We start from the raw sequence: 72,089 nt of genomic DNA, 5'->3' as shown, positions 1-72,089 counted from the left end.
TTAACTTCAGCAATGTAGCAGGATATTGATCAACATACAAAAATCATTAACATTTGTATGTACCAATAAAGAATTTGGTGAGAAGGAAGTTATGAAAGAATTCCATTCACATTAGCTTCAAGAAAAATGATATACCTAAGAATTAATGTAACCATGGATGAAAGACCTCTACAAATAAAAATTCAGTCCCCTGAAAAAGGAGACAGAACAGGACACCAGGATGCAAAGATGTCCCCTGCTGTTGGATAGGCAGCACCAGTATTGTTAAAATAGTCATACTTTCTAAATTGTCATACAAATTCAGTGCCAACAGCATACTTTACAGACCAACATAAAAGAGTCTGAAATTCATATGGAACCATGTTGGGAATATAGCTCACTGACACAGCTCCTGCCTGGCAAGCATGAGGTTATGACTTTGATTCCTGGTATAATAAATAAATAAATAAGGGACCAGATGATACCCAGAGTAGCAATAACAATTCTGGGAAACAAGAGCAAGCAACAGGCCTTCTGATGCCTGATTTAGGGCAATAGCACAAAGCAGTAGTGGAAAAGGTCACACAGTAATGGAACAAGAACAGCTTCATAGATCAATAGACCAGAAAACAGGATGCAGAAACATCCCCACGAAGACATGGATGTTTAGAAAGGATTTTCTAAACAGCTTCAGTGGCATATGAAATAAAAGCAAGAAGTGGGAATATATCACACTAAAAAGCTTCTGTACAGCAAAAGAATAAAGTGGAGAGACAACTTACAGAATAGCATAAAACTTTTTGCCAGCTATTACCAGACCCAGGCCTGTAAAATGAATTTTAAAAAATTAATCCTGGCTGTTAGTGTGTCATAAATAGCTTTTATCATGTTTAGGAATGGTTACCATATACCTATTTTCTTCAAGCTTTTTTTTTCATCGTGAAGCCATTTTGTATATTACTGAAAGCCTCTTCTACATCTACTTATATGATCATATGGTTTTTTACTTTGCTTCTCTTTATGTGATGTACTAACATTTACTAACATTTTAAAATTAAAAATCCAGTCAAGAAATGGGCAAGACAAATCAACAAATGTCACAGAGAAACAAAGACAAATCCTCAACAAATATATGAAAAAATGTTCAACATCTCTATCCATTAGAGGTATGCATTTTAAAACAATGTTGATTCCATCTTATCTGGAAAGAATGACAGTCATTAAGAAATCTACAATAGCAAACTCTGGTGAGGCTGTGGGGAAAATAAAACTTTCTTCGTGGTTGGTAGGAATGTAAACTAGGACAGCCATTATGGAAATCAGTGTAGAGACATACCAATAAACTGAAACTAGAAATTCCATATGACCCAGCTGTATCACTGGTGGTGTCAACATATAAATATACCAGTATTTATTGGTATATATTGGTCTTTGGGTCATATATACCAATATTTATAGCAGGACAATTGGACATGTGGTATCCATATATACTGGAATACTCTTGCTTGGCTATAAATATTAACATTTGTAGAAAAACATTGGTATACCTGGAAAACATAATATTAAATAAAATACATGAGACACACAAGCTTAAATATCATATTGTACCTTTCGGGGAAATGAGAATTATAACACATGCAGGGCTGAGCATGGCCTGTTCATGACTGCCCCAAGAACAAAGAGCAGTGGGGCAAGTCACGTAAGAAGATGCTTCAGCCCAAAATAACACCAAGCATCCAGAGAACTCAAGCCATGGGTTGCTAGTCAAAGAGGCGCCACGTGGCACTGTGTTGTTGAATGTATAAATAAATGCCCTGCAGTGAAGGATAAGTTCCTTTTCTCCCATCAGGAGAGAGAGGTCTCCCCTGACCCCAACTTTCAGCTCTGCTTTATTTCTCTCATCCTTGCCTGGTCCTTCACCCTGAGAACCTTAGGAGACATGTGGGGCATGCCAGGAGCTGTCATTGTTTGAGTAAGGGGACAACGTATAAAAAAGAAAATAATAAACGATGGATAGAAGAGGACAAGAGGATGAATCTGTTACAGTAGGGAAGTGGTCCAAAGGAACAGGGGTGAGGGGTGAAAAGGAGCAGAAGAGGAAATAAAGAAGCTATTTCATATATAGGAGCCTATAACCTCAATCAATATAACATTATATTCTATAACATGATCTAAGATTAATAATCTCAACAAGAATGAAAACTGAGACAGGGGAATTACCAGAGAAGGAGGGAAAGGGATGAGGGGATTGAAATGAAACAGAAACAAGCTCTAGTATGCACATTTACCCACTCCCCAAGATGAGCATAAGCTACATATACTGCATGCATATGTTGATAATATTTTTTAAAATTTAAATACATAAAAGCTTTTAAAAAAGAAATGAAACTTTAGAAATGAAACTTCACACTACCAATTTATTGGATATAATTGACATATTTAGACTACTTCAACCAACAGCAGTAGAATATGAAAATATCTGTATCTACATATTTGTATCTACAAATCTGAATCTATATCTACATGTTTTAAGCTCCTATGGAATTTTACAAACCCACCTGCATTTTTGGTGATATGACATAAGTTAATAACCTTTGAAGGGTACACTCACACACACTGGGCTATCACAACACAATGGAATTAACATCCATAAAATGAATAGTTTAAAGAAGAATTGTTAAATATTTCAAGTATTTTGTTCTTAATGAAAAGGAAATCTCATAGCTTTGCTGCAAATAGTACTCTTGAATGTGTTATTTTCTTTCTGAACTTGTAATATGTCAGTTCATTCTTTCCTAAGGTATACAGCCTTTGATACAAAGTGTAATTTAGTCTAAATGGAGATCCTTTAAATGTGACTTGATGTTTTTCTCTTCAGGTTTCAGAATTCTTTATCCTTTTGATACTTTGACTATAATATGCAGAGTGAAGGCTCTTCTCTGGTGAGGTCTGTGTGGGCCTGCTCTGCCTGAGTGTGCACATCATCCATAAGATTGATGTTATTCAGCTATTACTGAAAGCGTCTTGTGTACTTTTCTTTTTCTTCAAGGGCTCATAAAATGTGAATATCTGTTTATTATTTATCCAAAATGTCTCTAAGCTGTCTTTATCCTCTCTTACTATCTTTTTCCCTCTCCTCTTCTCTCCTTCCCTCCTTTCCCTTCTCCCATTCCTTCCATCTTTCTTTCTGTGTTTATTGGTATATTTGATATGCACAATGGTTACACTCATCTTGGGAGCTGGGACATGTAAGTAGCACATTTTAATTATCTACACTTCTGCTTGCCCTTCTCTCCTTTAGTTCACCTCCATCTCCACATTTTCCTTTTCGTATTTAAAAATCCTGTGTTCCTATTGCATATTGCTTATCTTTAATTTTGCTCTTTGAAATTTTATGTTTTGAATTTCTTATATGAAAGAAACCATGTGGTATAAATTTTTCTTTTTTCTTTCTGACTAGGATATTTTTAAAAACTGCCTTTCAGTTCAGAGTTACTTTTTGTCTGCTCTACTCTGTGGAAAGGTTTCGACTGCATTTTTTATTTTACTTATTTCCACCTTGATTCCAAACACTTGTTTGACTCTATCAAGATCTCTGTCTTGTGCTGAATTTCTCATTCATATCATACATAATTTTTCTAATTTCATTCAAATTTGTATGTTTTCAATGCTGTATATTTCAGTTTCTTTACAATTGTTCATTTTAAACATTTTTTGGTACTCGAAATTGAACTCAGGACCTTGTCAGTTTTTGACATTCTATGTTAGGAATTTTGTTGATATTCTTTTCTTTGATCTCTTTTTCTAAGTAGAGTTTTCTAAATAATTGTATTCTTTTTGGTATCATTGTACCTTGTTACTTTTTTTATACTTATTGTGCTCCAGTGTGGATATTTGTATATCTATTGGAACAGTTATCTTTACTTGTTTTATGATGGGGCTTAGTAAATAGTAAATTGTGTTTTTTTTGAAGATATGTCTTGAGATGGAGAATTTGCATATAATGTTGACTTTGTATACAGTTGATCACCAATGTGTGGTCTCCTTGTACCTTTGGCTTTTGGTTTAGTTCATGTTATAGTACTGTAGAAACTCCCTATCTCTGGGGATCAGGCAAGAAATATTGATGAGCAAAGTGGTATGATGCTCTTCCTGTGTCAACTTAAGAAGGTAGGTAACGGCAATGGGAAAATAGACATTCTCTCAGGCACTGGCTTGTGTTGTGCATCTGGCATTCCTTACAGTGAGAAGGATTCAGAAGCACCCAATCTTAGTCCAGGTGGTGGCACACAAATGCAGTGGGGAGATGGATTAGTGGACAGGCTCAGAGCCCCATTGGAGTGTTCTCAGTCCTGGTGGTGGCACAAGCCTCATGGAGGGAGGAGATATGGAAGCAGGCAAATGTCCTTCTACACTCTTCGCAGTCAGGGCCAGGGATTATGCACAGCTGTGCATTGTTGTAAGAAAATTTGTGGTACTGAGCAGCCACCTACTGTCACTCTGGGAGGCAGACGATGACTTACAAAGCTGCTCATAGCTTAGGGCGCAGAAAACAAGAACTGTGGACTTTTAGTTCTCCACAGTGACACCTTTTGTTACCTCTGTGATGAAACATTCGTCTTCTGTAAAGCAACGATTGGCACTTTTGGATACTGGGATCACGGTTGCCATGCCAGGTCAAGATGGTTTTGTGAAAGTCAGGCCCGTTTGCTAGTGTGGTGGAATGCAGTGAGGTCTAAGGAATGATGGAATAGGTATGATTCCAAGCAGCAGTGTGATGTACGTTTGGAGAAAAGCTCAGTTTTCAATATGGCACCCACCATCAGTGGCCTAGGCTCTGAAAATCTGCTGAGATATAGTATGAGTTCCTTCTTCACAGCACAGGTGCTATGCAATTCCAAGTTGCTCCCTTAAATTGATTGCAAACTTGTCCAATCTGTGAAATTTTTCTTTATGATGATCTAAGTTTGTTCTCATGGAGTTTGCAATGACTCAAATGTTTATACTTTACTTTGCAAAAGAGAGTCCTCATCCAGTTTGGGAGCCAATATCAAAGTTCCCAGAACATCTGTTGCTTCTGTGTTACTTAAATCTCCAAGGCTATAACTTGTTGAGTTCAAGCATTTGCCTATGATCACACATCTCAAAATGTAACCATTTTCCTGGTGCTTTGCTTCCTTTTCATGGAGGAGGACATGAATTCTTGATGCCTTATTCAACCATCCTGAAACCCTAAAGCTCCTCACTTCTTTTCTATAGCCACACATCTTCTACATAATATTTAGAGACTGAAGAAGTCAGTTTCTCCACAGCATCTGTCTACATATATGGTGGGTATTCATCCTACACACCTTCCCATCAAATGGTTTGTATTGTAATTACTGGTTATCTTTCTTTCTGAAATACTAAGTTTTAAGTTTTAACAAGTTTTGTGTTTTTAATTATGTGATCCTCAAACTAACACTGTCTGGCATAAAAATGGTATTTATAAAAATATTATTATGTAAAGAAAAAAGAAAGGAGAAAAAAAGAGGAGGAAGTGAGAAGAGGGTGGAACGAGATAACAGAGAAAAGGATATTTAAGTATAATTAATCAATTTCTGACTTTATATATGTGATTTGTAAAGTTACACGACAGTGCTCTTAAAGTAGTAAAAATTAGAATAGTCTCAAGTGAAGATGGTTAGATCTCAGTGTAAGTACTACAAGGAAGCCTGATGTTGAGATAAACTTTCAATTTCAGAATGCAGGCCAGAATTGACAAGAAATACAAATTCTGTCTTTCATATTGTTTTTTTTTTTTTTTTTTTTTTTTTTAGCCTGGCTAAAAGACATCTGTCATGTGTGAGCTGGCCAAATGATATCAACACATGCTCTTTTCAAAAAGGAATAGATAGCCAGAGTGGGTCTTGTTGTATGACCTAGGCAACATTTTGTGAAATTCCTACTTTTTTCTCTTTAGATTGGCCAGTCTCCATCACTCTGTGAGTCAGAGGAAGATATGTCGCTGGATTGCTACACTGCCTGGCTTCACATTGTATTCTGTCAGGTGTCTTTATCCTTCATTTTTAAACATCTCTGCTAAGAGAATAATGAAAAATAACACAAATAATGCCATATCAGATATTCTTCCATAAACTTGCTACTTTAAACAACCACCTCAAATTTGGACAACAACTCCAATTTGACATAGATCTCAAGATGATAAAAACAATTGGGGGGGTTATTCAGACAAATAATTTTCAGGTTCTATTTTTTATAATCTTTGGTTGGAGAAAACTTTTTACAAAAAACAGAATTAGTTAAATGGAAGAAGAATGTTTCATAAAGGAAACTTCTATTCTTTTTCTACAAAGATAACTGCAGTATTTGATACTTTGTGGTCACCACCTGTCAGAAGTTACCTTAAATATATTGTAAATTCTATAGAAAAAAGGAGAAAAAGATCCTTTTGGAAAGTATGAAACAACAAGAGAATCTGCTAGCCGAGAGTCTTTTACTTACTCTCTATGGAAAACAAAAGCATTTGTTCACAAAAAAAGAAATATCCAAAAAACGTGGCCTCAATTTCATTCTCATGTTACAGAAGTTGATATAACATTTAATCTACTTTGGTTTTATAACTTGTTGCCATATGTTTGTGTATTTTGTACAGGGTAGGTATAATTTTTGAGCAACTGTTGGATATACTCTTATAAATTTAGGTCTTGGACTTTAAAAGTCTAATCAATTTAGAGATCATGTTTACTCAGGTTTCCAATCTTTCATAACCTAAGATAAGATAATCTCCTCCTAGAATGAAACCATTTAAAAGCAAATGGAATGCAAATTGAATGCTTTGATTAAAGCTGGAAAACCTATGATTATTTCAATAAATCAAGAAAAGTAACACTTAGTATTCTACATTTATTTTTGTGAAATCTGAATAAAGCTGCATCTCATGCATTTATTTCAGAAAGTGTTAGTATCAATAAAATGTAATTATCTGAATATACATATATAGTATTCTGTAATTTCCAGTAAATTTAAATTATAAACTGAGAAACAGTATTTATTTTTGTGGATGTGTTCAGAGAAATTTCAAAATAATTAATTGAGCCAGGCATGGTGGCACATGCCTGTAATCCCAGAAATGGAGAGGCAGAAACAAAAGAATTACAATGAGTCCAAGGCTAGCATGGGGTATGTAATGAATTCAAAACTAACCTGAACTATATACAAAGTATGACCTTATCTCAAAAGAATTGAAAATATAATGAAATTTGGAAAAATCACAGCTCTTCACCTTAAAGAACAGAGATTGGTATTATGGTCAGATGCCATCAGTGGAGGAAGACACTTAGCTCGCTTGATAAATGTGTAAGTATATTTTTTCCAACCTTTGTGAGACAGGCCACAGGGCCCAATATTTGTGAGAAGGATCATATAGTACACTTAAAGAATGCAAATATCCAGATATGTTGAGTTCAGAAATCCATAATACTCTACCTAAGACAATACTACTAACATGTTTACACTTTTGCTGTAGAGATATATGGAGATCAGGTGATGCACAACATTGTGGCCCACATTGTGTTACGCTGGACAGAGCCTCCCTCAGACCCATGCTGAAGTTGTTTCTCTGAACTCTGACTCTTTAGTATATGACTATCATTCTAGGCAATAAACTAGTCTTATGGTGAGGAGTGGATTGTGTTGGACTTTTTAAAAGGGAGAAAAGTATCTACAATTTTTATCTACTGGTACTGATATAAATTCTGCAGCTACACTAGACTTACTAATTCATTTTTCCTCATGGGTACCACCCTCTGAGAAGTTTTGGTCATAGAATGATACATATGATGATCAATGTGAATACAAACCTGCCTCTGCATTGTGGGCTTCCCATGCAGACATGTCAGAATCCATCAATAAGTTTTCCTATCCTGAATGGATTAAGCTAGATAACACCCATTAGTGTGTGGGAACTGTGGAAACTAGACAGCCCTAGCTTGAGAGAATGGATTAATTTCAAAGGAAAACAAAGACAGTTAGAAAGTGGTAAATATATCAAAGGGGTGTTCATGCCTGATATTTCAAAGTGTTAACACTAAGATGAAGAAATAAACCTAATTTCCAAAAAGATATAAAATGTTCAATACCAGAATGATTTCCTCCAAATTTTCCCTTTAGAAAGATACAAAATTTTATTAAGAAAAAGCTGAATTTTTTTTGTAGTCTTATAGAGTTTCTTGTGTACAATTCATCGAAGGATGCTTCCTTTCCATCTATGGATAGAATCTCAGACTTGTAGATGTTATATAAATCATATTATGAAGTAGGAATTATGGAATATGTTCCACTTATTCAGTAGTAAACATAGCTCAGAAAGCTACTTTATTCCAAAGAGCCAAATTGAGGAACAGGGAAGCTCAGAGCGATCAGCCCAATGGATGTTCACAACACAGATAATACCTCAACTGTCTTTGAAACTATAACTTGACTTGCTCAACAATCCACTTTCATTCAGCTGAAATACTGAAAATTGAAAGTTACAACGTTTTATAAATCTATAAGAAAGAATTATTGCATACAGTATATATACTTTTTCAAAGGTTTGCTGTAAACAGTTGATACATTTTTGTAATTTAATATATTTATCATACAAATGGAACACTAAATAAAAATATAAATGAAAATAAAATCAAATGTATCTAACCAAATGGTACCAGTTATTTTTGAGCAAGTGACAGCAAATGAGAGCAAAGTCTATAGACATTGTATATAACAAATATTGAGCATACACGCTTCAAATAAGCAAAAAGCTATATTTCTAGAAAATAAATTTACAAATACTATTTTCACATTTAGATTACCATTACTACTTTAATTTTTCAATATTAGCTAATAAATTATTGTATCTCTAGGCAAAATATTGGGTAATTATTTACTTTTCATATTTGAAGAAATAGAAATTGAATGAGGTTAGAAGCATGCATGGTTCTTGATAATACTGTCAAATGCAACACTTAAATTCAGCTCTTTAAACTTAATCTCTTTTTGTTGTTCCAATAAAATACAGTACCTCCCCTTTTTGTTCTATTAGTGTTAGTAGTAAATAACTAGAACATTTGCACAATGTAGCATGATTCCTTATTAGATAAATTCAGACAAAGGATACTAAAAATAACTTTAATAAACAATACAAATTAATTGTATTTGTCCTGTGAGATTTAAATATTTGCTATTTGTATAACGCTCCATGTGAGTTGTTTTTTTTTTAAATTAAAGGTATTGATAGTTTGAGTTATTATGACAGGTTACAAATTATGTAGGTACAGACATATGAATCCAGAGATACAGTTTAGTTAGATATGCACTATTGATGTAACAAAAGCAATCATCATTGTATCTTAATCATTTGTCTTCCCCTTCCGCTCCTCACCTCCTGTCTCCCCTCATTCCCTGAACCCCTTGTATGGAGTTTGTGTTAGCTAACTACTTTATGTCAAAAATCATGATGCATGAACTTCTCTGGTTGAAAGGTCTTGCTCATTGTTTCTGGACCTAGCTTATAGTAGGCCTGGCACTTGTCAGCCATCACGGCACTTGTCGGCCATCTGTTAGAGAAGGTGAAGATGGTGAGAATCTGAGATTTTTGTATTACTTTCACTTTGAGCTATTTGGTTTGTATTCTATGTTTCCTTAATAGTTACTTAAAATTTTCTCATCTTTATTCAGATTGGATTAATGTTATATATAATGCATTAAAACCATCATACAGTGAGCAATGAATATGGAAGATCACAACTTCTAATATATAAAAGCTGTAAAATGCATAGATGTAGTTTTTATTATGTAACTATATTTGTGTAATTTGATTAAAAAGTGCGTGTGCTTCATCAGCTCATATTTAAAGTAATTTCCATCAGTAGCTCTTTAAAATATTTCTCTTTTTTAGATATTTATTTTGTCTGAAATGAATTTCTTACTTGGGAAAAAAACTTGGATTTACAAATTTTTAAGGGCAGTTATTTTAGATTATATTTCTAAGATATTTATTTATAGCTCACACTTTATGTGTAGATTTTCATACCTCTTCTTATTTAAGGCAAGAGTAGTCTTAATGTGTTTTTAATTGTCGTATTAAGTGTATTTTAAGTAATTCCAGCAATTAGTCTTATACTCTTGTGATATAATCATCATAACACAAATTGATATAAAATCCTAATTATGACTTCATAAGTAAAGAAATGAATTGCATTGTTCTGCTTTGTCAAATCTTATGGCAAATAGCATTTAAATAGTAATATCATGTACAAAATGATCTTGAAATTTTGTAATTGATCTTGTAACTTCATATGAGATGAAATTCATGTGATGTTGAATGTCTTATCCAAGGTGCCTTGAGCCAGTTAGTACACAGGGCTCTCAGAGATTACAGGCTAGTACAGGAAAGAAAAAATCTCACATCTGTTCTCTTCTCCAAGGAATTGCCATTAACCAAATCTTCAGCAGTTTCACCTTCAGGAGCTACAGGCTAATCTCATTTTGTGCACAGACTTTGGTCTATTATATGATTAAAGGTAATTTGGTGGAATGTAGCATTGACTTTTGTGATTTACAGTTTTCACATTAGATCGGATTAAAACTAATTGACAGATGATAAGACCTTACCATTTATTGCTTCTCTCCTGAACTTTATTTATTCAACTTCCATTGTACTGAGAGCTTTTGTTTCATATAATAATTCACTTGAAATTGTACCTGAGCATTTACTTCCAAGAAACTTTACTTCCTAAAACAGTGCATCTTAGGAGTCATCCTAGAATTGAGCAGCTGCTTTCCAAATGGAAAGGAGAATCTCAACACTAAATACAAGCCAAGAATTGACAGCTATTTTGCAATGTAATTGCTAGGGCTTCATTCATAGAGGAAAGGAATGTGCTATATTAAATGATGAGTATTTTGACAATCTAATGCTGCACACATTTAAGATAAATGGGAGAGACAGCAGTTATAAGAACATTAGAATAGAACAGGATAGCTGTTTCTAAATGCTGATGATCAATTTACATGAGAATAATAGATCTTTTAATCAACCATGTACAACAACTTATGAAACTCAGAACAAGCCTGTAACATTTTTAAAGAGCCTCATCTCCTGCTTTGAGAGTGTAAACATAGTTTAATATTGGACATAAGGCATAAATAGTACAAATTCTTAAGTCAAAACAAAAGATGGAGCCTACGATAATAGAGATGTAAACAAAGTATGGAAGAGGAAGAGACAAAGTTTCAATAAAATTATTAGTGCATGTTTGCAGCATGTAACTATTACATATGTATTATCATACAAACACATTTTTCTTTTCAAAATTATTTTTGTGAACTTTTTGTAAATATGAGAAAATGAACATCCCGAATACATTGAATACAACAGTTTTTGTTTACAAATCATTATTTTGCCTATCAATTTGCGATACATAAGTATATATTGCATGTGACTAAACTTTAAATATTCTTTCTTAGAACAATATCAAATCTCAATAATAGTTCAATATAAAGAGCAGTTAAATATCATATGGTTTCTCTTATATGAGAAAAGACCTGGTCAGGATATCTCTACAGACTAACCCCCATGATGAATGTAATCATAATATATTGCAAACATATTCTAATGAAAATATTTTAAAACCTAAAGAGCACTTACATTCTGCAAATGGATACATAAGGGTCCTGAGTAGGATAGAATGCTATTGCAATCAAACATTAAAATCCAAACATCCTCACCCAAATTCCTATGATGTGGGTAGTGACTAAAGACGGAGTGATCACTTGCAGCAGAGCCAAGGCCAGCCTGAAGAACACAGAGCACCTGAGGCAAGTCACTTCACTAAGCAGCTCTGCTCTCAAGAACACTGAGTGCCTGACACATTGCACATGGAGAAACTATGAGGCAGAGGTTCACATGAGACTCCACCTCCCAAGTGGATAAATAAACGTGCCACAGCTCTTGGCACTCCCGCTCCTTACACCCTTCGTTTCTCTTATTTCTGACTGGCAGAGAGGGCTTCCTGTGGCCTCAGGTTCCTGTATTCCGACTTTGGTTCTCTTTTCTCCATTCTCTGGTTAGATGTGTGTCCCCATCAATCAAAATAGATGAGAATGAAGTAAAAGCAGTAGGATGAATTAATCAGTCCATACTTTATAATGAAAGCACTGTGCACTTTAAAAGAATTTTGTAAATAAATAATAAAGATCTGTATTAGTATATTTTGATAATTTCCACTTTTTTAGCTAAACAAATGGTAATAAATTTTCACCATACCGCTGTGAAATTTTCCTGACCGTGTGAATAACATTGTGCTGAACAAGTTGCTACCCTAGCTTGTGGTTTAACCTGTGTTCAAAAGCTCTCTACTTTTTCACAATCTTTTAGCACCCCATGTTTAAAGCTCAATTTTGGGAAAGTTTATGCTTGCTTTCAACATTTTCAGAGACTTCTGTCTTTTGTTGTGATTTGTATTCCAGCTCTCATCTCCTTTATATGGATTGTTCTTCCTTTTCCTTATTTTTGTGTTGTGTCAGCAACATGGAATGAGAGTGTATCAGGAAGCTGTGGGACAGAATATTCATGTTCATAGCAAGTGTGCAACCCTGCTTCTCCCTGAAACAGGCCTGTACCCAAGACATAAGCAGCAATCCCCAGATGGGACTCAGCTTTGATATTACTAGGGCTCCCTCCTCCCTACTGACCCAGCTGCACACAGAACAGGCCCAGTTAATGACTGCACTTGGTGTTCCTGTAAGGAAAGGGAAAAAAAGAGGACAAAGGGTCAAATGGTTAGAAATTTAATCTCATTTGATGCACACTAGAAAGTTCTTGTATTATAGAATTTGGTAGTTTTCAATTTTATTTCTTGCTTGCTTGCTTTTTTTTTCTTTTTTTATAGCAGTAGTTTAACATTGATGCCAATTACCTTAAGCTAAATATCATGTAATTTTACATTATGGTTTACTTGTTTCCTAAAATATTTACAATATGCTGATGACTGTGGAGGGCTCTTTTGCCTAAGAAATCATGTATTTAATAAAGATATTCAACTTAATTAAGTATTTTACAATTCCTATGGGAAAATACAGGCAAAATCAAACTCAGAAACCATCTTTACTGTTACCTATATCATCCTTTGTCCTCTTAGAACCATTGTGGAATTTATGAATAAGAAAAGTGAGCACACACTGGCAATAATTTATCCTACATAGCAAATTTTCTCTTAGCACAAGAGTTAATTCAGAGTGTGATATATAGATAAAAATGAGTAAGTTAACAAATAAATTTGCAGAGTGTAATGTTACTCTGACTTTCTGCTTTAAAACTTACATTTTCAATAATGACTGTACTTTAAAGAGAAAGACTGAAATATGAAGAAGAAAGACAATCATAATTTTTAAGTGTCATTTTTATGACCTGGCAACTATTTCTCTCACTGACTGAAGAAGCTATTATGTAGTTACTTTTTTAAAAAGCTGAGTGAAATAGCATATTCACTCGTATTCAGAAACAAGAGTTTCAAAAGCTGATCATACTTTCTTCTTTAATCTACGTTTGGAAAATAATGTTTAATACTCTTAATTACTCTGGTTGAAGATCTTATTATAATATAGACTATATCAAACTTTTTAAAGGACCTGAAACATATATATACACACACACACACACACACACACACACACACACAAATGTAGATCTATCTGTTTACCTAACTTTATGCACATCCTTTGGAAACTCAATTTTTGTAGCGTAGAACATAATGTGTTACTGTATGTGATTAAACATTTTGATTGATTTTAATATGAAATAATAACATGTTTAAATAAGCCATAATTTTGCTAGAAACAAGTAAGTCATTTTATATTTTGAAATTTTGCTGTATTAAAACCATCTAAATGACATTATAAACAATGACAGAATATTTTTATTTGTCTAACAATAATGTCTATGATTCAAGGACTTGTATAAATCATTAAGACAGCTAGTTTAATTTCATTTATGCAGGAAGTTATGAGCCATATTAGGATGCATCAATAACAAGTACTTTCTAAAGGTGTAAAAAGATGACTTGGGAGCATCTCAAAAATCAATAAGAACCTAACCATCAAAGTTGAAAAGGGTGAACAAGCATAATACATTTATTTTAGAAGATAATGCATGGTAGAATTGCTTGGGATAGCTCAAGAGAGGTTTACCACATTTTGGGGGTGTCTGAGTGGGTAGTGGAGAGGAAGCATGGCTATGGGGACTGTGTGAGGTCTCTGGCCCCTTCCTCTATGAGTCTTTTCTCCTGCTCTGATTTCTGGTCATTATGGACTCAGGAACTTCATTGTGCAACATTCTTCTGCCATCATGCTTGTGTCTTTGAGTAAATTGGGTGCAGATTGTAAACATGAATTAAATCAAAATTCTCCTTTAAGTCTTGGATATATAATATTGTGTATCAGAAGAAGAGAGCTGATAAATACAGAAAAATTGGAGCAAAAGAGGTGATCTTTTTGTGATTCTACCTAGTGAAGTTGTCTGAAAACTTTTGGAACTGGCTTATGGAAGGAAATTGGAAAGCATTGGAAACACAGATTGTAGATGTACTAAAATGCTATAAGCAAAACTTCAGGGGTGAGTCTAGTGGGAGCTCAGATCATACTGATAGGAATGCAGAGATGAAAAGCCAGGGTTTTTAAGTTTCAAGTGCAAATGAACTATACTGGGAAATGCACTAGAGACCATGAGCTGATGTTCTGGAAAAGATGCTGTTTCCAATTTGTCCAACCAATAAGACTTTTTTAAAAAACTGAGATAAAGGATAATACACTAATTATGATAGCAAAGGGAATTGTAAAGCTGTCTAACCTTTAGAGTACCCTTTAGTCTTTGTTGGCTGATTTACCAAATTTTCATGAGTATCAGGGGCAAGAAAAACAAAACAAAGCAAAATCTCATTAAGAGATTATCATCTATAAAAAGAAAACAAGGGGCTGGGGGTTTAGCTCAGTGGCATAAGCACCAGCCTTGCAAGCATGCGGTTCTGAGTTCAATCCCCGGTACTGATAAAAAAATGAAAAAGACAAAAAAAAAAAAAAAGAAAGAAAGAAAGAAAGAAAGAAAGAAAGAAAACAAGTACTTTCTAAAGGCATAAAAAAAAGATGACTTGAGAGCATCCCAAAAACCAGTAAAGTCCTAACCATCAAAGTAGAAAAGGTTGAATAAGAATAATACATTTATTTTAGAAGATAACGTATGGTAGAATTGCTTGGGAAAGTACACTATTAGTAATGCTTCCCAAGATTTATTTTGATGCTGTCAGTTATCCAGATTCTGAGAGGTCATTGCAGTCAAGGTTTAAAGGTGTCCAGTTACTGCTCAATTTGAGAGCAGATCTTGGCATCATCCACATGATGCTGTTTTTTATCAATATGCAGAAATGAAGAGTTATGGAATTAGGAAGATGTCTATCTAGATTTCAGAATAGGGCTGAGGAGGCCAAGCAAGGATCTCCTATGAGTGCAATCTGTAAAGCTGTGGGAATAAAGCAGAGAACAAGGCAGAAAGTCAGGGATGCCAGAAATATGAACCATCTAGTAAGGAAAACTAGAGGTCTGGAGTGGACACTGCTCAAGACAGAGACCAAGTGAACTGCAACTAACAAAGCCATAGTATTAGGGCTACTTAGGCACTCTGGAACTCAAATTTCATCCTTGTTTGCCTTCAATGCCAGCTATGATGCTATAGAACTTAATAGTTGCCCTGTTGGATATTTCTTATTGTCTTGGTTGTTTTATCATTGCTGGGATAAAATGCCCAATGCCCAAAATTTAAGAAAAGAAAAGTTTGCTGAACTCACAGTGTGTGGAAGTTTCAGTACATAATCAGCTGGCTCCAAGACAAAGTGATGTGACACAGGCAACACTTCAAGGCAGGAGAAGACAGAAAAGGCAACAATAGCAAAAGACGGATACAAGCCTCTTTTCTTCCTTATATTGTATGTAGGCTGTGCCCTCAGTTGAGTGTAGCACTCACATCATCTCTGCACCCTTCTCATGTGCAGGCTCATGTGATGACTCTGGACCCATCCTGAATCACTTAGTTAAACTGCTAAACTTCTCAAATTGATACAATGAGCAATACCCCAGAGTCCTGAGAACATGCCCTCTGTACACTAGAGCAGAACAGCTAGTTATTTAGTTAAGCTTCTAGACTTCTCCAGCTGACAAAGTATATTAACCATTCCAATCATGCTTTAACTTGATTTGGTTCTAGTCACCTTTTCACTACATATGGAAGAAGAATGTTACCCCTGCACCAGTCTCCTTTGGGATTGCATTACTCCTTTTTGATTTTCACCGAAATATAAAACTAAGCATTGACTAGATTTGGACTTGGACTTTTGAAAAATTCTGGAATTGTTGAGATTTGGGGGGAAAGTTGTTGCATTCCAGCTGTACACAGGATATTTGTTATTATGTAAGACAAAATTACGAACTTTCTATTGTTTTCATTTGGAAAATAAATGTGATTTAAGGAGATGTGTTTTGATGTGATTTTGACAAGGACTAGGATATGATAGCTATGGTAGAGTGTCAACCTCATTAACTTTGAGATCTGATAAGTTTTAGTGATGTACACTTCTTGTTGTGTCTGGGTGAGACATTAACTTGGATCTATGTCCAGTCCCTCATTCTTCCTCTCTGTCACTGTTGTCTTGCTCTGTATCCTGGCCACAAATATTGTCTGACTGCCTTTGCTGCATCATGCCATTCTACCATGATTAAAAAGCAGAAATGCTGCTTTGGAGCTGGCTAACCATGGACTGAGTCTCCTTAAAATATGAGCTGAATTAAACCTCCTCTTTTCCTTTAATTTGTGGGTGTCCACTATTGTTTCCAACAACTTGAATACTCACTAATATATCCTCCTTTTGACAATTGGACAAACCAGATATAGAAGTTGGTATGATGGGTCAAACAGATCAACAAATCAGTTCTCTGTTCTCACAGTTTAACTTTATTTCAGTTTTCTAAATATATCTCTGGTGAACTGTAAATCAGGAAAAATATAGTAAAAGTAGGACACACTACAGAAAAAATATTAACATTGTATATTAACTAATATCTGACCAAATATTATACAGCTGAGCCATTAATTAGTCATACACTGGTCATGAATCCAAAGATGTTTACAGTGATTCACACCCTTAACATGATAAATTTTACTATTATCTAATAAATGAGACTTCTTTTAGATGAAACAATTAGAAAATAATGCCAACATTATTCTTTAATAATATGGAAACTACCCTAAGTGAAACAAAGTTTTCTTTAGCAATAAGAATATGGTTAAATAAAGACAGAAACAATTAAAACATACTTTTAAAAATTCATCCATATTAGTCAGTTAGTAGGCATAATGTATTTGTCATTGTACAGAAATTTGACTAGAGCATGAATGATTTTTTGTGGCAAAGAAAATGGAAATGCAAACATTTTTGTAGTGTTTGAATTAGAAATTAGCATCTTTAGTGATTTACTGGTAATCAAAGCAATGTTGAATCTGCAACATTGACAGATACCAGGCAAAGGAGCTCTCTTGGTCACTTTCTTCTCACTTGAGAAAAATATCCAATGCAAAAACTTAAATGGACAGAAGTTATTCTGGCTCAGGTCCTACAGGCTTCACTCCATAGTTTCAATATTCCACAACATAAAGTATGGTAGAGGAAGGCTGCCAAAAACAATATCCTTCCAGGTCGTACCCTAACTCACCTCTAATCAACACCCATCTCCTAACAGAACTCATTAATGAATGAATCCACTGAATATAGAACCTCCATGTTGCAACACCTTCCAAAAGTCTCACCTCTGATATAATTGAACAAATAGTTGAGATCGGTTTGCCAATGGCTATGAAACATGATGCATAAAATGAATTTATCTGAGAGATTCAGAGAGAACCCAGATGCTTGAATCACTAAATCTATTTATTTCTGAAATTAATTGTTTCTTGAATCACTAAATCTATTTATTTCTGAAATTAATTGTTTCTTTTATTATTTTAGCCATGCGAGAGAATAAATTTCAAATTTTGCCTAAATAGAGTGAAAATTCTTTTATCAGAATGGAAAGTAACATTGGTTCATAATTTACACAAGCAGAATAAACTAGAATACAAAGACACTGTGTAAGAAAACAAAACTTTAATCACCCACAAGATATTGCAGGAAAATTTTTGAAGGCTCCACATTTTTAGAAAACATTATAAAAACTCTTATTTAAAGTTAATGATTTGAGGGTTCCTTGCATTATATTAATTGTTATTATTCAAAAACATCATATTATTTTGTGCTGATACATGTTTCCCTGTAATAGAATCAGAATTATTACTTCAATTGCATGAAATTTTGACCAAAATTTCTCATATATTTTGCTATGTAGACCTTATATTTAGTGTCATTTTTTGTAAATGTTTCCTGTTAAATTATATCTGGATGTCTTTCTCAAACCTGAAGTGTTTGCAGGTAGGGCTTTTTGGAGTCCAGGGACAATGGATTTGTGACACTGGATCCTAGGGGAGTGATTCTACTGAGATGTTTAGCACAGTTATGGGTATGAATGATCGACTTACTAAAGAGGAAAGACCTACTCTGGGTCTGGGTGGCACCAACCTACAGGCTTGCAGCCTGGATGAACTACAAAGGGAAAGAAGAAGGAAGTCCTGCTGCTTGCTGCCTACTCTGCCAAGGACTGTTTCTCCTCTGCTATGACCATCTTTCACAGCACCCTGCATGGAGGTCAGCTGAGTATGTACTGAAACCTCAACACACTATGAGTTCAAATAAACCTTTCTTTGTTTAACTTGTAGGTATGAAATATTTCATATCAGCAACTAAGAAACATCCTGATTTCCACTTCTACATTTATTATAATATCATTTAAATGTACTCAATCACAATAGCCTTTTTATTTTTCTTATCTGTCTTGTTATCGTATAGTTTTAATAACAATCAAACTTCAAGATTAAGACAAAAGAAATGTTCCCCATTACAAAAGAAACATGGACTGCATGTACAATTTATAGGACACCAAAGATTTTTCTATGGATTCATAAAAATTAGACTTCAATAAGAAATTATTGTGTTAATATAACATGAAGCTAGCATTACTCATATGTGACACAATTATGAGGCAAAAGATGTTTTTATTAACAATTTTTAACTTTGTTAATAATTTCCTTTCATCTTTCTTTCTTTCTTACTTTCCCTTTCTTTCTTTATTCTTTTTTCTTTCTTTCTCTCTCTCTTTCTTTCTCTTTCTTTCTTTCTTTCTTTTTTTCTTCCTTCCTTCCTTCCTTCCTTTCCAGAGATCAGACTCATGACCTTGCACTTCCCAGGCAGGTGCTTCTTCCACTGCCCTAAGTCCCCAGCCCATAATAATATTCTTAATTTTTAATAAGAAATTCAACTTCCTTATAAGTTGCTCATGTTTTTAAAATTCTAATGAACAGATAAGTATAAAAGTACACATTATAAAATCACCGGAGACATGTTTTAAAAGAAGCAGATAGGATAAATTTAATGAAAAGCAAAGAAAAAAGATTATAACAAAATAAGACAGAACTGAAACTTTTATGGTTACTATGGAGACTGGAATATTTGTGAAATTACCCTACTAAAAATGACTCTAAACAAGTTAAAAGTAAAATAATAATATTTTACTTTTAATAAAAATTGTAATATATATAAATACTTTTACTTATTAATATATACTTTTATTATAAAAAGAAGAAAGAAGTGAAGAAGAAGAAGAAGAAGAAGAAGAAGAAGAAGAAGAAGAAGTCTTAGAAGAAATCATTTAAGAAACTTTACCTAAAAATTACACTTGTACTTTAATGTTCTAGAAATGAGAAATGAAGAGGCAATAAAAATGACCTACTTATTGAAAATAATTGAGAATCATAAAAAATATCCATAGTAGTCCCTGAAAAATTCTTAGGAAGCCTAAATAACTGAAGCAAATATAAAGGGTAGAAACTTCTAACTAAGTTAATCAAATATCTCTATCAGTGTACTTCCATTTAGAGGGCCTGAAAAACTTAGACAAATATGAGAGTGTACAGACTTTTAAATATACTAATCAAATATTTCTGCTATTTTATTTCCATTCTGTGATGTCATATAATTCCACTTGTTTTTACCTTTTGACAGTTACTACGCTTATAGAAGAAATTTCACACATTATCCTTGTTACTGAATCTGTACAATGTAGTTTCATAAGAGAATTAATGGCTTAAGGGGTAATGGGTGGAAATAGAATGTTATTATTTTGTAAATGTTTATGGTAAGTGAATATAATCCTGGATGTTGCCTTAAGTGCAAATTTAATATATTTTGAAAATTTTATTTGTGAAAGACATGGGAAGCCATTACTCAAAATAATATACGTTAATGTATTTAATAAACTCAAAACCACTACCTAAGTATCTTCTAAGTAGGGAAATGATTTCAAGAGTTAGAAAACAAGTTAAGCTAGTTATAATTGATTCAAAAACTGAAAAATACACATGATATTTGCCCATGGGAATTATAACACTAGATAGGAAATGATAACTGTCTCTAAACAAAATTGCTAAATGTTATATTTCCAAAGCAAAATAAAAATGTTTATGAGAGATTTCAGTGAATATTCTTAGAGTACAAAATTTTGAGCTTGCCCTTAGAACATTCCTGTGGTAACAAAAGATGAGACAATACACTCAAAAAGACAGAAAAAATACAAACATTGAACGTGTGAGGCATTTAAAAATAAGATGGCAATTTCTATTAGAAATGAAAATATAGGTTTTGAAATTGAGTAATCATACAAAGAGCAGAAATTCCCTTTAAGTAAAGATTCATAGGGCTTGATTACCTTGCAGGAGGCAAACACAAAATTTTGCTTTATTTAGCATATCACACATACTATACTAATACACATATGTAATATGTAATAAGTGTTCAAATTTATTTTCCAAAACCTCAGTTAACACTTTTTCCTAACTGACTAAGCACTTTTTTCAATTTATACTATCAAAAATGCTATATGATAACCTGAAAACTGAGCTGAAAATATAAGTGGGAATTAAACACTGAAAAAACTTCAGGGCACTATGATATACATTCTTGCATTATTTTTAATTCTGTAAAAGTTACAAAACACTTAGAAATGTTTAAGCAGGAGATTTGCATAAGAATTCTAATCACAAGAGATTATAGGAAAAAAATATTAGGAAATGTAATGTATGAGCCAAATAAGTTAATTCCATTTGTTATAAAGAGTGATAGGTTAGCTAATTTGGTGAGTTTGTTTATAGTCGTAGTTCCCAGGCCTACATGGAAATTGTTCAATAACCACATTTCATCCCAGAATCATTATATCAAAATTCTGAGAAAAGAAACAAACAGAAGATTAAAACTACTAGCTTATGAAGTAGTCTAACAAATAAAATTTTCTACAAGTATTCTTTACTAACAGTGATTAGATTGTCTTTAATTTTAAGTGCAGCAGATAATGTTAATGTATTAATTTTCCAATGATCACACTTCATCCCAGAGAAGTTGTATAAAAACTCTGAGAAAAGAAACAAGCAAATGTTTAAAACTACCCTCATGAACCAATCTAACAAATGAAATTATCTATAAGTATTCTTTACTAACACTGATTAGCACATCTTTTTTATTTTTAATGTTAATGTGCTAAACTTCAAACAAAATTAGTAACCCCTTGTTTTATTAATGTCATTTCAGAATTTTCCTTAATCTATTATAATTTTTGTGTTCTTGTTCTCACATTGCAGGCAGAGTGAATTCCTATGTATTCATTTGGAATATGCTTTCAAAGTGATAAGTCTAAATCTTTATTCTTCAAAAACACACAGACTAACAAGTATTTAGAGTGAGACACAAATCAGACAGTAAGTATGATATAAACATCATTTCTTGAATTTACTAAGTGCATTTCATATCAGTTAAAATGACTTAGATATCTATATTACATAACACAATGAAAATTTAATAATTATTCTCATTATGAATACAAAATTTTGTATAAATTCTAAAAATAAATTCTTTGTTTCTATATATGAAGTTGAATTAATTTTATGCAAGCTTATTATCAAATATTTTGATACTTATAAATTATACAATTTTTAAAATTTAAAAAGACTTCAAGAGACCATCATGATATACTTTCTTGCATTATATTTAATTCTATAAAAGTTAATGTGACACTAGAAATGTTTAATCATGTATAACTTTGAACAAGCTTTTATTTTTTTAATAAAGAAATGGGGTAATACAGTGCTAACTCATATGGTTTTGTGAGGGAGAAGTGAGAGAATCCAATAAAGTTTTTGGCTCAGTGCTTGTCACATAATAATTGCTAAAAGTTGGGCACTATTATAACTATTTCTAACTGTTTAGAAATTAAAATTTCAGTTTGTATTTAACTATTATAAGTAACAGTTAGAATTATCACATCTTTGTTCAAATGGTTTCTTTTTCTTGTTGTGTCAAATCCTTCCAAGAGAAAAAAAGTGTTACTAGGTCAAAAGGTGTGATTCTCCTTTTGTTTTTGTGCCCAATTGTCACATCACCCTTTAGCAAGGTGGTTCCCACTGAACAGGCTGCTGCCCACTGTTTTGGAGATGCCCAAACTCCTGAACCCTAAGGTTGCCCTGAGGCCTCTCTAGGTAACTGGAGATGAGCAGAGCAGGGGACAGCCAGGTGGGGCCTGGTGGTGGCCAGCCTGGGCCTTTCCAAAACAGGACTTTATTAAAGTCACCTCCTCCAGGAGGCCTTTCCTGGCCATCATTTCTGAAGGTCCAGCCTCACCTCTGACACTGCATTTCTTCTTGGTAGTCTCTTTTCATCTTCTCCTTAGGCCTGATCTAACAAGGTGGATTTGTCTTGCATATTGTCTGTGGTATCCACAATATGATAAACACTCAAAGACAAAGATTTTATCCAGCACTGAACAGTGCCTGTCACACACTAGCACTCACTGAGCACATTATCTAGCTGTTGAATAAATGAAAGTGTTGTAAACATTATAAATGAGGTCAAAGTCTTAAAAGCATCCACCAGCTATGATCTCTGAGTGATTCACTCTTTTCTGGACAGCCGGGACCTGCCGCAATGTAGCCCTTGTTTCTATGAGGCCCTTTCCATTGCTAGGGACAAAATACCCCTAACTAAGTGCCATAAACCACTCACTTTATCACATTCAGAAATTATGCAGTCAAATTTAGATTAGGACATGGTAAGGGGCTTGTGAAGATTGAATGGCTGTGGTGACTCAAATGGCTGGTGACCAGAAGCATGCAGAAGCTTTTATTCAACCTCCTCCCCCAGTACCACCCTTCATACTGAGCTACATCCCTAATTTTTTCTTTTTAATTTTCAGACAGCATGTTACTAAGTTATGCAGGATAGGCTTGAACTTAAAATTGTCCTGCCAGAGCCTCCCAGAATGTTGATGTTTCAGGCATGCACTGACATGCTCAGCTTGTCTTTTTATTATTATCTGTGTTCTTAGCTATTTTATTCTTCTAGGAATAAATGCTATAAAATGTGATACTGGTCATGTCTTCCCTATTTCACATTTGGTCATCTCACATTGGTAGTTTAGAAAGACCATGACAAGAGGTTCTGTGTTTGTGTCTTTGTAGAGCTAGAGATGGAGCCCAGAGGCTCACATATGTGAGGCAAGTGCTGTACTGCTGAGCTATACTCCCAAGCCTGGTAGAAGTTTTATATCCTAGACATGAAATGACACATATCAGGGCCTGACTTGCAGTTTCACTGACTGACTGCAGTCTTAAGAAAATGAGGAAGATTAATGTTAAAAATGTGCTTAATTTAAAAGTGTGTCATGTCTGCACCTGTTATGTCAGCTGCACACAAAATGAAAATGTTCTTCTCCTACCCCAAAACCATCATTATTCCATTCAGCAAGAAAGTCACTCATATCATTGAGGAACAAGTAACATACAGACATAAGTCCAGATATTTGAACTTTTGTCTTACTACTTAATCTAGAGAAAAGTATCATCCAGCACTTGTGTTGGAACTATAGGAGTTTGTCGGGTGGGGGCATAGGTCAATTATGGATTCAAAAATATAAAAAGCATCCTGTGAATTGATTGGAAAGAGCACTGTGTTTTTACTCTTTATAACTTGTGTGTTACATGCCTTTTACAACAGCACAATTTGTAATACACATATGTGTACATGTAATACATATATATATACATAAACAAATATGTTGGTTATTAAACATTTACTAACACACTGTTGTTAAAATCTCACACTCCATGGGCCTTGTGCTTTCAACTCAGATGTGTCGTTAACATTCAAGCTCATAGTCTCGCTGCTCTTGTGTAACCTTTCGGGGCGATTCACCACTGCTCCACACAGAGCGACTCCATGTTGGGAGGTGCTATTCCTCCTGCATGGTCTACTCATTTTGGGAGCGTGAAGGGCTGCTCTGTGTCTGTTCTCCCCCATCAGTGCAGTTGTACTGAGTGAATAAGCTCTCTAAAAAGCAAAAACAATACATCCTGAATGGTTATTGCTTCCTCACATCTAAAAAATGCAGACTATCCACTTGGGGCAGATAGTACATGGTCTGATTGGGGTAGGACAGGAAGTGATTCCAAGCAGCCAAAAAGAAAGTTTGAAATGCTCTGTGTACATGCTCATTATCACCCCTTGGGTGATTACAAAACTGTCTGCCATGTCATCACCATTTGCTATCCTGCCCCACTTTTATGAATTCCAGAAAATAAAAACAAATCAGAAAGTAACTGACCGCCTCAGCAAACTGTCCTTGTTTACATGTCATTACAGAGTAGCTATGGAGCAAGAAACTACCAAGGTATAATCTTCTGCAAGATCCTGGTCATCACCATGGTTATGATGAGCTGGAGTGATCCTAGTTAGGTCATTCTAGTTATATATTATTTTGGGGGAAATATAATATGTGATAATACTGAATACTACACATTGTATTAAATTCATTAGCTAAAATTCAACAATTCATCATGTGTGTTCTTTAAAACTAGAACGTATGGAGCCACTATCATCACACCCAGATGTTATACACTGAAACAAATATTTTTCTCTCTAAAGGAAAATTAATGTGGAATTTTCTAGAAAGACTCAGTACTACCTAATGAAATAGAAATGATGATATGAAAGAAAAACATCCTAAAATTTCATAGCTCTCTGGGCTCAAATCCCCAGTACTTGATTTCAGAAAAAAAGGCCTTTTTTACATGGAAAAGACCTCCCAGCACTGTGAAAGCTATCAGTGTACACACATGGCTTTAAAAGTGAAGATATCACCAATGATTGAAAGTGCCAGGAGTTTGCCCAGATTTTATATATATATATATATATATATATATATATATATATATATATATAGCATGCTGAATGAGACAGATGGTGTATGACTATAATCCCAGCACTCTGGGCATCTGAGTTAAGGAGATCACAAGATAGACCAATTTTGTGACTTAGGAAGACTCTTAGTGTGTATCTAAAAAGAATATCTGAGGATATATCTGTAGTTCACTGTGCAGATGCAAAGTAAAAATAAGAAAAATGCAAATGTACAAAACTAATAGATGATAAATCGATTCACAGATACTTAGATAAAATAATAAAATAACTAGCCACTGATTTACTTAGCATGATGAAAAAGTTGAGCCATAGGCTTTCTTATCAGTTATTGGACCTCAAGTTATTGGACATAACTTCCTGGCAACATGACCAAGCAGAACTTGGAACCCTTGTAGAAGACATCACAATCCAGTACTGCCCACCTCCCCAGCTCATTTGCCTGGAGACACTCAGCGGAGAGGATGCTGAATTGTTTCTCCACATCCAGAGGCCACAACCCCAGGACCCCAGGCAGACAAAGTCTATGTCAAAAATTGAGAAAACGCCTCACACCATCCAGATGCCGCAGGCCAAGGTGTGAAAGGCACGCAACTTTCACAGTCAGCCCAGAGACAGTCTCCCCAAGACCAATCAACTGTGAACAGCCAACATCAAGGTACCCACCCCAAAACTCTGTTGACTCAGGTACAAATGACACTGAAACCCAAAGGATTCATGGGCAAGTTTCAACAGGCCCCGAGATACTCAGCACCTCTGGACAGGTCTCAGCAGAGCTGGCAGCAGTAAAGTCAGACAGACCAAGATGGGAAAGGCACCCAACTTTCACAGTCAGCCCAGAGACGGTCTCCCCAAGACCAATCAACTGTGAACAGCCAACATCAAGGTACCCACACCAAAACTCTGTTGACTCAGGTACAAATGACACTGAAACCCAAAGGATTCATGGGCAAGTTTCAACAGGCCCCGGGACACTCAGCAGCTCTGGCCAGGTCTCAGCAGAGCTGGCAGCAGTAAAGTCAGACAGACCAAGGTGTGAAAGGCACCCAACTTTCACAGTCAGCCCAGAGACGGTCTCCCCAAGACCAACTGACTGTGAACAACCAACATCAAGGTACCCACACCAAAACTCTGTTGACTCAGGTACAAATGACACTGTAACCCAAAAGATTCATGGGCAAGTTTCAACAGGCCCCAGGACACTCAGCAGCTCTGGGCAGGTCTCAGCAGAGCTGGCAGCAGTAAAGTCAGACAGACCAAGGTGTCCAGAAGTAGAGACTGATGTCACAGTGTCCAGCAACCACCAAACACTAAGAAACCTACAATACGACCAGCTGGGCCAAGCCATTATGGAGAATTACTTGGCAGGGAGAGATGCCCAACCCCACACTGAACAGACAATAAAGGCAGTACGGCCTCCCTCACCCATTAAGCCCTGTATGCCAGTTTTCCTGCATGACCAACCCTTCTCTGACCCATTCTTCCCAAGTACCTCCATGGCCTACACCACCTCCCAACAGGCCCAAATTGTAGGTGGGGATAAGAAGACGACAAGCCTTGAGATTTTGTTTTCTTCTGAGGGCAATGAACTTCTAGACACCTGCTCATTTGGTAATAAACACCTCACAACAAGATGTGTAGATGAAAAGAGAGATCAATGCAATACGTTACCTCTGTTGCAATTAGAAGATCGATACATGCTTTCTGAGCTTAATACAGATTCTGAGCTGCTAATTCATACATCATCTTGTGCACCAAAGTATACTGAGGTGTCTTGTGTATCTGAATGTACTGAAGTGCCTTGCTTACCACAAGATGGAAAGGTGATTTGCATACCAGAAGATCCTAAAGTGCCTTGGGTGCCAAAAACAACTGCCTTGTATGTGTTTAGATCAGAGTTCTTGGGACTGTCTGCAAAAGGATACGGAGGCTCTCCCACCATCATTTCCAGAGGCTCCTCAGGTGTTTTGGGTACAAGAACAGCCTAAGACACCTTCTCCAGAAGATAAATCCATCTGCTGTAGAGCTTCAGGAAACTTGAGAAAGGTTCACTGCACTAACGGCCACACATTTCGATCTAAAAGGTTCAGTAAGCGTGCTAATTGTGCTGTCTGCTCAGACCCCACAGGGGGATTTGGACGCAAGGCATACAAATGTATGCACTGTAAAATTTTAGTTCATAAGAAGTGCCATACACTCGTCAGAGTTCCATGCAAGCACCATACTTTGCATGATGAATGCACAATGCCAATAAACCAGGTTTCCATGGCTTTAGATCCCAAACAGGAAGTAGTCTCACCAAATCCTAAAAGTCATGTGGGTATGCAAGAAATAGATGATGAGAATGAGACAAATACTGGTGAGGAAAATGGCAGGCCTTTGTGCTCTTCTGCTCTTAAAGACTTTGACTTTCTCCGTGTCCTCGGGAGAGGAAGCTACGGTAAAGTTTTACTAGCTCGGCATAAAACAACAGATCACCTCTATGCCATGAAAGTGGTGAGAAAGGACAATGAAAACCTTATTCGTCTCCAGGTAGAGAAGCAAATATTGGAGAAGAGCTTGAACCACCCTTACCTGGTTGGCCTGCATTCCTGCATCGAGACACCAACCAGATTTTTCTTTATCCTGGATTACATCAGTGGAGGAGACCTAACATACAATCTGCAACAGGTCAGAATCTTTCCCGAAGCACATGTGAGATTCTACTCCGGGGAGACCTCCTTAGCTATCAAGTTTCTTCATGAACATGAGATATTACACAGGGATCTGAAGTTGGAGAACTTGTTACTAGATGCGGACGGACACATTAAAATTACCGATTACAACCTATGTAAGGCAGGACTGAAGGCAGGCGAGAAGACCAACACTTTCTGTGGCACACTCAGTTATCTGGCTCCAGAAATCATCAGAGGCAAAAGCTATGGTTTCAGTGTGGACTGGTGGAATCTTGGAACAGTCATGTTCGAAATGATGGTGGGAGAGCCTCCGTATCCTTTTGCAGACAGTCCCAAGAACTCTGATCTAAACACATACAAGGTATTGCAATCTATGTTAGAAAGAGAAGTCCACATTCCACATCACCTGTCTGTCGAAGCCAGAAGCATCCTCAAGGGTCTTCTGAAGAAGGAGCCAGAGGTAAGATTGGGCTGTCACCCTCAGAGAGGATTCATCGATATTAAAGAGCATCCATTCTTTAACAATCTGGACTGGAACATGATGGGAAAAAAGCAAGTGCCTCCTCCCTTTAAGCCAAGTGTTGGTACAGAATTCGGGATAGAAAACTTTGACCCTGAATTTACCAACGAACCTGTCCAGCTCACACCTGATGACAGTTACTTTGTGAACAGCATAGATGAATTTGGGCTTTGAGTACATCAATCCCCTTTTCACATAAGAAGAATGAGTCTGATTGTCACCTTCCAGTTAAGCATCTGTTTGTATATCTAATGCATGACAAAACTTGTTACCAGCTTGCATTCAACTGACACTTTTATAATTGCCTGGAAGATCATTTTAATTTCCTTTTTCTATATGAAGATGCCCTGCTTGATTTTGGTTTTTGGTTGACAAAGTTACTTTTTATGATAAGACTTAACGATGAGGCAATTTCTTTTTACCAAGTTTGTAAACACATTCTATTTGTTGCTTGGAGACATATTCCTGATTTTTTTATTTACTATACTGGAAAATAATATCTCATTATGCTTGTTTTGCTCCCAAACTATATGACCTATATATTTAGGCCCCTGATTTTGTAATATTCAGGGAAATCCAAAAACAATAGTAACAACTTTGAACAACTCTGCAGAAACCACATACATTGTAGCTCTGTCTCCTAGGTCAAACTTTAACCATCTTAAAGTATTACACCATAGATATACTTTCTAATATTTAGTGGACATCAAAACAATAATGCAAAGAAAGTATTTCTCCAAATAAGGCTAAAATCCCAAAGGAGTTCTAATGTGGACTCAGTAGGAAACATTTTAAACAAATGCCTTGTGTGAGTATTTTACATTCTGAATGCCCAGTGGCAAAGAGCAGCTCTTAAAAGCAGGATCAGAAACATATGTCTGACATGTCAGAGTTCTCTGCAAGTTCATGTTGTGTACACTGATTTTTGTTTTTAAGCAAGATCCGAGTACTACCAGAAACACAGATTCCTTGCAAATGAACATGTCAATCCTTAGAAACATTTTCTTTTGATGTTTTCCTTACTTTCAAATTTAGCTATTTGATGGAATGATAAAATATGACTCCAAGCTTGGGAAAAGTTACATTTCTAATGAAATGGGGCATCCAAATAAAGAGAGAAAGATAACTTAGTAAATGCCTACACATTTTAAGTCATCCTAAATTTAAAACTGGATAGCTTGCCTAGAATTAAACATTATCAAGCTTGTGCCATTGTAACTTATTTAGACTATGATGGTTACTTTTCAAGTCCTTTGCACAGAGATGGCACTGAAACAGAGCAATGCTGTATCTGGCAACTCTTGAAATGACAAATTGCTAACTACAAATTGTAGTAAAATAATTTGAAGAACTCTGCCCCAGAAATGAACTGTACTTCTATTTTTATTAAAATTCGTAGTTAGCAATTCATTATTTACACAGCTGCCAGATACAGCACTGATCTGTTTCAGTGCCATTTCTGTGCAAAGGACTTGAAAAGTAACCACCATTGTCTAAATAAGTTACAATGGCACAATCTTACTGAAGTTTAATTCTAGCTAAGCTATGTAGTTCTAAATTTAGGATCACATGTGTAGGCATTTACTAACATATCTTTCTATCTTCATTTGGATGCCCCGTTTCATTAGAAATATAACTTTTCCCAAGCTTGGAGTCATATTTTATCTTTCCATCAAATAGCTAAATTTGAAAAGTAAGGAAAACATCAAAAGAAAGTGTTTCTAAGGATTGACATGTTCATTTGCAAGGAATCTGTGTTTCTGGTAATACTCGGATCTTGCTTAAAAACAAAAATCAGTGTACACAACATGAACTTGCAGAGAACTCTGACCTGTCAGAAATATGTTTCTGGTCCTGCTTTTAAGAGCTGCTCTTTGCCACTGGGCATTCAGAAAGTAAAATACTCACACAAGGCATTTGTTTAAAATGTTTCCTACTGAGCCCACATTAGAATTGCTTTGGGCCTTTGGCCTTATTTTGAGAAACATTTTCTTCCCATTATTCTTTGGTCCTCCACTTAAATAATAGAAATGTTATTAATGCTATAAGCAGCAATTTCCAACCTTATGAATGCTTCTGAACAAATTTTAAACACATGACTCTTATAGATCATCTTCTCTGTTGCCCCAGTAAAGCCTTATCATTTGCACCAATGATTTATGCACAAAAGCAGAATTTTTCTTCAATGAAGTCAAACTTTATTCAGGGTGTTATGTGGTTTTTAAAATTTTTACGTAGTAAGATTTACTCTGTGTATTTTATGGGGAATTTCATTTCAAAAATTTTAACTATTCTATTTTTTTTTTTGCAATCTTTTAGTGTAATGGCACTTATTATAAAAAGTCTTCTCAAAATGTTTACCAGGAAAATAAGGCAGTTTACAATCAGAATAGTTGACCTTTTGATATTCTAAGTCATAATTTACTTTGCATAAGCCTGCGATCGGTTCTCTTTATTCATATTCAGCCTGAATTCAATTTCAAGTACCTGCTTCAGTAATGCTACAGTTACTTTATACATTTGTTTTGTCATGCAGCATGCAGCCTTGGTGGTCATGATACAACCTGTATTTGTGTACCACTTTTTTTCTCATGTTAAAAACCTTTAATTACAACATGTAATTCAAATCACAGCCATGAAAAGATTTTGCAGCCATATTGTAAAACCGCCATGGTGATCATACTGCATTTTCACTAGTTTCAATCTGGAGTAAACCTAAAGTGAAATCTGCCAGCTCCAAACCAAGACTCATGGTGACTTTCAATTGCTTTCTGCTTCACTCCTCACTCGCTGAAGATCTGCTGTATTGGACTGCTTTAAGTAATGAACAACGTGTGGATGCAATAACAACTGGACATGGTTGTATATAATATGAATCTTAAAAATTCAATACATCGTGTGTTGTAATAGACATACTTAATTCACTCATGTGAAGTAAACATTCTCTGAATTTTGGGGCCTGCAATCTTTTGTTGCTTCTGTGTGAACCATCATGGTTCCTAACTGCCGTTATGTTTTGGCCACAACTGTCTCCTAAGTCTTCAATTAATACTTGATTTAATGGAAACTCTGTGAAGCCCAGCCTCCAAGGGATTGTAACTTGGGTGAAAAATTCATGGGATAAAGTCACTGACAGCTGTGTTTCCTATGCCCTGTGAGCAGGCTACATGGATGAGATGTGCACATTTTAAGAGAGCTCTACTGCTGGACCTGAGAGGCTGGGGCCAATATTTCCATAGAAATGGAATTTCAAGACATTCAGTCCATAATGTGGGGTTTGGAGAACTATAATAGTGTTCTAGAAAAAGGTGACAAGACTGTATTTGAACAAATACGGATTTTTGTATATGAAAAAAATAAGATTACCCTGAAAAATAAGTCCTGGTGCATCTTTTGGAGCAAAATTTAAAGTAAGAGCTGGTCTTATTTTCAGGGAATAATATTTTTGAACTCTAGTTCACCCAACAGGGTCATCATGGGCAGCTGAGTTACTGCACCTGAATGAATAATATTTTCATGGTATGAGATGACCCAAGATAGCTTGGGCAGGGCATATGAATGAGTACCCTCTACAGTGGTCAAGCAAATGGCAGACGTGCAGGCCCTTTAACATCTGCTTTCTGCCACCTTCTCTCTTCCAATAGTCATGACTGATGTCTGAGTGTTCACTGTGGGAGCAGCACTTTGGGTGCAGTAACTCAGCTGTCTATGGTGACCCTATTGGTGAGCTAGAGTTTGATTCTTTTGTCCCTCAAAGGCCACCAGCTTGGTGCTACTAGGAGGTGGTGGAGCCCTCAGGAGTTGGAATCTAGTGAAAGGTCTCCAGTCACTGGGCAGAACCCCCTGAAGGGGACAGCAGGATCTCACGCCCTTCTTCTTCTCTTCCCAGCCATGAGGTGAGCAGCTTTGTTCTGCTATGTGTCACCCCACACCCTGGCCCATGATATGCTGCCAGCAGCCTATGCCAGTGGGCCAACCGGTCACAGAGTAGAACTTCCAGAATTGAACCACAATAAACATTTTGTCTTTATAAGTTGATTACTTCAAGTATTTGTTACAGTAGTAGAAAACTGAATACCAGAGTGGAGCTGTGCTATACACTATATTTCAGAGGGGAATTAACTAGAGGAACAGAGATACCAGGAGACTGACATAAATCAAATGCCTTCACGTAGAAACACAACAGGTGCTCAATGCTGAGGCTATACCGTGACTTCCGACTTCAGTGTTCCTTTGCCCAGCCCTGGGTGTTTTATGTTTTGCTTATTATATGAAGGATTTTTAAATGATTTTCATGTATAAGTGGTCCATATTTATTGTGTTATATATTTCTCAGATTACTTCTATGAAGCATGGGCTCCCCAGCTTCCAAGCCTGGGAGTCACACCAACAGCACTCCTGAGTCTCCACAGCAGATAGAAACTGTCAGTTGCCATAATTACATGATTCAATGTCTAATGATAAGTTTCTTCCTATATGCCAACAGGAAATATATATACACATACATGTATGTAATTTATACACATTCAGAGGCATTCATAGAAACCTGTTCACACAGAGACAAAGCAGATATATATCTACTATACAGAAATTTATTAGAGAAATCCCTGATTAACATGGCTAGGATAGAGAACAGGGCACCCTCATTAGAAAAAAAGAGAACTGACCATGAGTGCATGGTGATATCAAAGAAAAACAAGCTTCCCTGTGGTAAGCTCCTAGAATTTTGAAGTTATTACAGAAGATAGTGCATTCTGATCAAACTGTCAAAGCAACTACAGAAATATACCTGTCGGGAAATACCACTCAGGAAAAATGCATATAAATTTTATTAATATAAATTTATAATTATAATATTTAATAATAATAATTACTTGATTCATAGTAAATGAAAGAAATATGTTTCTCTTACTCTTAAAATTTCATGTGTTCATTGTAAAATTCAAGTGTGAGTTATTTGATAATGTGAATTTAAAGAAAGTTGAATATCCAAAATAAAAAGAGAAGTAATTTTGTTGTTAAATAAAAATGAACTACAGTTGATATGAGATTATTTTATGTTAAAAGGGCTTATCTAGTTTACATGTGTTTCATGGAAGATCTTTTAAATTTTGTAAAAAGTTTGTTCAGGATTCGTATAAAGCAAATGCTATTATAAAATTGTTTTGACTTGGGGGAGTGTGGGGAGGGGAAGATAAATGCCTGTGTGTAGCTGAAAATGTGACCCCCACCACCCCCAAGCCAGTAACTTCAGTCTCTTAGTCACCCTGGTAATAGTTCCTGTTGCAGTTCTGATTGCTTCTATCCACTAGAAACAGCTGGCTACTGTAATGCACAGCTGGCCACTGTGGGGCATACTGTAAGAACCAAAGACAGCCAAGTACTCTGTGTTTGGACTTTCCCTTTGCAATCCCATAAAATCCTCTCTCCTTGAGCCTTCGGGGTCTGATACTCTCGGAATGATCCTGATCAGTGCTCGGCCATGTAGAATAAATCTGCCTCCAAATCCTAGGTGTCCTTTTGGTGTTTCTGCTTAATGTTGCACAACTCATCTCAGAAACAATTTGCAAATATATCTTTCAAATTATTAATATTAGTTTTTTAAATATTTTCCTGAAACATCATCTTAGATTATATAATCTAAGTTAGTATTCATTTTATAAAAAGAAAGTAAAAATATGTTCAAATTCATATTGGCAGAGATTTAAGTTTTCTTTACAAGAAATTATTTTTTCTAAATTTCTAATGTTTAGCAAATTAATGTTAATTTTAGATATTATACTGAATATTATACATGATATAAGAAATATATAGATTATATATAATAGATTATTATGCAATCATAATAATATATAAATGTAGATTATTATATATAATCATAAACTGAAAAATTGATTTTGCTAATCTGAGAACTTTACAGATAAATATTTCTGGAAATTTCTCTCATTTAAAGGGATTATTTTGAAATTTGATATATTTATATGAGCAATAGAACTGCACTGAAAACTTTGATGCACTAATTTTATCATATTATTGTCTGACCATACTCATATAAAATAATTATTATGGTGCAATAAAAAGTCATTTAGTCAGTAATATTACAACATTCCCTTATGAATATATTTTATGTATATTTGTGCTACATAAAATCATATAAATTTATTTTCCAGATCTATGTCACCCATCTCTTATCATTTTAAGAAGTTCAGATCTATGCTGTCTCCATTCAACTTCTTTATACAACCTCAGAAGTTAGCCTACCTTCACCAAAAAAGTGAAAGGAAATTGAATAAACATTACTGTACGTCATATTATCAGAGGTGTAGACATATAATTAAAGTATTGGAAATTACCTTGTAAAATAGTTCTAGCATTTTTTAAGTTTAGAATCTTTAAAATTGTGTTTTGGAAATATTACTTCACTTTTTTCTGTGTTCGACAAATATATATCATAAGATAGGCCCAATGTTTCCCATATTTATCTCTGGTGCTTTCATTTTTATTTCCATTGAACTGGAATATTTGTTTTAAAACACTACATTTATTTTAGCTGCATTGTACACCCACTAAATAAGTGCATGTGATAGGACAGTGGTAAACACTAGGGTTTGGACTTCTATGCATTTCTCCAGGATGATATTCAATACATTCCAGTTGAAGGGAAAACTTCTGGAAAGTTCAGACCTACATGCCAGAAAGTAATAGTGTAAGAATTCTCACCAGTGAATCTTTGGCAGATAATGCAACCCAACATAACAAGGACAGAGACCTGCTAGAAATTTATGCCTTAAAAGACCCCCAAAGTCAGTGAAGAAAAACATTTGTTTGCTTTTTACTTCACTGATACATGTTTCAAATTTGTACCCATATATGATGTATTTTAATTCTTCTTTACCCAATCCTCTGTTCTCTGTTCAAGAGAGAACAGGCCCAGCTGCAGGCGTGCATGCCAGTGCAGGCGGCACCAGCAAGAACAGACTGGGAAACGGGTGCGCACTCCTGCAGGCAGGACCTGTGGCGGGAGCAGGCTGAAGCAGGAGGGAGAATATGAAGCAGCCGCTGGTCATCAGGTGAGCATTATTACGTCCTACCACAGACAGGAAGAACAGAAGTGGGTGGGAGCATTTTATATCAAAGAGCTCTAGGAGAAAGCAGGAAACAAAAGACCTGCCCCAGTTCCTACACCCAGAAGCCAAGGTCATGCTCATAGGCTGCCGCACAAGCCCCACTTGAATGGAGTGCGCATTGCTGGATTCTGACTTGGAAACTGCCAGAGAACTATGGACACGAGGGCAATTTTCCTACTTTTATTTTCTTCTGTCTGGCTGTTTGTTCTCTGGTTGGTTTTGCCTGTTTTGTTTGTGGCTGTGTTACTTTGCCTTTATTTTGTCTTTTTCTTTTCTTTCAGCTTTCCTTTTTTTTTTTTTTTCACCATGTTTTTTTTTTTTCTATTCATCTTATTTCTCTTTTCCTCAACTATCTCCTGATTTGGTAGCTTCATACGAATGAATATTGTTTCTTGTCTTTCTGGTTTACTTCAATACCCCTTCACTTGCAGTTTCATTTTCTTGTCTCCTGTGTCCTCCAGTTTCCCAAAATTTCAATTATTATCCTTAAACCCCAGCCTTGCTTCTACTCTATTTGAATGTTTTCATCTCTCTGTCTTGTCCTTTATCTCTGTAAATTCTTCTCTCTTCCCACACAAGGTAAAATCACTCCATTTAGGGGGAAATCATTGCATACAAGTTCCTGATATATATTGCATTTTGTCATATAACTGTAAACTTTGCTCCTTGTTAAAGGTATCAGGTTGACAGTTACAGTTTTTCAGTAGATAGCCTGTACTTGATGCTACTATTATTGACAACTGTACTACGTTAGGCAGGATTTCATATATGTTATGTTTTTGTCCCTTGTATGATATTAAGGTGATTGTATGAGATCACAGTCACATTCATTGTTCAGGACCAAAGGATTGGGTGCCAAGCCAAATAGATAACAATTTTTCATCCTTAATCAATTGGGAAAATAGGTTTTTGGGATAGACAAAAGACATTTCCTAGGGAGTCCTAAATATTACTGATAAAGATGCCTACCATAAGAAACCAGCAAGCAAAACACAGAAAACAAAATAAAGTAAAAGGAGAAGATGAAAATATGCAGAAGCAAAATGCAACCCCAGACCCCCCAGCCCACCCATGACAAGCCCAGAGCACAGTGAGATAAAGAAAATCAAAAGCGAAGCATTGAAATTTTCCAAAATGATAGCAAAAGAGTGAAAAAAAAATGGAAGAGATCATAGAAAAAATCTCTCAAGTACACAGATAAATGGTGATCAAAATGAAAGACATTAAAGCAGACACAGATTTTTTAAAAGGACAGGACTTTGGAAACTGTGAATGCCCAATGTAGAAAAGAAATGGAATCCTTGAAACATAATCAAATAGCAATTCAGATTGAAATCACCGCTGAAAGTATACGCAACAGATCAAAAATCTCTAAGGATGGAATATCAGATCTAGAGTACAGGATTGGGGCTAGTGACTATGAAAAGAAAGATTCCTTAAATATTTTAAGAGATCATAAAAAATCCAATATTTGCTAGAGGAAGCAAAGAAGACCATCATAAGTTTGAATGGAATCAATGAAAAAGCTGGAGATGACACAAAGGCCATAAAAGTTTTCTTCACAGAATTAATGGAAGAAAACTTCCCAAACAGGATAAAGAATTTGACATGTACATAAAATGGAGTTTATAGAACTCCACACATCCAGGACGAAAGGTATGTCTATAAACCTATCTTCCTCAGGATAGTATGTATAAGCATCCATGTGTTTTGAGTAGATGACTACAGTGGCAAAGTAGGCATAGTAACTAGGACAAGTAAGATATTTTCACTGAAAAATCATATCTAAATTTAGCTAATCTGGAGTTCTAAAATCTTAACTCTGGACATATGTAAAAACACTAATAAGATTATCTACTGAGTTAAACAGACATATTTTCTTGTTCGCTATTAAGGCTTTCAAAAAACCTGCTATATTAGAATACAATTAGGGTTCAAATTTTAACATAGAGACATATGCTTATGTTTATACATATGAATACAGAAAGATATACACATATGTGTATATACACCCATATACATGGATATATAAAACTACTCACCTAAAACAGTAATCCAAGTAAGACCTTAGTACTAGTTTTAAAACCAAACTATTAAACACAGGAAAGAAATACAAGAGAATTATCAGTTCAGTGCCTGTCCTTGTTATTCTTATGAGTGTTGGGTACCTGAGAGTGAATTTATTTGCTGAAATCGTCCTTGATGCCTGCACATAATGGCAGATTATCATTTTTTCCTAGGTGACATGAACAACAATCTTTACACCTCTTCTGCTCTAAACTTTCTTTAGTATAATTGTAATATGAATAACTCATATTTATGGATTGTGTTGAACAGGAAAGCTTTTAACCAGGCAATTATAAAGCTAAAAATATAAAATTTCCCTATTCATCAATATTTCTTATATAATGCAACAGAAGCAACGTCAGGACCCAGGACTCCTTGGATTAAGTCTAATAGGATAGAAACCAGCATAGTTGTCAATGTTGAGTTACATAGTTACTATATTATACATTAAAATTGATTATAAATAAAATGAATAATTGCAAAAAATAGATGAGATAGTCTAACAAATGAAGCAGAAGACACATTGTTGGGAAAAAAAACAGATGTGCAATCAGAATGAAATGGTAATAAAAGAGAAACAGTCATCATACAATGTAAAATAGAGTATAGGAAGAAAGGCAGTAGCTTTTATGCATTTTTGGTAGGATATCCCAGTGAGAGGATACACTGGTATGTGTGTTACAAATAAAACAGAAATTTGCAAAAGTTTAATGCTGAGTTTTAAGATGAAATGATAAAGTAGGAAGAGTTATGTAGCACCTACATTTATTTTAGACACACATGTTAACTTACTGTATTTGTAAAATTCTATAAACTATTTTTACATGTGTTTAGACCCTCATATTTATACATATAGTAAAACTATAAAAATGAAACAAATAATTAGAAGTTCAAAGTTTAAGAAATGTCTTTGTCTCAGGTGGAAAGATTATACTCTGGCAGTATTAAATATTTCTAGATTCATTTAAACATTTTGCAATGCACAAATGTATTGAAACATCACAAAGCACCACATTACAATGCACAACTTTTATTTTTTGTTCATCAGTTAAAATTAATTTACAAATTTACACTTTTTAAATAGTCATGTAAGTTATAGCAAAGTGTTTTGCCAATTTAGTCACAGATGTAGGTACATACATTTCAGTATGGTTAGTAATTTTATTTGCACCTATTAAATAATTCATACTTTCCAATTAAATAAAATGATTCCAAAATTTACATATTAATAAAAGTATATTGAGTAACAAAAGTACAATTTCCTGCAGTCACTTAAATTTTTCTCTAGTTATCAAATAAGCTGACATGAACAATACTATATTGTGACTTTCAAAATGACCTTCATTGATTATTTTCATATAACACAGCCAAAAGTTTATGAAAAATTTTCTCTAGGGAAGTTAACTTCTCAATTCATATTGCCAATGAATGTGCTTTGGCAGAAAATTTGCCAAAAATGACATTTACTTTTCGGGAAATTATGATATCACTTAATAGAATCTTGGAGTATATAGCACTCAGACAACTGTCAAATCGGTCCTCGGCCTTGAGAGATCTGAATGTTCATTAGCAGAAGGGTTATATATTAACTGAAACTTAGCTATTCATTTCAAGATGCTGAATTAAGTATAGAGAGAATGATGAATCATTCTTATTAAAGGTGGCACAATGTTCAAGGTAATATGAATGCTACAAGCCCATAGCTACCTAAATCATTTTGCCAAATAACTGGATTTAAAAATGGTTTACAATTTTGTGAGATACCAATTTCTCTTTTGGAGTTCAGACACCTTTTCAAGAATTAGATCCTTCAATACAAGTATATCTAAAATTTAAGAAACTCTTAGAAAAGAAAGTTAGTTAAATTCATTCTTATATCTTTCCAAGTGAAAGGAAACAGCTAAACAGTAATTTAAAATATGTTGCAAAATATTTCAGTATAAGAATCAGGACATTAATAATCCTACTAAATTTTAGAAATAAGGTTTTTGCTTTTTATTATAATGTTAACTTTGGCAAGGTTTGGGAGGCCTGATTTTTCTGTATTCACATATATAACATACCAAATTGCTAAGCAGTCTATTTGAGATGAAAAAAAAAGTAATATTCATAATGTCAAGAAGAAATACTTAATTACTACATTTTTACTGCTTTCTTAATACGTTACTTGTATTTGGAACATCAGTTACCTCAATTGGCAAATATGTAATTGTGACTTTTGGTTTGTTTTTCCCTCGCTTTTAGAAAGAATATATTTTTCAAAAGTAGCCATAGTCTTTGTTTGTTTTTATAATCAATCCATATTATATCAAAATAATACATTTCAATAAATACTGGTGGGATAAGTGATTTAATGAATGAATGAAACAAGACACAGCTAGCTCCTATAATTAATGTTATTTTGTTATGCAAATATATTAGAAGAAATGAGACACAATATGACAAATAGTTGAAAGGTAAAGAAAATAGACTTTAAATTCTGGGAGAGTGGGGTTATGAGTGTGAATAATTCTTAGTAATTTCATGGCATTGGAATCCATAGAAAGCTTATGCACAGAGCTTTAAAATAAAATTAAAACAGAACCACCAATTGATATTGGAACTTGAACGTTGAAAATAATATCAACCGTTTTGCTAGATCTAAAATTTCCCAGAAAGTCTCATGTGTTCAAACTTTGTGTTTTGAAAGGTGCCTGGATCATCAGGGCACTACACCCATCAAGGGATTCACCAACTGTGAATTTAGCAGTTGAGTGTGCTCTTTAGAGTCTGGCTAGAGGCAGGTACCTGGGCCTTGACCTGGAGGCAACTAGGACTGTCTGGTCCCTATTCACTGTGTGAATTCTGACCACCGTAACATGAGCTGATTTCCTCCCATTGTTAGGGCCGACACCGCAGGGAAAGAGACCCCAAGGACTCAACTCTTGGTGAGGGAAAAAAGTTTATTTCCATGCGCATGGGGTCCCCCAGGCAAACAAGTGCGGAGGGCCCCGAAGGGGAATTGTGTAGGGTTTTTAAGGGCGCAGGGAGGCAGGCGAATTTACAGAAGCAGATTGTATTGGTTAATTTTGAGCAGCATAGGATTTGGCAGAAATTGATTGGAGGGGTTTGGGGTTGAGTAACCATGGAGACTGGGGGTCCTAGCCCAGTCACTATGTGCCCAGAACAGAACAGTTACTTGTCTTACTTATCTCATTGAGACAGAACAACCTTGCAGGTGCATTCTTTCTTTTTTTTCTCTGCTCTGATAGCTCTGGGGAGTTAGGCATTTCTTTCTGCTCTGCTCTGATAGCTCTGGGGAGTTAGGGAGTTAACCCTTTTATTCCCCCGCTCTGGGGAGTTAGGGAGTGAAACATTCTTTGCTGCTTTTTATAACTCGGGGAGGGGGTTATAGCAGGGGGGTCAACTCTCACACCATCAGGCCTTTCCATCATGCCATTTCTCTCTTGCAGACAGTGAAATGTTAGCCTCAATAAATCTTTTGTCCTTAAGGTTCTGGGTATTGAATATTTTGTCCCTGCAAGAAAGAAAGTCACCAAAATAGATTTTTATAAACAAAGCGGGATCGTTTCTGTAAATGTATCTGACTTACTGGCTTCCACTTGTTTGGAAGACATTCTTGGGAGTAGTTTGAAAATCTGGCAGAAAAATCTAGAATACTGTTTGCCAAGGTAGGTGTGAAATTCTGATCAGAGCTTGAAGAACAGAATACTGATAGAAATGCATACAGTAAAGCTAGTCTCAGGAAGTTTCAGTTAGGAATACGAACTCCATTGGCTGTTGGACTCCTGATCATCGGTGTCATACTCTGGCAAAAAATCAAATGAAATCTTTATCTAAAGCATGAGACTGTGCAGAAGGTTAAGATTAAGTATGATGGATTTAGAAGGCTGAGGAAATTTCAAGGCGGCCCAATAGTTCATCTATAGTTAGGGATGCTTGCTGTTTCTAGCAAGATGTATTATGAAAATGAGAAAAAAAATGACAGTTAAATTATTTTTAAAATTTGCAGTTTCATCAGAAATATAGCATGGGAAAGTTGGCAGAAAGGAGAGCACAGATGTTTAAAAGAGCCAAATTCTTTGCATCAGGAAAATAGGGAAATTATATGAGGAACATTTCATAAATTAAGCATACTTTACCCATCAGAAGACTAAAAGTCCAAAAATGAAAGAGTTTGATTTGGAACTAGAGCCCTGGAGAGCCAAGTTCATTCAGTGCTATCCAGGAAAGCATTTCCTGTAGTTTAGGCATCAGATGTCTTTGTATCCGTGATCCAAGAGAAACTGGAAACTGGTAGATCTGACCACAGACCTCCGCATTTTCCACATGGTGCTGGTTTTATGGGAAAGAAGAAGGTAAGAGCTGTGTGTCTTCTACCCAGATTTCACAAGATGGTAGGTCAAGCAGGGTGGCCCTGAAAGTAATGCTTTAAGCTGTAAAGAAGAAGCCAAAAGTGTAATGGAGGCTTGAGGAAGCTGAAGATGCCGAGTCTGAGGAACACCTAGTCAGAAAAGCTGCAGGTAGTTAGCAGAACCACCCCAATAAAGGCCAGGGGGGCTTCAATAGGCAAATTCACATGGACCGGGTTTCACAAAAACTTTGGTTCTCATATGTTTCACAACTTTCCCTGAGTGCTGGACACAGTGCTATAGAATTTAATGCTCACTATGCTGGGCTCCATTCTCACTTTGATCCAGTCTACATAACTCTCTGTATCTTATTTCAGTCTTTTGGAATAGAAGGTTTATGATGTGCCATTATATGTTGGTAGTATTTTAAATATTTTTAACAGTGGCTCATGGCTAAGAGTATGCCTTCAGTCTCAAAGGAAATTTTAGACTAGGACTTTTCCTAAAAGTAGTTCTTGAACTTTTAAAACCCTGGTGAGTTTTGGTGATTTGGTAAGTATATTTTACACTGAGATGATAAATCTTTTCAGGACCAGAACAGAATTGTAAGATTTACTTAAAACCTCCCCTAAATCTCAGGTGGGATAGTGAAGGTGAGTAGACCATGGCATCACTATGTTCATCACTGAATTCATCCTCTAATGAGTTTAGCAACTGCATGTGCTGTTAGAAGTGTAACCTGGCTAGGAGCAGGATTATGTGGGCATAAACTGAAAAGTACCATCATTCTCTGGCTTTTCTTTGCATTTTCTCCCTTTTGGTTACCATGACATGAGAAGCCTTTTCTTCCCAGGTCCTCCACCACCAGGCCTTTGTCTCAGAGCCAGTCAGCATGAACCAAAAGAGTAAGTGTTCTGCTCTTCAAATTGCAAATGTCAGGTGTTTCACCCCTGTGAACAGAAAAGAAACTAAAACACCAAAAATGTTTTCAAGGAGGAAAATCAAGATAACATTTCGCTTAATAATAATAAATAGCAAGAACTACAATAGTAGTTGTATAATTAATAATACTAGTTCTATAATATTGGTTGTTGGAGTGTTTCAGCCTATTCTTAACATGCATTTCAGTTTATTGATAACATCACCTAGTTATTCTATATGGAAAACTGTCTCATCTGATTCTTTGCTTTTGAGTCACCGAAACTATCTCAGAACTCCATTTTATTATTTATAAACTATTTATATTCAAATTTCTCCCTTTGAGAAACACTGAAATTAGAGTCAATGGGACTGAAAGCTGTAATTGATTAAATATGATATTGCACTCTAAAATTCAATTACAGAAACCCTAAACCCAGAGCACCTCTGGGGGGTGCTCACTCACCCTTTTTGTGTTGCCACATTGTTCAAGAATACAGAGCACACATGAAGGAAGCTAGAAATGGGAGTTAATTTGTCAAAACCTGCAGTCCTTGACTGCAGAAAAGGATTTTTATGGATTTAAAAATGAAACCAAACTGCTCCCTAAGTCTCAAAGAAAAAAATAAAAGAAAGCAGAGGCAGGTTTCCCTGAGAAGTCCACCTTGACCCCTCCTCAGCTGCCAGAGTCCCTGCCAGCACCTACAGCATCACTCCCCACTCCCAACTCACCTCCTTCCAGCCCTGCACCAGTTCCAGTCAGCCGCTGCCCACACTCAGCCACAGAGGTCCTCTCTCCAGAGCCTTCTGTTTCCTACACTGATCAGATAGCATCATTTAATGCTTACCCACAACAGCTGCAGCAATTCCTTCTGAGTTCTACATTTTGACCTAGAAATATAGGGCTGTGAGCCCTGATGAATGAGTTACCATGATATTTCCCAAAGGTCACTTTACCTTAGAAATAGCCCGATCAAGAACATCTCAGACATCAAAAAGGGACAAAAAAGCTAATCAACTACCATCACCCAGAAACCTGATTAAAGCATATGATGTCCATAAGAAAATTCAGCCTGATAGACAGTCACACCCTCTGGTTTCAGGCTATTGACACCAGAAAAATGTTCGTTCCATATGCAAGACAAAGAAACCTGACTCTCCAGCCCCCCTCAGCCTGAACCTCTTCTCTCCATGCTGGGGCTGGATAAAGAGGACAAACTGAGCTCTATCAAATTGGGCCCCTGAGAACCTGCAGTCACTGTAGAAGTTGGGACAAACCTGTGCCTCCTGATAGACAATGGAACAGAACCCTCTTACCCTCCGAAGTTCCCTCTGTCAAAAGTTACCATTTGGGGCAACTGGGACACTTATCTCTCACTCTTTCTGTGAGGCACTAACTTACAGCTTGGAAGGACACCTCACCAACATCAGTTCCTGTCTGAGAAGAGGCTTGCTCTTCAAATTAGAAGGGACCATCCCTTTTACACCTAGTCAGTCAGCCTCCCTGTCACTTGATCCCTGAGAGGAACACAATGCCTGCATGAGAAAATAACTGCTGTACTATAGTACAGCAATAGTACAATAGTACAATAGTACAGCCATCACTTTGCACTCTGTGTTTCCCAACCCATACACTTTACTTGCACTGCCCTAGTTCACTTGGACTCAATTGTCCTATGGAATTAAGGACTCTCCCATTACTTGGGGGGCTGGGGAGCCTGAGGACAGATTTGGGCAAGCCACCAACACCTTTCCTCTGAGACAGCCTATTTCTCTGTTTCCTTCAGCTCTGTTATGGTCTCCTGGGCAAACACTGTAGACTGTCAAATTGCTAAAATAGGCCTCTCCTGTGTGTAAGGCCCGGTCGGAATCTCTGAGCTAACAATGCTACAGCAGTTGGCCTCCATATGCACTGCCTCAGACTTTTGCCACCTGCTGTCTGCTGGCATAGCTGTCAGGACCTAAAGAATATCTCCTGCCTTTGATTTGCTCCTGTCAGCCAGTTCATGTTTGTTTTAAAATGGAAAGACCCACCCAGCATCAAAAATTATGTGTCCTCTTTTTCAGAAGCCCTCACAGATGACCTTGTTGATTTCCCATCACAACGTATTGCAGCACTTCTGACTGATGACTTCCAAGCTGCCTGCTGGAAAGACTGAAAAGCTCTGCACAATGTCTTGCACAAACTGACTACAAGAAAAAAATCCACAAATTTCTTAGAGCTTCTGCATCCTATAAAATGTGGACCCTTGAGTTCACTTAAACAATGATGCTTACTCAGGGCTGCCTACTCCTTTTTTATCTTCATGCTCTAATAGCTGCTGTCCTTGCGATTAAGAAACCTGACAAGCTCATCTTAGTCCAAGCCCTCACTGTCCAGGTGCCTCATGCTGTACTGGACATCCCAGTCCTGACATGTGTCTGCCCACCACGCTTGGCCCACCAGATTGTGCCTAAAATCTGACTCCCCCTGATGGATGCTGAGGAGACCCTACTTATGAATGAATGCAAGTGGCTCTGTCACGACAAGTTAGAGATGCTGTAGTCACCTTGGATGAAGTTATTTTGGCCAAAACTCTCCTACTACTGCTTCCTGCTGCTGTTTGGAAACCTGCTACCAAAATATTACATGAAACTCCACTAGAATGTACAATCTTATGTCTTATTGTATCCTCTAAAATAAATTTCACAAAGTGAATGAAACATAATGAAGAAATGTTCAGATAAAACAGAAAATAAAATGAAATAGTGTTTAAACTGTTTACTTCGTTATACACAGTTGTGCCTCTGCTTTGTACATAAGACACACAGACGCTTTGCTTTTCCTATTCTCACAGGCATTTTCACATCTTGAAAACATGGTTCTGTTTGCATGCCTGCCTCCCAATCCTTCTTACCTTTTTGGACCACGGAAATCTAATTGAAATATTCTCATCCCTCATTTCAGTGTTTTATTTTTGCATACTCTGTACTAAATTGTCTGACTGCAAATCCATTCTTTGCTGTGGCCTGTGTCGCATCCTCTTATTCTTGCTGATAAGTATTCAATTAATGCATAGGAATGAATAATATTGAACTGTTCTTACTGATATTTTTAGTTATCAAAATCGTTTAAATACATTAAAATACATATCAAAACCTTCATTCTTTGAAAACTAGTTTTATAACACCTTTGTTGTGTTTTTCATGTGCTGTTAGCTTTATGAGCAAATTCATAAGCAATAATGTTTGTGTTACAGTGTCTGCAGTGGTGGGAAAACTGACAGCAAATCGTGAAAGACTCCTTCCATCACACACTTGCATTTCACAATGAGCAACTGAAACGGTTAATATTCGGAACTGTAATTACAGGATTATTAGCTAGAAGTAAAGTAAACCTTGATTAAAAGAAGCTTGGACTATGTATTCCTCTAATGATTCTCCCACCTATAATATACAGGGGCTACAACTGTGTCAGTTCTTGCCAACATATTACAGGGACATAATTACATTGGCTTGTAGCTGTTATAGTGCATGTGAATGGATCTGTTTGGGAGTCTAATTTGCAGTTCCTTTATGCTTAATAATATTGAGCATATTTTTATGTCCGTATTTCCTTTATGACTGATAGTACTGAGCATATTTTATGCACAATTTCTGTACATGGTCCTAATTAGGCTGGTTTATATGAGTTTTTTTTTTCTGTAGTTTTGAAGGAGTATGTTATATTTGAAGAAAAAATTCTTCAATGGTTATAAAACTTGCAAATATTTTTAATGTATTATTTTCATAGTTTATTAGGTATGTATTTTAAACAAATACATTTTATATGGATGATTTGAATTTATTTTTAAAATGATTATTGCTTACTAGATACCACAAAATTAAAATCATGTTTTTTATTATAAAATATTTGTATTACTTTTACATTTATTTATATTTTAAATTATTTGCAATGTGCAGAATTAGAAAGGTATCCTTTCATTTTTCTGGTAAAAATGTTTGTCAATTTCAGTTATTTAAAAGATTACCTTAAGTAACTTAAATTGGGAAGATGGCATCAATTAAATAATACATAAAAATGCAAAGAAACATTTTGATATAGAACTAATTTTGCACTATTTTAAAACTTTCTATTGATATATTAGTTTTATACCAGTACCAACATTCTACTGATCATATTACCTTTACAGAAAAACTAGATAACAGTTTTTAAAAATGTCTTTCAATTTTGTCTATCTTGCATCTTTGACACTGATATTATAATAAATATTTAGAAACTATCTGGGTAGTTTATTAAAATTTCATATATTTTTAATGAAACTGAATTAATTTATGTCTATTTAAAATAAAGTGCTGCACATGATACTTTTGAATACAGAAAATATCCATATTAAAAATTAGATACACATTGTATTGTATACTAGTGCCTTTATCCATAGGAATATATTGCAATGTCCCTTATGTATGTGTGAAACTATGGAAAATCCTAGAACCTGTATACAGTGTTGTATTCTGTGTGCAGATCTGTAGCAAAGTTTAAGCTATAAGCACATTGAGAAATTAACATTTTCTCACTTACTATGGATTTTAGCAATCTCAATGTAAGGTTACTTTGCTTTCTCTAAGGAAAGAACTTATTGAGTCAAAAACTTTCACCTTTTTCCTTAAAGAAAACACTATGTCTTCTTTCAGGCATACCCAAATTGCCAACATAACTAATACTGTGTTTTGCACTTTTGCTGAGTTAACATAAAAGTCACTGGACCGCAAGAATGCAGTGCCATGATAATCTGAAAACCAAGATTTCTACTGTTACTGATTTAGCATGTACAATGTGGAAATGATTGAGAAAGCAACAGTTAATGTTCGAAGCAGGATAGAGAGGAATGGAAATAGATTTCATTGTAGTACTGTAAAGGGTGTAAAATTTAACCCTTACAAATGATTTATTTTTGTATAATTCCACAAATTACAGACACAAAGCCTGTAGCTAACTGAAAGTGTGGAAAGCAAAACCACAAATAAGAGGTGCTACAGTTTTTATCTTCAGTGCTTAAGTGTTGAAGGCTTGGTCTCAAGTTTGAGACCATACTTACAAGCGAAATGAATCAACCTGTCATGTATAAATACCATACAGTCTTCTTAGTGTAAGAAATGATAAGAATATATCAAAGTGTATGGTAATCATTATTCCCCATTATATTGCTTTGAAGCCTTATAATGTTTTCATTCATGATGGAATGGTTTTATTCTGGTTGTTTCATTTGGTCTGTGATGGTATGAACAGCTATTTTGATGAAAAGACATTATCATAGCTAGTGCTGATTTAATATCATTCTACCATGCTTTTGTTCTTCTGTCTCCATTGGTTTTATCACGTTATATTTCATTGGATTTTGTTAGGTGTGATAGTATAAACAAAAATTTTATGGACAAGGAGATAATATAGTAATCCTTGTTTGTTTTCTGTTAGTTGGTTCTGAATACCCTGTAATACTTTCAGTCTCTTGAATGATTTTATACTATTTTGTTAGGTTTGATACTGTAGTGTATGAAAGTATATTCAAATATTTCAATAAAAGAAACACTATGGTAGCTACTGTTATATCGAGTTGTCTTGCGGTGAAACTGTGTTGATTAAATTGTTCTGTTCTGACCTGTTTTGCTATGTTCTCTTTTGTCTTAATCTTTTTAAAATTAAAAAAAAGTGTGTTGAAGACTTGGTAGAAGAGAGTGAAACCTCTGATAGGTGGAACCTGGTTGGAGGTACTTAGGCCATTAGAACCAAAGCTCTGCAGAGGATCATGAAATTCAGTGTATTCCCTTCCCTCTACTCTTTCTTAGCCATGAGGTTAGAAGTTTTGCTTCACTGCACATACTGTGTCACTGCAAGTCAACAGTCCCAGAGACTGGAATCTCTCAAATTTAACCAGCACAAAGCTTTTCTTTTGTAATTATGTTTTTTTTTTTGTAATAATGGAAGGTTTAGTCACACAAAGAGAACTACTGCACATTTGAAAGGACTTGTAGTACTTTTATTATTAAACTCACTACAAACTGCATTTCGGTTATTCTAAGTGATACTTAAATTAACTATAATTTTCCAATTTATTTTCTAAACATTTGAAGATAATTTTGATGAAGTATATTGATCTTATACTTGAAAATTGCTGAATTCACTTATTAATTTCATTACTGTAGGCAATATTATTCAGAAATTTCTGCATAAAAGTTAAATAAGTAGGAAATTGATGTGTAATGACTAAAATCTTGGTGTTTTCTTTCTGCCTTATTGTATAAGCAAAGTAATACTGATAATGAGTGTAATTGCAAACAGCAAACACAAAAGCAATCATTTAATCATTCTTCATTAAGATTCTATTAGTATTGAATTAGTTTTTAACTCTAGAAACCTACAAAAATTGGACTGTGAGTGTAGAGTATAAGTTGAGAATGGTGAAAAGTGGTACTATCAAATAAAATATACCGTGGCACCAGATTTGACATACTGGTTATCTTAAAGTTAACTTTGAAGATTATATAAACTGTGTGCAACTCTTGCCAAGAAATGCATTTTTGTTACATACCATTGTGCAAATGTCTGAAAATTCTTTCTGTGAGCTTATAACACAAACTTTTAGCAAATGCATCTTTTCCTTTCTTATCAACAAGTTTTTCATGCAGGAAAAGATGGAGTTTGTTTTTTGGTTTATATTTAGCTTAGTTATTCTTGCTGATATATTTTTTATTATGGTTGATTAATGTTTATGTATTTGCTGTTTTGCTGTCTAACTTGAAACATCAAGTCCATTCATTTTAAGATAAATAACTGTAAAATACATTCAGATATGAAATGTAACTAAGTTAATGCATATGTCTAATATATAAAGGATATTGGAGCATATAATTTATTTATTAGAAGAATTAATTTTATTTTTTAAAATTTTATTTAAGGAGAAAAAAGACAAAAAACAGAAAAGAGGTACAAGTTATACAGAATTTCAGAAAAAATAAACAGTAGAAAATCACTAATTAATTACATATTGTCATCTTAGAAATAGTTGTTGGAGTTACAAAATTAAAGCATATAGAGGGGACTTTCAAACAGTGAGACTGCAAACAGTTTTGTTCAATGATCCAACAAAACTCAGTAATATGGTTATCTATCTTATACACTTAAATATATATGCAATTAAGTCTTTTAGAGAATTTTCTTTTCCTTTCTTTGTACAATGACAATTATACATTTTGGGTTTTATTACTCCCATAGTTCTTATTAATTTTTTTTGAAGAAAGTAAAACCAAATGTGACATACCAGGACAGAGTCTGTGAAATCAAAAGGATGGGCATAATACATAATGTAAAAACAACATACAAGGTATCAACAATGGTTACCATAATGCCTCTTGTTATCTTAAAAAGAATTGCCTATATCATCAGTCATAATAAAACTGAACAAAACAGTAAAGAATAAGACCAATAAAACCAAAACATTGGAGACATTAGAGGACTTCAAAAGAAGATAATAATCAACCAGAATGGGCATCACAATGAATCTTATTATCTTCATAGTTGTTGCCTATACTTTCTTTTTTTTTTTTTTATTTAAGAGGAAAAAGAGAAAAACACGAAACAAACCAAAGCGGCGTAAGGGTACACGCAATACAGAACTACAAAACAAAACAAAACAAAGCAAAACAAAAAACCATAACAGTAAGAAATTACCTGCTAGTAGATTACACACTATTTTCTTGAAAATAGTTCCTCAAATCACAGTATCAAAGAACACAAGGTGGACAAACAGGGAGACTGCAAACAGCTGTGTTCAATGTTCCAAAAACATTGATAAAGTCAGCTATTTAACACCCCCAAACACACTTGCTGTTATATCCGTTAGAGCTCCTTTTCTTTTTTTTTTTTTCCCTCTCTTTTTTACAACAAAATTTACACATCTTGGATTTTATTACTCCTTAGTGCTTATTACTTTCTTTGGGGGGGGGGGGAAGAATACAGTCAAATATGGCAAAACAAAGCTGTCAGTCAATACCAAGGATAGACGTAGCACATGGTGTAGAACAGAGTACAAGTTTATCAACAATGGTTATCAACGTTGTCCCTTGTTTCCTTAAAAAGAATTGTCTATCTTATTAGATATTATAAAGTTGGACAAAACAGTAGAGAACAAGACCAGTAAAACTTAGGCATTGTAAACATTACAGGACTTCCAAAGAAGACAATAGTCAAACCAGAATGGGTATCTTAGTGAATCTTATTGTCTTCAAAGTAGTTGCCTATGTCTTCAAACTTGATACTATCATATAGAATGGAACAGAGTCTAATCAGTCAAAACAAGATCGTGGGAGTACTACAGGACTTCAAAACAAGTTAATAGGAAATCGAAAAGAGTTACTATTTATATATCCTAATTTTTTTTGAATTTTTTCTTTAATTAAGGCAAACATAAGAAATGACTAAATAATTTTTTTTGAAACAATAAGGGGGAGATTGAGATAAAACAGGACATAACAATATAACAATAGAGGTCACAGCATGACTGTTTCAATAACCTAGTACTTCATCACCTTATAACCTGACTTAATAGTAGTTACCATAGTGTCTTTTTCCTTGAAATATTTGGGTAAAACTTCATATACTCTAGCTTCAAATATTTTCATATCAAGAAGCCCAGAATAAAGCCTTTCTAATTAATGAGTGAAACCTTTATAAGGCTTCAAGGCCACCTAATGGGGAATCATGATTACCACATATTTTTATATATTTGAATCATTACTTACATTAGGGAAACTATTCGGTATTCACACATGCGAGATTGATTTATTTCACTTGAGTATGGTCTCAAGCTGCGCCCATTTATTGATAAATATCTCAATGTGATCCTTCTTTATAGCTGAATAATACTCCATTGTATAGAAATACCACAACTTTTTTATCCATTCCTCAGTTGATGGGCACTTGGGTTGTTTCCAAGATCTGGCGATTACAAATTGTGCTGCTATAAACATAGGTGCACATATATCACTGTGGTATGATGCTTTCAGTTCTTCTGGGAATATGCCTAGAAGTGGAATAGCTGGAATAAATGGGATTTCCAGCCCCAACTTTTTGAGAAATCTCCAGACAGATCTCCACAAAGGCTGTACCAGTCTACACTCCCACCAGCAGTGCAGGAGAGTTCCTTTTTCCCCACAGCCTCTCCAGCATTTGTTGTCGGTTTTCTTGATCCTGGCCATTCTTTCAGGAGTGAGATGGTATCTCAGTGTGGTTTTAATTTGCATTTCTCTAATGACCAATGATGATGAGCATTTTTTCATGTATTTATTTGCCATTTGCATTTCTTCATCTGAGAATTGCATATTCATCTCAGATGCCCATTTTTGGATTGGATCTTTGAATTTCGGAGGTCTGAGTTTCTTTAATTCTTTGTATGTTTTAGACAAGAGGCCCTTGTCTGAGAGAGAGTTCACTAAAATCTTTTCCCAGTTTGTGGGTTTTCTTTTCACTATGCTGGAGATTTCTTTTGACATGCAGAAACTTTTTAATAAGAAGTAGTCCCAGTTATTGATTCTGGGAAGTATTTCCCGTGCGGTTTGAGTCCTGTTCATGAATTCTTTACCTACTCCTATGTCTCCAAGGTTTCTACCTATTTTGTCTTCCAATAGATTTAGTGTTTCTGTTTTAATATTCAGATCTTTGACCCATTTAGATTTTAATTTAGTACATGGTGATAGACATGGGTCTAGCTTTAGTTTTCGGCAAATGGAGAGCCAGTTTTTCCAGCACCATTTATTAAAGAGACTGTCGTTCTTCCAGTGAACCTGCTTGGCTCCTTTATCAAAAATAAGGTGGTTGAGTGTGTTCGTAGTTGTGGTTGTATCTTCTAATCTATTCCACTGATCTTCAGCTCTGCTTTGATTCCAATACCATGTTGATTTTACTACTGTTGCTTTGTAGTATAACTTCAAGTCAGGGATTGTGATGCCTCCTGCTTTGTCTTTGCTGCTTAGAATTGCCTTTGCGATTCTAGGTCTCTTCTGGTTCCAGATGAAATTTAGGAGTGATTTCTCTAGATCTATAAGGTATGTTGATGGTATTTCTATTGGGATTGCATTGAATCTGTATAACAGTTTTGGGAGAATGGCCATTTTCACAATGTTTGTTCTTCCTATCCATGAGCAAGGGATGTCTTTCCATTTTCTGAGATCATCTTCAATTTCCTTTTTCAGTGTATTATAATTTTCACTGTATAAGTCTTTCACTTCTTTCGTAAGAGTAATTCCTAAATATTTCATTTTTTTGCTTGCTAATGTGAATAGTCCAGTTTCTCTTATTTCCCTCTCTGTAATTTTGTTGTTCGTGTATAGGAATGCTATTGATTTCTGAGTATTGATTTTGTATCCAGCCACATTACTGAATTTATTTATTGTATCTAAGAGTATTTCAATGGAGTTTAGGGGGTCTTCTATGTAGAGTATCATGTCATCTGCAAACAATGATAATTTAACTTCTTCTTTTCCTATCTTTACCCCTTTTATTTCTCTTTCTTGCCTAATTGCTCTGGCTAGTACTTCCAGTACTATATTAAATAGGAGTGGTGATAAAGGACATCCTTGTCTTGTACCCGATTTTAAAGTAAAGGCTTTCAATTTTTGGCCATTTAGTATGATGCTGGCTGTTGGTTTGTCATAAATGGCCTTTATTATATTGAGGTAAAGACCATTTATTCCAATTTTCTGTAAAGTTCTTATCATGAATAAGTGTTGGACCTTATCGAAGGCTTTTTCTGCATCTATAGAGATGATCATGTGATTCTTATTTTTGGCTTTATTGATATGGTGGATTACATTTATTGATTTGTGTATGTTGAACCATCCTTGCATTCCTGGGATGAATCCCACCTGGTCATGGTGTATAATCTTCTTGATGATTTGCTGGATCCTATTTGCCAATATTTTATTGAGGATTTTTGCATCTGTGTTCATTAGGGAGATCGGTCTATAGTTCTCTTTTATAGTTGGGTCTTTCTCAGGTTTTGGTACTAGAGTAATATTTGCTTCCAGGAATGACTTAGGAAGGATTGCTTCCCTTTCAATTTCATTGAATAGTTTGAGGAGTGTCGGCATTAGGTCTTCTTTATATTTCTTGTAGAATTCTGCAGTGAATCCATCTGGGCCTGGGCTCTTCTTGGTGGGCAAGGACCCAATTACATTCTCAATTTCATTAGCAGAGATTGGGTTATTCAACAGTTTTATATCCTCTTGATCTAGCTTTGGTACTTCATATGCTTCTAAGAATCTGTCTATTTCTTCTGTGTTATCAAACTTTTGAGAGTAGAGGTTTTCGAAATAGGTGTTGATGATCCTCTGTATTTCTATTGGGTCTGTAGTGATTTCTCCTTTTTCATTTCTTATTGCATGAATTTGAGCTTTTTCTTTCCTTTTTTTAATAAGGTTGGCTAGGGGCTTATCGATTTTATTTATTCTTTCAAAGAACCAACTCTTTGATTCGTTGATTCTTTGGATTGTTTTCTTAGTCTCTATTGCATTGATTTCTGCTCTGATTCTTATAATTTCCTCTCTTCTTTTGGCTTTGGGCTTGACTTGCTCTTCTTTTTCTAGCTGTTTGAGGTGTAGCATCAGGTTATTTACTTGTATTCGTTCTGTTTTCCTGATGTGGGAACTCAGTGCAATAAATTTTCCTCTCAGAACGGCTTTCATTGCATCCCACAGATTCCGGTAAGTTGTATCTGCATTTTCATTTTCTTTTAGGTATTGTTTAATTTCTTCTTTAATTTCTTCTGTGACCCACTGATTACTCAAGAGTGTGTTATTTAGTTTCCATGTGTTTGCGGAATTTTTGCAGTATCCTTTGTCATTAATTTCTAATTTCAGAGCGCTATGATCCGATAACATGCAAGGGATGATTTCAACTCTTTTGCATTTGCTTAAATATGTTCTGTGAGCTAATATATGGTCTATTTTAGAAAATGATCCATGTACTGCTGAGAAGAATGTGTATTCTGATGTTGTTGGGTGGAACATTCTGTATATGTCTATCAAACCCATTTGTTCACAGGTGTGATTCAGTTCTGTTATTTCTTTGCTCATTTTCTGTCTGGTTGATCTGTCCCTTGGTGTCAGTGGTGTATTAAGGTCTCCTGTTACAATTGTGTTTCTGATAATTTGAGTTTTCATTTCTGTTAATAATTGTTTTATATAACTGGGTGCTCTGGAGTTTGGTGCGTATATATTTAAGATAGTTATCTCTTCCTCTTGGAGTTTTCCCCTTACGAGTATGTAGTGACCTTCTTTGTCCTTTATGGTCATTGTTGGTTTAAAGTTCACGTTGTCTGCAAACAGAATGGCTACTCCTGCCTTTTTTTGGATTCCTGCTGCATGAAGAATTGTTTTCCATCCTTTGACTTTCAGTCTGTGAGTATCTTTCTGGGTTAGATGGGTTTCCTGTAAACAGCATATGGTTGGATTTCGTTTCTTGATCCATTCTGCTAGTCTGTTTCTTTTGATTGGTGCATTGAGACCATTTACATTAATGGTTATTACTGTTAAATGCTGGTTAGTTGTAGGAATGTTATCTCTCTGCTGTTGCATCTTTATCTTTTGGTTCTGTTTAATTATTTGCTTTGCTTAGTGCTTTTTTCCTTTGTGTATCTAAACTGTCTTTCAATATTTTTTGCAGGGTTGGTTTGGTGTTCATGAAGTTCTTCAGCTGTTCTTTGTCATGGAAGTATCGTATTGCACCATCTATTTTGAATGATAGTTTTGCAGGATATATCAGTCTTGGTTGGAAATCATTTTGCTTTAGGATCTGGAATACTTCACTCCATGCTCTTCTTGACTTTATCGTTTGTGCTGAGAAGTCTGCTGTGATTCTGATAGGTTTTCCTTTATAAGTGATTTGTCTTTTCTCTCTGACAGCTTTTAATAATCTATTCTTGTGTTGGATTTCTGGGATGGTGACTATTATATGTCTGGGTGTAGTTTTATTTTGGTTATGACTGTTTGGAGTTCTATATGCTTCACTGATCCTGATGTCAGTTTCTGATCTCATGCTTGGGAAATTTTCAGCTATTACTTCTCTAAATATCCTCCTGACATCCTTCATGTTGTCTCCCTCTCTTTCATTAATCCCTATCATTCTTATGTTATTCTTCTTTGCATCATCTTGCAGTTGTTGAATTGTTGTTTCCTGGTTCCTTGTTATTTTCAAAAGATCTTTCCTTTCCTGTTCACTAGCTGCAATCCTGTCTTCAAGGTCTGAAATTCTATCTTCACTTTCATTAAGGCGGTTTTTACAACTTTCAGTGGAGTTTTTTATTTCCTGTATATCTCTGTGCATCTGCATTATGTATTCTGTTTGTTTCTTATATTGCTCGTCTAGGGATTCTATCTTTTTGTTTAGTTCCTCCAATTTTTTATCTGTGTTTTCTTTAGATATATTTAGAATCTCTTTCATTTCTTTTATCATTTCTTCTTTTATCTGGGAGATTATTTCGAGTTTGAATTTCTTTAAAGCTTCCTGGAGTTGCTTGTCAATTTCAGTGGCTATTGTGTCCGATATATGAGGTGGATGGGATATATTTTCTTCTATATACATCGCTCCTAGGGTTTCTTGAGATGGGCTGGAGGTTTGAGGTTGTAATTTGATCTTTCGTTTTGTCATTTTCCTATATTTCTGTGTTTCAAGTGTTACTTGAAAGCTTCCTCAGGATCTGTTGAAAATCCCCTTCTATGTTTGGAGCTACTGGGACTCTGGCGCCGCGCTACTCCAAGCCATTAGGCCTACAGAACCAGTGTCCCTCCTCTGCCTGCTCAGAACTCCGCAGTTCCAGACAAGCTGGGCCCCAGGGACACTGTGCGCCCACCTGCCCCTTGGAAGCTCCACAGTTCTTCAATCGCAGCCGGGTTAGGGTACTCACCACAGGCCACAGTGCTTCAGGAACCTGTGGACCCTCCCTGGTTGCAGAGATATCCACAGTCCTCCAGACACACAGAGAGGCCAGTGAGGGCACCCCAGATCTGCCCAGCTCCTCCTCTGCAGACCTGTGGCCAGGCGCGGCAGCTAAACAGGCTGGGCTAGGCTGGTAGTGTGGGCCAGCCCACCTATTGGGAGCTCAGCAGGTCTCCAAATGAAGCCGGGAATGGGGAGGCTGATGTGGAAGCCTTAAACCCACCTCTCTCCTTCACTGCACCTGGAAGCCTGAGGGAACTCCAGCAGTCTGGGCGCAGAAATCCAGAGTCCTCCAGACACGCAGAGAGGCCAGTGAGGGCACCCCAGATCTGCCCAGCTCCTCCTCTGCAGACCTGTGGCCAGGCGCGGCAGCTAAACAGGCTGGGCTAGGCTGGTAGTGTGGGCCAGCCCACCTATCGGGAGCTCAGCAGGTCTCCAAATGAAGCCGGGAATGGGGAGGCTGATGTGGAAGCCTTAAACCCACCTCTCTCCTTCACTGCACCTGGAAGCCTGAGGGAACTCCAGCAGTCTGGGTGCAGAAATCCAGAGTCCTCCAGACACGCAGAGAGGCCAGTGAGGGCACCCCAGATCTGCCCAGCTCCTCCTCTGCAGACCTATGGCCAGGCGCGGCTGCTAAACAGGCTGGGCTAGGCTGGTTGTGTGGGCCAGCCCACCTTTCGGGAGCTCAGCAGGTCTCCAAATGAAGCCTGGAATGGGGAGGCTGATGTGGAAGCCTCAAACCCACCTCTCGCCTTCACTGCACCTGGAAGCCTGAGGTTGCCTATACTTTCAAACTTGGTACTATCAAGCATAACAGAATAGAGGAAAATCAGTCTAAACAAGATGGTGAAAGCAACACAGAGTTTCAAATCAAGTTAATAGGAAATCAAAGTGGGTTACTATAATATATCCTGCTATTTTTTATTTTTCCCTTAATTAAAAGGATAAAAATGAAAAAGTAGATAATAAAAAGGAGATTGAGATAAAAGAGAACATAACAACAAATCAGCACAGGTCAAAACATAACCATTTAAGCAAAATAGTGTTTCACCACAAGATAATCTCGACATAATAGTAGCTACCATAGTGTCTCTTCCCTTAAAATCTTTGGGTATAACTTCGTATATTGTAGCATCAAACTTATCAAGACAATATAAAACTGTTCAAGAGAATGACAGTATTACAGGGTATTCAGAATCAACTAACAGAAAATGAACAATGGTTTCTGTATAATCTCCTTGTCTATAAAAGTTTTTGTTTATATTATCACATATAATAAAATCCAATAAGATACAACATGTTAAAACCGATGGAGACAGAAGAACAAAAGCTTGTTTGGACTTCAAAACAAGAGGATATTAAATCAGCACTACCTATTGTGATGTCTTGTTTTCTCCAAAATTGCTGTTCCTTCTCTGCTTCATTTCTGTTGAGCTCTTTTTCTGTCATTGTTGTCGGTTTGTCCTATACATTTCACTTTCTGCTCCATTCATTGCTAATTTTCACATTTTGCTAGAGAATTCACTTCTTTAATAACTACATGTTAAGTGATTTATTGCACAAAACAGATAATTTTTACAGCGACTGAAATTCAATAAATTTCATTTGTTCACTTGTTCTTTATGAAAAATAACATAACATTTCAATTATTTAGATACTTATAAACTGTGGAAACCCTGTAATATAACCTTAAGTTATCAACAAATAGCTGTATAAAATATTCTTATACTGTGTTACTTCCAGCCTAAAGGAGCATGATATTTTATATAGAGGATTAAAGACTAATCCTAGGATATGCAATTCAGGTAATAATGACATATCTTACAATGAACTAACACTACGGGAGAATTATAAATGCCAAAATTGTATGTTCACACAGAGACATATATCTCCACATGCCCACACAAAAATTTTTAATGTCACTGTAGAAACCAAAAAGCAGGGAAAATTTGGAGATGGTTTAACTATTTAAAAAGTGAAATACATACTTGTATGCTTTACTCCTGAGGTTGTTGAATTTCAAGAGAAAGATATATATATATAAGCTAGAGATACTGTAAGATGTTGCTCAATTCTACCTGCCTAGCTGGAAGCTGATGAGGAGATCCTTGCGAGGGGAATTCTGAAACAGGAATTCCTGTAAGCTTTTGATGATACCAAGCACTCAGTGCTCAGATTAAAAAAATCAGAAATAATAAAATGACGCTCTGTTTGAAGAATCCTTTTAATAGTCAAAACAATAAACATTATAAAAAGTGTCAGATGAAAGACAGTAAAGTTATCTGAGTATTGGGCTGCCATTTGCCAATGGGTCTAAAATGAATGATCATCAGTAGTTTATCAGTGACAGGGAAATGAACACTACAGAGTTCTGTCAGGTAATTGTAAGTATCTTCAGTGCATTAACCTGGTGAGAAGAAAAAGAATATCCACTGTTCAATCAAATATAAACTCCACTCACACGTGATCACATGGTGTGATCAAACTTTCGGGTTTGCTTGTTTATGAAAGTAATTTATAAAATTTAGAAAAAGATTTTATAAATTTGAGCATATTAAATATCCTAACCCAAACTTAGTATAAAGAATAAGGCCTTTCCTGTGAATATACTAGTTCTTATTTTTCTAAGATTCATGAATATGTACATATATGTGTTATCAAAATGCTCTACAAGACAAAAATATTTAGATTACTCCTACTATCAGAAAAATAAAAATGAAACATTTTCTTTAAATAATTAAGTTTACAAAATGTTAAATAATACAACACACATCAGGTACAAAATGTATCAAAAAGAATTATACAATGTTAAAGTCTCTTAACCTTGAATAGCTAAATGTATGAATTTTAAAGAGGCTTTGTATTGTTTATGCCTAAATTATTTTCTTGCTACACCATCAACTACATTAGAAACCTAGTGCTAACAACTAATTAACATTTTATATTCATAGAAAAGTATGCATGACAATATATTTGTATCTTTTTTTTTTCTTGAGACAAGATCTTGCTATGCAGTTCAGGCTGCCCTTGAACTCCCAGAGATATACCCACAAAAAAATACTGAGACTCAAATTTTTTCCAGTCTCTTTGCTTGCTTATTTCTACAGTATCAAACCTCTTATTTCTACAATATCAAAGCAAATGATCATAGCAATTGGACTGTAAACTGAAATATTGATTCCAAATAAGTATTCCTTTTGTTGTTGGTTTTCTTAAGAATTTTGTCACAGTGACAATATGGGAACACAATGATACATCACAAAATTCCTCCAAACAAAGAAATTATGTAATGATTTCAGTTGATGCAGTAAGGTATTTGACAAAATTGAACATTCATTAATAATTAAATCTCTAAAGACAATAGTTATTGAAGTAGTTTGCATGATCAGAATAAAGATTATGTATTAAAGGCTTACAGTCAATATGATGAACAGGGAAAATCTAAGAACTTTTCTTAAAGATCTTATATGAGGAAAGAAAGACCACTTCCCTGAAAATCTTTACCAAGACAATTATTTTCTTGAGGGCAAAGATTGTTTGAAACAGGGTCTTGCTATTTAATGCAGGCTGGTCTTGAACTCATGGTGATCCTTCTGCTTCAGCCCCTCGCATGCTGGGATTCCAGATATTTATCACCATGCCTGGCTGCCAACACAGTTAGACAGTAAAAGGTGACAAAAAGTAACCTATATTAAAATCAAAGATGATGAGTTGTTGTTACAGATAAAATGGTTATATAAGCAGTGAACACCAAAGACCCAATAAAAAAGTTATTTTTGATAAATTCCTGAAAACTCCAGAATACAAAATCATGAAATAACTAGAGACTGAAGAGTAACTAGATTATGTATTATGTTCCTAGCATGGCGATGCCCAAGAATTGTGAATTCAATACCCAGCATCACCAAACAGAGAACCAAAAATAATAATAATAATCAGTAGTCATTCTACACGCAAATAATTAACCAATAAAAAAAAGAGGTAAGAGGCCAGGCACGGCCACACAACCTTACTCCCAGCACTCTGCGAGACTGGACAGGAGATGTGCAACTTGGAGCCCCACAAGGCTCACTTAGTGCTTAGCAACTTTCTTCTCAAGGAAAGGTATTTTAAAAGACCTGGGGATGGAGTTCAGTGGAGAACTCTGGCTTCAATACTCAGAATGACAGAAAGTTTAAAAGAAGTGATTGAGAAAACATCATATTTGGCAACAAAAAGAATAAAATGCGTAGGAATGAATTAAAAAAATAAAAGAATCACTAAAATTATAAAACAATAGTGAAGGAAAGTAAAGGCAAAAAATAAAGTACTCCTAATATTCACAGGTTTGAAGATTTGTAATTGTGAGTAAGTCCAGAGTATGGAAAATAACCTGCAGATTTAATGGAAGTACTAGGTGCATTCTTTACATAAATAGAAAAATATATTAAAATTGATATAAAATCACTAAAAACCTAAAGTGGCAAAAGCAACCTTTGAAAAAAGAACAAATTTGTAAGTGTCAAAAGTTTTATAGTTTAAAAATACAGTAGTCAAAATGCACAAAATAGAAAACAAAGCTCAGGGTAAATATAGAACATTAGAACAGTAGAGAAGTCAGAAATACACACACACACACACACACACACACACACACACACACACATATGCATATAGATAGATAGATACTGAAAATGTGTGATAGATGACTAAAAATATTTGTATCTTTTTACTCTAATTTTGATCAGAAAAATTAAGCTTCATATTTTCTTATTTTAAGTTTGCATTTGCCTTTACATAGGCAATAATTGGGACATTAACTTTTTAGCTGTTTTGGTTAAAGTATGTTATCAACAATAGATCTTTCTAAAACATGCATAGTTTCACAAAATCTTAATACAATTCTTGTTTATATAAATATAATCTCATCAAAAGCAAGATTGTTTATCCATTTATTTTTTTAGAATTTTGAGGAATTTTTGCATTGAATATGAGGGACTTAAAACACAGTCTAAGCGAGAGAAAGGGATCTCCCAAGTGTTGAAAGAGAAGGGTACATTCTGGTTCATGTAGTCTACATTGCAGATCTCAAAAAAGCACAAGCAGTTTTATGGCATTAACCATTATTTTAGCAACACACAAAAAATTATGTTTTGTAAAATGAGCTGGACATTAAAGAATCCTCACCTTATTTTTCTACTTTTTTCAAGTCCAAGAGCTAGAAAAAGTGATCTCGGCTAGCAGAAATAAGCATGGTTTTCTGTTAGGATTTGAAGGAGGAGAAATAGCTATCTGACATGAAGGAAATAATTTTTTTTTTTGTCTTTTTCATTTTTATCGGTACCGGGGATCGAACTCACGACTGCCTGCTAGCAAGGCAGGTGCTTATGCCGCTGAGCTAAATTCCCAGCCCATGAAGGAAATAATTTATATCTTATTTTGTATGGTGAATATGCAGATTATATAATAGTAATATCTCATAAAAATATTCATGCATGATCTTCAAATTTGTAGTGCATATGCATCATGCATCCATTTTAAATCATTTTCATTTTTAAAAGTTGATTCTCATTTCTAAAATGTTTCTATTATTAGGTTTATATCTGAGTTTGCATTTCTTAAAAGAAACAACCATATGCCTTTTTAAGTAAAAAAAGAATACAAAGATTAGCATTGTATTTTCTTTTTTCTTTTTTTTTTTTAATTTTTTATTTAAAGAAAAGGAAACAAAAGAATACATGGAGATTTTTTAAAAGGGTAGAAATGATACAAACTTACAGAAAAACAAACGGTAAGAAATTGCTGGTTGATAAGTTACACATTGTCATCTTAGAAGTAGCTGTTCATGTTATGTATTTTCTTTTTTCCACACTTGATTTGACAGTCTACATTTATCAAGTATGCAGTAAATATCTGCAGTATTTAATATAAAGATAGACACTTCATATTCAACATATGCACTAAAATATAAGTTCTTCTGCAAAATATGTGAACATTTTCATGAATTTATTCGTTCACTAATTTTCATTTTATTTTCTTTATTTTTTGCATATCTATTAATTAAAAATCTGTTAGGTTCCAGTTACATGGTAATATACATAAAATTATCTAGGTTGCCCTGAAAAAATTATTCCTAGAACAATCTGAATACAATGAAGATTTTATGAACTGTTTAATTAAAATAGCATAAATTACTTATGTTAATATAAGTTACAATTTATAGGGTATGTAGATATATCTCAAATTGTGCTTGAATGTATGTGAAAAATTACAAATTACAAATAAGCAAATTACATTAAAATTACATAAATAGGTACAATTTGACGTATTTATGTCTGCTTGATTAAATGTGGAATATAAAATTATTTCTCAGCAATTTGTATTTCTGAAATTTTAATAAATAGCTTGCTACTTTAGAAGCAATATATGCCTACATACAGTATATGTAACATTTGAAGATCAAATTTCACTCAGATTTGTTATTTAGTTTAGAAAGATGAGCCAACAATATTAAATAGCTGATGAAATATACCATATATTTGAATTCTATTAATACAGGATCTTGGGCTGGAGATTTAGCTTAGCAGCATAAGCGTGTGCTTGGCAAGCCAGAGGTCATGAGTTTGATCCCTGGTACAAAAAAAAAAAAAGGATCTTATGGCCAAAGCAAGTTTATATTAATAATTTTTATTAAACGCCTGCACCTCAGGTACTACAATAAATTCTAAGTAGTGTATTTCTTGAAGATGATACTGAAATTAATAAACATCAAAAATAATATCTCATTTAATCCTTCTACTAAACAGAAAAAGTGATAGGCAAACTATATATATTATAGAAGATAGAATGCTATTTTCTGAAATTATTTAATATTTGTAGTAACTTAGAAAAAGTGATAGGGAACCTATATATTTTATAGATGAAAGAACATCAGTTATCTAAGTTGAGATAATAGAACACAAATTTAAATATATGTTAACAGCAAGAAATATTCTTGTGATCTGATTTATGCTTTTAAATTATAATAGTAACTCACAATAGTATTGCAAAAATTTGGACTTTAGAAAATAGTTGAAATTCTATTTCCACAGCTGTATATAAGCCTCTAACACAAAGTGAAAAAAAAAACAAATAAAACAAAGCAAAAAGTCCATTTGAAGTGAGTCAGTTTAAAATAAGCAACTGACCCAACAGACATACATAACTTATACTTACAGTGCTGTTTAGATTAAATGTTCCTTGTGATTTAACTCCTGTTTGGGAAATATCAAATGCATTAATGAAGATTAGTTCATGCAGATTACAGAGAATCACGTTTCCCCCCATAAAAATAATCAGTGAATTCCGAGTAGACTTCAGCTTTGTAAAAGACAGCCACACATTCTTGTGGAGCATTCATTCTTGCACTGTGAGGAGAAAGGTGAGCAGGTCATGACTAAATTTCATGCTCCTGTGACCCGCAAAATAATTCACACAGTTATCAGGGCATTCATTCAATTTCCTTATTACCTGCCATCTGTAATACATAGATATGCTAGATTAAAGATCAACCTTCTAATTTTAAGCCCAAATAAACTCCACATATTTAATGGCAAAAATATTTGTCATTATGTATATTCTGAAGTATCATTCGATCTATGTACCGTATGTCCGAGAAAACTAAGTTTTTGAAGAAAACGTTCTACAGATTCACAATTTAATTCACAAATTACATTTAAACTACATTAGACTACACTTTCTTATACTTATACTATATTTTATATTCTTATACTTTTCTTATATTTTGTTATACTTTGTGGTCTAGCATTGTAATTATTGTGTGTGCTCAAATTAACAGAAAAATATGTGCACCCACAATGGGCCATAATGAGCAACAGTTACGGAAAGAGTTAAAATTTTGCCAGCACAAACACATTGCATAATAATCTACTTCTCTCTGGCTCTGCCTTAAGACACACAAATAAAAAAAATAAAAGGACACTCAATCAATATGTTCTTTATAATTATTCTATTCCAATGGATGAAATACTCAGAAAAAAGGACACGGTATGTGAAGTTACCAGTGAAGGAAAGAATGTAATGAATATTTATCTGAGAGACCAACTTGGAGAGAAGTTGAGAGCATATCTCAGGGAGCTTTCACACTCATGAATTGAAAAGCAAATGGCAACAAACCGCCAGGATTTGCTTTGAGGAATTAACCTAATAGAAAAATTGAATTAAAGAGAGAGCACTTCAAAACAAGCAGCTGAACTGATGTTGTTACTGCACTTTTGAAATTTAAACTCCTGTGTGGTACGTATTTAAAAACAGCACTTCTCTAAAATATTTAAATATATCTATGCCTGACTACATATACACAATTCTAATTATATATTCTCATGAGAAAGATTTGATCTTTAACTGTTACTGTAAACCCATGCAATAAAGAGTACCTAGGTACTCAAAGCACAACATGATTTCCATTCAAACTATGCTATATAGTTTAACAAGATATTTACCTTAATTTTTAATGCATCCAGATGCTAAGTTTATCCATAAAACTCAGCTAATTAATGCTGTACTTGGTCCTGAAGCTCTAACCATTGCAACCCCCCTGACCCCCTTCATCTTAGGGATTGGACTCTACTACTTTTAGAACATGACTCGTTGATTATTTTTACCCCACATAATCCTCCATAAGGCATATTTGTCAATAACTCAAGTGTTTATACATAAACATTTTATAACTTCCCAATCAATAGATATAACCGTAAATTCCAACATGGCCAGTTAATGTACAAAGCAGAATAAGATTAGACCAGTGTTTTAACTTAAATGGCAGCATTCACTGTTATCTGGGGTAACCTTTAATGGAATGTGCTTACAGGATCCCAGTAAATCTAACCACAAATGTGTTAGTAGGGTTTGACAACTCCACAGCTTCCCTCAACCTCCTTTCATTGCAGTCCTCTCATGCATCCAAAAATATTCTTTTAAACTCACCAGCACTAACCCTTTATTCTAGCTATAAAGTGCATCCAACAGTGTCTGACTTTGTATCTTATCTATAAACATTCTCTTTTCTCCTTTCTCCTTATTTCCCCCCTCATTTCCCCTTTCTCTGTCCTTCCCTGCTTCCTCATCCCACATTAACTGTCAATAACAGTACAGCATAGTTTAGAATTGGTGCTAATAAAAGGGTGCTAATTGGAGCTAATAATATTAAATGGTTTTAATGTTTATCATTGATGGATGGTTAGATCTGTAGATGGTATAACCTGTAAGAATCTCTACAATAACAGTAGCTGGATATAGCCCAATTCAACTGAATAGAATAAAGTAGCAAATAAAAGCCTCTTGACAAATAAAGCTAAGATCACATCACTAGAAAACAGAACTTAACTAAAGAGATCTTCATACCAACAACAAATTTTCACTCTATTTGACTTCAACCATCAGCACATACGCATACCAAAAAAAAAAACAAAAAAAACAAAAAAAACAAAAAAAAAAAAAAACAGGAACATGAAAAAATAGGACAGAAAATGATTCCAAAGACTCCCAACTCTCTTTTAAAAAGCCCAATGGGCACTGATAGGGTGGAAGTTAAACATTAGTGGGTGAGCAGCATGAAATGATTAAAATGGACACATGGAAACTCAGCAAGCTCAAATAATATATATAACCCACAAAATGGTGGCACTAAAAAACACAGTGACCAATGTATTTTGGCAAAAACCAAAAATTAAAAGGCCTGATCAAAGCTATTTCAAACATGATTGAATAATTTACCAAAAAACTTGACTTCATGAAAAGATGCTAAACAGAAATCCTTTAGAGATAATGAATTCTACTGAATATGAGCAATGATGAACTTAAAAGTATCAGACTTCAAGGATAGCATGGAACTAAAAGATGTTATACATACAGATATGTTAAAAATAGTATAGCAAGATTAATAAGTGTTTATTAGAGGTTGCTAAGACTAACAAGAAAAAATGGAGTTAGAAACAAATTAGAGGATAGCACATGCAATATAAAGTATCTGTTTAAAGAAATCACAACAGAAAAAAGTAAGAAATGAACTAAACATATAAACTATATGAGGCTTACAGAAAAACAAGTAATGATTTTAAAATGATCTCCATTGCACATCATAATCAAAATCTGAGAAGCCCAAACCAATGGACAGGGTCATAAAAGTTGTCAGAGAAAAGCCAAAGATCACTTGTAATTGTATTAAATAAAGCTGTTTTTACAAAAACTTTAATACATTCCCACCAGCTTGAACCACCAATGTACACAAGGTAGCTTTCATGACTGGTAGTGAAAATGGATGTAATCAGTTTTATTGGTCTTTTTAGTAAAAAAATTAATAGTAACTTGATGGGACAGTCATGCATGTGCTGGTGATGGTTCAAACCACTCAGCACTGAGACCTATGAATTATGGTCTCAGCACAAACATACTAAAGACTAGTAGAGGGTGGATTGAACTTTATCCAGCACTAGAAGTAAAAGTCTTTCAACCAAAACTAAAATGTACTGCAATGACCTTTTCAAAATGAACATAGGATAAAGGTATCCCATAACTAAAACACATCATAAGAAGTTCATAAACACTAAATCAAAACTCAAAAAATCATGCATAATTTAGTCAGAGAAAATGAAGCCAACAATTCCCCAAATTCTGATGGAATAAATACATTAAGTAGCATATTGGTTCAAGAAAAAGGGAAAATTAAAGATGTCAACAGAAATAAGGTCATGTTGGAATGTATCAACATTTTTCAGTAATAACTCAATATAAATGTTCAACTCATAAGAAAAAGAGACAAATTTGTAGGCTGGATTGAAAACAAAGCCTAGTGATTTTCTGGATAGAAGAGGCTCATCAGTTTGAAAAAAAAATTCATATACTAAAAATTAAAAAATAGAAAAGAACACTGCATGCACCAGAACCCCAGAAAGAAAGTGGAGTATAATTTTCTCCAAGAAAATGTACTTGAAATTAAATTCATCAGAAAAGGCAAGGAATGCAATTTATATTAGTCAAGGGAACAATCCAATGAGAACAGATAATAATTATAAATATATATGTACCATATATCAGTGAGCCCAAGTACATCAAGCAAACACTAATGAACATAAAAGATTACATATGCACCAGCACAATTGTGATGGGAGACCTAAATACATCACTCTCCTAAACAGAGTTATCAAGTAAACAAAAAATCAACAAAGAAATATCAAAGTTGCACTATACCACTGAAAAATGAAACTAATAGATACCTTCAAAGAGTTCTACTGAACAACAAAGCAGACATTCTTCTCCGCAGTCTAGGGAACTTTTTCAAAAACAGATGACATTCTAGTCCATTAAACCTACAAAATAAGTGCAAAAGAATAAAATCATGCTACACACACAATTAGATCACAGCACAATGAAACTATAAATCAATTATAAAAGAAGCCTCAAAAACCACACAAGTACAAGGATATTAAATAATATACTCCCGAACAGTCAATTACAGAAGAAATAAAGGAATAAATCAAACATTGGAGAATCTAGGAGACACAGTGAAAACAGAGTTAAAAGTGAAGTTTATTGTTGTATACACTTAGATTAGAAAACCAGAGAAAGTTAAAAAAAAAAACTATATATTCACAATTCTGTCAAAGAAAAACCAATCCAAACTCAAATTACTGCATGAATGCACTCACAAGGATCAGTGTGAAACTCAATTTTAAGAAAACAATAAAAGAATTAATGAATTAAGGGGCTGATTCTTCAAAAAAAAGACCTAATTTTAGTCAACCTTAAAGCAAATAATGAAAAACTCATATTAATGAAATTAAAAATTAAAAAGTCAAAATAACACCAGATACTAGCAAAATCCAGCTGACTAGCAACTAGAGTGAAAACTGTGACTCCAGAAACTTGGAAAGTCTTGAAGAAATGGTCAGTTGCCTAGATGCATATAAAGTACCAAAACTGAACCAAAAAGACAGAAAAACCCGAATAGTGCCTAAAGAGACAATGAAATATATAATCAGTGATATTCTTTCCTTAACACTTTTCAAAAAAAAAGAATAAAATTAATTAGTTGCATGAAACTGATGAAAATTCATTATATTTTGTGGTGGGAAACAAAAATCTTCTATACATAAGAAGAGGTAGAAACATTTTTGGCATAAATATGTAGCTTAAAATCACAAAGAATAATGAAAATTAGATACTGTATAAGCAGAGAAACATTCTCCTATAAAGCTAAGTCTCCATCCAGTTATAAAGAACAGCAGTGCTTTCCTGCATTCATCAGCATAGAGTAGTAAGCTTCTAGTAACAAGTAAAATTGGAAAAGCAACGTAAACCAAAGAAAAGAATGAGTGTAGGGAAAAAATAGAAATATTCTTTCAAGCTATCTCCATCCTCAACATGGAGTAATTTTAGAATAATTTGATGATCACTATGAAATAAATGTCAACTGAGTAACATCAAACTTCAAAACCAAATTAGCTATTAATATTAAGTGAAATGCCAAATAATGATGTAACAGGGGAAAATGTGTCAATTTTAAAAACATAAGCTGATTTATATCAGTCTCTGCCATTCCATCTATGATGTTGCCATTTCAACAAAAAACTGAAAGGCATTAATAAGGACAGAGTAAAAATAACACACTCCCAAGAAAGACAACCACAAAAATATGCGAAAAAACATGTTGGAGACACTAATGGGAAAGACATAAACATGAAAGCAAGAGAAACAGCAACAGAAGAATTAGAATAGTTACAAAATTCTAATGGATATGACAGGACCAAAAACAGTAATGCATAATGAAGAATGTACTTGACAGGTTCATTAGTAGACTGAACTCCGCCAAAGCAAGAATCAGGCAGTCAATTTGAAGTTATTTAATATTGAAATTTGAATAATTTGAAATATAAACCAAATACTTGAATAAATCATCTGAGAGCCATGAGACAGCATTACAGTATGTAGCATATTTCCACCTAAAAACCAAAAGGACAGAAAAAATAAAACAATAAAATAAAGATTTGAAGACACAATAATTCTTCAAAACTAATTTCAAGTGTAAGGTATCAAGAGTTAGCTAATAAATTCAGTGAACATCTATTAAAGAACAGAAAGGGAAGGAAGAAAGAAAAGGAAAAGAAGAAACAAAGAAAGAAAAGCAAAAGTAGAAGCTAGAAGAAATATATATATATATATATATATATATATATATATATATTCCAATGTCCACAATTCTATATCTACCAAAATATGCTTTTCAAATACTAAAAATAGACATTTCTTTAGATAAATAAGAATTGGCAGATTTCTTTGCACCTGATTTATTCTACAGTAACTATTTAAAAAAGTTCTTCAAGCAATAATAGTATCAGAGAAGAAGCTGGATTGACTCCTGTTTTGCTCTTTTTTCTCATCTAAAATACTGTGAAAGATGCGTTGGTGTCAAAATAAAAATTGGTAGTAAAACACCTTTTCATTAAAAATAAAATCTATGATAAAACATATTCCCAAATTGGAGGAGAATGAATGCAAAATATAAAATTGTAATGCATTATGTACTACATATGAAGTGTTATGATATATAAAGTGTTAAATAAAATGAAAGATAAACTGATCACTTGATGGAGCATTTAGTAATAATAACTAAATTATAAAAATTAGTAAGAAATGTTGAATGTTCAAAAGTAGATCATCTTAAGGTATTAAATGTAAAGGTGAATACTGACTAAAGCACAGCGTGATACAAGAAAGTAAACAGATATCTAAAAATTCAAAACTATAGACAAAATATACTAAATTCTTGAAAGTGCAACCTCTTAATATTCACTAAGGAATATTTCCTGAGTAGCATTATATCTAATTAAATAATGAAATAAGTGCTTAAAACTTTCCAATAACACCAACTATAAAAATTTCTTTGTCCAGACATTTAGCATGGTGAATTCTAATAAATAATGACAGAAATTATATCAAACTTCCAAAATTTTAGACATTTTACCACTGATGTAGTGAGGCAACACCATCTTCATGTCATAACTCAGGAAAAATCCTGCAAGGATGACAAAAAGAATACAGAACACTATCCCTTCTAATCACAAATAAAAAACTACTTTTAAAAGTCAAACAAATTTCAGTAATACATAAAATAGGCAACACTTTATAATTTATACTGTAATACTAGCACTATAACTGCTTTCCAAAAATATGGTGAGTTTAATTTAAAAAATTGCAATAGAAAGTGTCATTTTGTCACCTCAAAATATCACCCTTCACTTTGGACACATTCATTGCATTGTTCTTGCCACTCATTGAAAGAGGACTCTGAAAGCCCTTTCATGGGTGTCTTTGGTTACTGCCTTGAAGGCTGCCTTGATTTTCCAAACAAATTTGAAACATTTATTGTCATGTTCACTAACACTTTTTTGGGGGGAAAAAGTTAGAATTCAAGATGCCAAATTTGGTGAATATCTTAGTTACTCATCTCATTGCTGATGCAAAACAGCCAACATCCAAATGTAAAGAAGAAAAAATTTATTTAGCTGATGGTTTGTAGAGGTTTCAGTACATAATCAGCTGGTTCCAAGGAAGGCTGGCATGGCACAGGGACATTTCAGAGGAGAAACGGTTCATGGCAGAGAGCAGGTAGCAAAGGAACAAGGGAACCACAGCTCTCTCTGCCCCTTATATCTTATCCCTAAGGGCAAGTAACACCCACACCCTTAAATTCTAGTGCCCCTAATCCTAGTATTGCACCATTAATCAAGCAGCATCACTCTAGGTCCAGCTACCCCTGAAAAAGCCCCATCTATACCACATGGACTTTAGGGGTACAATTATAGGCAGTGAAAAAGGTGATAGAGAAAATAAGGTTATATTTTTTGAGCTTTGTAATTTTTATTAGTATATGTTTGCGATACAGAGTAATTACATCTATTGTAGAGAAATGGTACACATATATATTATAATTACATCTATTGTGGGGAAGGAATTGGTATAAACACATACTATA

The 72,089-nt window shown here is 34.8% G+C and overlaps 1 long non-coding RNA gene across 1 annotated transcript; it reads left to right on the top strand.

The window, feature by feature from the left end:
- Positions 1-31,002: 31,002 nt before the first annotated feature.
- Positions 31,003-45,344, top strand: LOC134474819 (uncharacterized). The gene is made up of 3 exons (XR_010045700.1): positions 31,003-32,542; positions 35,566-35,716; positions 45,178-45,344. It is a non-coding gene; the product is annotated as an uncharacterized LOC134474819 (long non-coding RNA).
- The last annotated feature ends 26,745 nt before the right edge of the window (positions 45,345-72,089 follow it).

The sequence above is a fragment of the Cavia porcellus genome, unplaced genomic scaffold, assembly GCF_034190915.1.
Source record: "Cavia porcellus strain 051 isolate PalLab524CR breed Dunkin Hartley unplaced genomic scaffold, mCavPor4.1 scaffold_39, whole genome shotgun sequence".
Taxonomy (NCBI): domain Eukaryota; kingdom Metazoa; phylum Chordata; class Mammalia; order Rodentia; family Caviidae; genus Cavia; species Cavia porcellus.
Note: the sequence above shows the minus strand (reverse complement) of the source record. Positions and strands in the feature narration are given on the sequence as shown.